Raw genomic sequence first — 72,089 nt, 5'->3', positions numbered from 1 at the left:
ATGGTTAAACGGCAGGAAGAACATTTCCTAGTCCTTTATGAAATGGGGTATGTGGGGGAGTGAAATGGATTTGAAAGAAAATAGGGGGGAAATTGCCATCTTTACACAGATGTGGAATAAGTGGCTGTCTATATAATGTGATTGACTGCAAGAGGTTCAGAAAGGTCCTCATGTGGAAATTAGTATCTCTCCTCCTACTGCCAGACTACTTTTGACCCAAATCTACAACTAGAGATTGATTCCTTTAGGTAAAAGAATGCCCCCTGTCAAATGTAAAAACACTTAAAGCTTCTCAAGAACCACTTAGTGAAAAAGAAATTCCTACTCACCCAGCAAAAATGTCTCTGCTCCGCTTCAATATTGTTTCAGATTTGCCAAGGAAGCTTTTCCTGCTCATCATTGCTTAAATAGGAGGTTTAAAATAACCTTAGGTATGATGAAAATGTTAAGACACATTCTCCCAGTACAAAAGTCATGATTGCTTCATCCCAACCCCTATGGTTCATCCAAGTAGCTTTTCAATCTATGCTTACAATTTTCAGGGCAGGGGAATGGGGGATTTATCAAGATGTTGCAATCATTTTATAATATGTAAGCCTATGGTATAATGAACTTTAATCTGCACCAAATGTCTGAGAAATTCTTACTGTAATTTTGTACAAATGCTGGACTTGAACATGTCAGTGCAAATCCTTGAATGGGCCTTCATCCAAAGGGCAATAAAAATTAACCAAAAAATCCACATAATGTGTCCTTGTTAATTATTCAAAGCTGTTAGCATGGTTACCTCCCCAATTGTCAAAGACCATGATCCAACTCCTATTAACATAACTAAAAGTTACAATGCTGAGCAAAAGAAACAGGAAGTGATATAAATACCAGTATAAAAAGCTAGTTTTGTTGTTCAAGACCTATGCTATTTGTAGCTGAATCTCCAGCCCAATGCTATGGGAAACAGCAGCTCTCTAAGTGAATTCCTGAGAAATGGAGGAAGCTTCACTTTTAGGGTGAACTTTGCCTCTGAAAAATGAAATAAATTTAAAGGAAAAAAATGACCACATTGCTGCCTAAATGTTCCCTCTTCTTCCCTGGTCAGGAAATAAGGATATAGTTCATAGATTTTCCCTTGCCCACCTGTTTCCCAGCTTTGTCACTAGTATTAAAATTTGTTCTCCAATTACTTCCAGCTGCTCTACTTCCAAAGGACCATCTAGAAAACCGGCATCACAAGAACTCTCTTCTAGGTACTCTTTTTTCATCAGTGTATGAAACTGTTAATATAGAAACATCCTATATTAGCATAGCTCAAGACCTACCCTGCAATTTATAATCTTAGGGATCTGCTTGGAACACTAAGATGTTAAGGGACTGTGCAGGGTAACAGAGTTGGTACTTGAGCATAGACTGTCAAAGGCCTATAGAGCTAAAACTGGAAGGGATATAAGAGGCCATCTGTTCCAAATAACTTACTTTACAGATGAGGAAATAGGCCAAAGGAGAATACAGGACTTTCTAAACCTGTAGCCACTCAACTATCACTAATGCCATGCTTCCTCTCAACTATGAAATTATTTAAAAATAATTGTGAAATAAGAATTACCTAGAAAGAAGACCCTGTAGCAAATTCTCCATTCTCTTAAAATACATTTTTCCTCTGTATTATTATTGTCCAATTGTCGAGGTAAAATTCTTATTTATTGCCAGTATCTTTTGCTTTTGGAATGTTGAACTCCAAGATCTCCTTTGCTTTATTGTCAAAGCTACCTGGTTTTGTGTGATCCTGAATGTAATCTATGCCTTTAGGACTGTTCGAATATTTTTGTCTTTGGCCTAGAAACTGGATTTTGGCTGATTTTCCTGAGACTTTTCATTTTAGAATTTATTTTCATGGGTGATTGGTGAGTTATTTTTATTTTCACTTTCCTTCTGGTTTGGCATGAAAGTCTGCATTGTATAATGGATAAAAAAAACTATCTTGAAATAAGGAAGACCTAGGATTTTTCTTATGTAAAATAATTTTTTTTTCTTTCCAGCCTCTTTTGTAGAGACTATAAATTCTTTATGGATGGTGGTTCTTCTGTGTGCATATATATGCACATGAACATGTACTTATGAAAATATATATGTGTGATATATATATATAAAATCATGTAATACACTATATTACTTAATATATATGTATCATATGTAAGTATAATATCTATCAATCATCTATTTATCTATGTCTTTATTTCCTGAATTGGAGCTTTGCCCCAGGGCCAGGCTATGCCACCTGATGCACTTTCAGGTAAGAGGTCCTACCTCTGCACATATTTTTCAAATCAGTGGTTTTTGACAGAAAATATTGTGATTTTCATCAATTTTTCAATCTTTATTTTTTTAAACCTGGATTGTCTCATAAAGTTATTGATTTCTTCATTTAATCTTTTTAATTTCATTTTTAATCTTACTTAATATTTTTATTTTTTTAATTTTCCCCAGGTACATGTAAAAACAATTTAACATTTTTTTTAAACTTTGAGTTCCAAATTGCCTCCTTTCCTCCCTTCCCACCTTTCCCCATTGAGAATTTGATATAGATTATACAAGTGTAGTCATGCAAAACACTTCCATAACAGTCATGTTGTGAAAGAAAATATAGACCCCCCCCAGAAAAAGAAATAAAGCAAAAAAAAGTATGCTTTAATATATATTCAGATACAATCAGTTCTTTCTGTAGGGATGGATAGCATTTTTCATCATACGTCCTTCAGAGTTGTCTTGGATCATTGTATTGCTGAGAATACCTAAGTCATTTGCAGCTGATCTAATTACAATATTGCTGTTACTCTGTAGACACTACATTCCACTTTGGATCAGCTTATGCAAGTCTTTCAAGATTTTTCTGAGAGCATTCTACTCATCATTTCCCATAGCACAATAGTATTCTGTCATAATCACATACTACAACTTGTTCAGTCATTCCCCAATTGATGATCATCCCCTCAATTTCTAATTCCTTGCCCCTAGTAAAGATCTGTTATAAATATTTTACAGACATAGGTTCTTATTCTTTTTTTAAATCTCTTTTGGGATACAGATTTAATAGTGCTAGGTCAAAGGGTATGCATGGTTTTATAGCCCTATAGGCATAACTCCAAATTGCTCTGCATAATGATTGAATCAGTTCACAACTCCACTAATAATGCATTAATCCCCATTTTTCCCACATCCTCTCCATTTGTCATTTTCCTTTTCTATCTTATTAGCCAAACTAATAAATATGAGGTAGTACTTCAGAATTGTTTGTTTGTATTTCTCCAATCAGTAGTGTTAGAGTATTTTTTTTTCCATATGACTATAGATAACTTTGATTAGTTCATCTTAAAACTGTTCATATATTTTAATTATTTATCATCTGGGGAATAACTCTTAATTTTATATAAATTTGACTCAGTTCTCTATATGTTTGAGAAATGAGGTGTTTATCAGAGAAACTTCCTTCAATTTTTTTTAGTTACTATTGCTAACTCCATTCTATTCCCTCCATTTTTTCTATTCTCTCTCTCCTTTTACCCTCTCCTCTTCAAAAGTGCTTAGCTTCTGACTACTGCCTCCCCCAATTTGCCTTCCTTTCTATCACTCCCCTTCTCTTATCTCATTCCCCTCTTATTTTCCTCTAGGGTGAGATAGATTTCTGTACCCAATTGAGTGTGTATTTTATTCCCTTTTTGAGCCAATTCTAATGAGAAGGTTCAGTCACTTCCCCACGCCATCCCCCCTTCCCCTACATTGTAAAAGCTTTTGCTTGCCTCTTTTATGTGAGATAATTTAGCCCATTCTACCCTTTCCTTTACCTTTCTCCCAATACATTCCTCTCTCACCCCTTAATTTTATTTTTTTAGATATTCATATTCAACTCAAACTCTGTCTATACATACTCCTATCTGCTTTGATAATGAGAACGTTCTGAGTTACAAGTATTGTCTTCCAATGTAGGAATGTAAACAGTTTAACTTTATTAAGTTCCTTAGGATTTCCCTTTTCTGTTTATATTTGCATGCTTTTTTTTTTGCATCTTGTATTTGAAAGTTGAATTCTCTATTCAGAGCTGAACTTTTCATCAAGAACTCTTGAAAGTCCTCTATTTCATTGAATATCCTTTTTTCCCTTGAATGATTATACTCAGTTTTGCTGGGTAGGTTATTCTTGGTTGTAATCCTAGCTCCTTTGCCCTCTGGAATACCATATTGAAAGTCCTCTGATCCTTTAATGTGGAAGCTATTAAATCTTGTGTTATCTTGACTGTGGCTCCATGATATTTACATTGTTTCTTTCTGACTGCTTGCAATATTTTCTCCTTCACCTAGGAGTTCTGGAATTTGGCTATAATATTCATGGGCATTTTAATTTTGGGATCTCTTTCAGGAGGTGATTGGTGGATTCCTTCAATTTCTCTTTCACTCTCTGGTTATAGAATATCAGGGCAGTTTTTCTTGATAATTTCATGAAAGATGGTGTCTAGGCCCTTTTTCAATCATGGTTTTCAGGTAGCCCAATAATTTTTAAATGATCTCTCCTGAATCTATTTTTAAGGTCAGTTGATTTTCCAATGAGATATTCATCATTGTCTTCTTTTTCTATTCTTTTGTTTTTGTTTCATTGTTTCTCATTTTCTAAAGAAGTCATTGGCTTTCATCTGCTCAATTCTAATTTTTAAGGAATTATTTTGTTCAGTGAGCTTTTTTATTTTTTTAAAAAATTAATTTATTTTTAGTTTTCAACATTCAGTTCCTTAAGATTTTGAGTTAAAAAATTTTCTCTCCCTCTCACTTCTTTTCCCCTCCCAAGATGGTGTACAATCTGATACAGGCTCTACTCATAAATTCATATTAAGCATATTTCCTCATTGTTCATGATATAAAGGACAATTAGAACTAATGGGAAGAACCATGAGAATGAAGCAATAAAATAAACACAAAGGAAAAGGAGAGCAAAGTGTATGCTTCCATCTGAATTCAGACTCCATATTTCTTTCTCTGGGTGTGTATACCAATTTCCCTCAGGAATCTTTTAGTGTTGTCTTAGATTATCATGTTGCTGTGAAGAGCCAAGTCTATCAAAGTCAGTCATCCCAGCTGTTACTGTGTACAATGTTCTCCTGGTTCTGCTCATTTCACTCTGTATCAGTTCATGTAAGTCTTTCAAAATTGTTTTTTTTTTAAAGTCTGCCTGATCATCATTTCTTTTAGCACAATAGTGCTAAGTTGTAAATGAATGGTATATGAATATAAAAATGTAATGAACTCCCTAAGAAAAAAAAAATCTTCCAAGACAGTTGGATTTACAAGTGAATTATATCAAACATTTAAAGAACAGCTAATTCCAATACTATATAAACTATTTGGGAAAATAGGTGAAGAAGGAGTCCTACCAAATTCCTTTATGATGTAGATATGGTGCTGATACCTAAACTAAGAAGAGCCAAAACAGAGAAAGAATATTATTACATTTTTAGTTTTCAACATTCAGTTCCATAAGATTCTGAGTTAAAAATTTTCTCCCCCTCTCATTCCTTTTCCCCTTTGATATACCACATTACATTCATATCCCACAACTTGTTCAGCCATACCCCAATTGATGGACATCCCCTCAGTTTCCAATTCTTTACCACCACAAAAATAGCCGCTATAAATATTTTTGTACATGCAGGTCCTTTTCCTCTTGTTATGATCCCTTTGGGATATAGCACTAGAAATGGTATTTCTGGGTCAAAGGATATGCCCAATTTTATAGCCCTTTGGGCATAGTTCCAAAGTGATCTCCAAAATGGTTGGATCAGTTCACAACTCCACCAACAATGTATTAGTGTTCCAATTTTTCCATATCTTCTCCAACATTTATCATTGTACTGTTTTGTCATGTAAGCCAATCTGATAGGTGCGATGTGATACCTCAGTTACTTTGATTTACATTTCTCTAATCCATAGTGATTTAGAGCATGTTTTCGTATGACTATAGATGGATTTAATTTCTTCATCTGAGAACTGCCTGTTCATATCCTTTGACCATTTATCAATTGAGAAATAACTTGTATTCTTATAAATTTGACTTAGTTCTCTGTATATTTTAGAAATGAGGCCCTTATCAGAGACACTTCTTGTAAAAGATTTCTGTTAGTTTTGTTGTTATGATCAATTATGCTGATAATTTTCTTAATATTGAGAAATGTTGTGCCTTCCTTGCACAAATCCTACCCAGTCATGGTGTATTGTCCTTGAGATAAGTTATTGTAATCTCTTTGCCAATATTTTATTTAAAATGTTTGCATCTATATTCATTAGAGAAATTTGTCTACAATTTTCTTTCTCTGTTTTGGCTCTTCTTGGTTTAGATATTAGCACCATATCTACATCATAAAGGAATTTGGTAGGACTCCTTCTTCACCTATTTTTCCAAATAGTTTATATAGCATTGGAATTAGTTGTTCTTTAAATGTTTGATATAATTCACTTATAAATCCAACTGGCCTGGGAGATTTTTTTCTTAGGGAGTTCATTGATGGTTTGTTCAATTTCTTTTTCTGAAATGGTGCTGTTTAAGTATTTTATTTCCTCTTCCATGAATCTAGGCAATTTATATTTTTATAAATATTCATCCATTTCACTAACATTTTCAAACTTATTGGCATGCAGTTCAGAAAAATAGCCCCTAATTATTGTTTTAATTTCCTCTTCCATGGTGGTGAATTCACCCTTTTAATTTTTGATGCTGGTAATTTATTTTTCTTCCATCTTTTTTTTAAATCAAATTAACCAATGATTTAATCATTTTGTTGCTTTTTTCATAAAACCAGTTCTTAGTTTTATGTATTAGTTCAATAGTTTTCTTAATTTCAATTTTATTAATCTCTTCTTTGGTTTTGAGAATTTCTAATTTGGTATTTAAGTGGGGATTTTTAATTTGTTCTTTTTCTAGCTTTTTTAGTTGTATGCCCAATTCATTCATTGATCTCTTCCTTCTCTATTTTATTTGTATAAGCATTTAGAGATATAAAACTTCCCCTAAGAACTGCTTTTGCTGCATCCCATAAGTTTTGGTATGTTGTCTCATTATTGTCATTCTCTTGGATGAAGTTATTGATTGTTTCTATGATTTGTTGCTTGATTCCACTCATTCTTTAGGATTGGATTATTTAGTTTCCAATTAATTTTTAGTCAACCTTTCCATGGCCCTTTATTACATGTAAATTTTATAGCATCATGATCTGAAAAAGATGCATTTAATATTTCTGCCTTTCTGCATTGGATTGTGAGAATTTAATACCCCAACACATGGTCAATTTTTGTGTAGGTGCCATGTACCACTGAGAATAAGGTATATTCCTTTCTTTAGCCATTCAGTTTTCTCCAGAGGTCAACCATATTTGACTTTTCTAAAATTCTACTGATCTCTTTAACTTCTTTCTTGTTTATTTTATGGTTAGATTTATCTAGTTATGAGAGGGGGGAGGTTGAAGTGTTCCACTAGTATAGTTTTGCTGTCTATTTTTTCCTATAACTCCCTTATCCTCTCCTTTAAGAATCTGGATGCTATATCACTTGGTGCATATATATTTAGTAATATTACTTCATTGTCTATGGTACCTTTTAGCAGGATGTAGTTTCCTTCCTTACCTCTTTTAATTAGATCTATTTTTGCTTTTTCTTTGTCTGAGATCAGGATTGCTACTCCTGCTTTTTTCACTTCAGCTGAAGCATAATATATTCTGTTCCAGCCTTTTGCTTTTACTCTGTGTGTATCTCTCTGGTTCAAATGTGTTTCTTGTAAACAACATATTGTTGTATTATGGTTCTTAATTCACTCTGCTATCTGCTTCTGTTTTATGGGAAAGTTCATCCCATTTACATTCACAGTTGTGATTACTAGTTGTGTCTTCCTCTCCATCCTATCCCCTCCTTATTTATACTTTTCCTTCTCCTTTCTCCCTTTCCTTCCTCAGTAGAGTTCTCCTTTTGACCACTACCCTCCCCAAGATGGTGTATACCTCTCATTTCTTTTCCCAATTTTTCTTCTACCTCTCTTATTTGACTTTTAAAATCCTTCTTGAGCTCTTCTAAGAAGGCTTTTTGGGCTTGAGACCAGTTCATTTTCCCCTTTGAGGTTCTGGATGTGAGTATATTGACAATGTTGTCCTCTTCCAAATTTGTGCCTTGATCTTTCCTTTACCCATAATAAAAATCTATGGTCATTGTCCCTTTCTGCTTTTTCCTCTTGCTATTTGCTTATTTCCTGATTTAAAAAAAAAAAGTTGAGCTCTCCTGCTGTAACAAAGGTGCACTTACCCAAACTTCTTTTTCTGTTCACCCAAGCCTTGCATTTGAATGTTTGGCTCCTGCTCACCCAGGCCTCACACAGGGATGTTTCACTGTTGGTGGATGTCCATCAGCCTGGAGCTTTGCCTCCTGGAGTTTTGCTTCCCAGAGTTATGCTGAGGCACCAGGTGATTTGGCTGCTGGAAAACACGATCTGCTGTGGTGATTTTTCTGAGCTGGTGTATCCCGGTTCTGCTGCCTGTATTGAGGCTCACAGGGAAGGGGAGGTGCTGCTGTTGTCACTTGCCTGCTCCACTAACCTGTGTCTCAGGGTCTCCCCCTGGTATGCTGAGGTGGGGTTTGTTGATGGCTTGTTGGGATGCCTCCCTTCCTATACTGCTTTCCCTCCCCCAGAGTGAGAGGGGCCTTTTCTGTTAATCCCCAAAGCTTCCTAGAATACAAGATGCTGTGCCCCATCTTTATGCTGACTCAAGGCTTTTTCTGGGCTTTCAGAGGTCATTAAGGGAGGGTGAGAGCAACTTAATTCTTACTCCTCCATCTTGGCTCCCAGGAGTGGAACCCTAGTTGGTTTTTTAAGGTATTATTTTCTTCAGTATTTTTTGTGTCTCCTTTACCTACCTGTTGACTCATTTTTCATGATTTTCTTACATAACTCTCATTTCTCTTCCCAATTTTTCTTCTACCTCCCTTACTTGATCAAAATCTTTTTGAGCTCTTCCATGACCTGCCTGAGACAAATTCATATTTTTTCTTGGAAGCTTTGGATGTAGGAGCTTTTATTTTGTTATCTTCTTCTGAGTGTATGTTTTTATTTTCCTTGTTACCCTAATACCTTTCTATGGTCAGATTTTTTTTCTGTTTTTTTTTTTGCTCATATTCCCAGTCTATTACTTCACTTTTAACACTTTGTGAAAGTAGGACTGTGCTTCAAGGGTGGAAGGTACACTGTCCCATGCTTCAGGGGTTTTGTGCAGCTATTTTCAGAGAGTTTTCAGTTCTTCCAAGGTGGTATAGTTTAAGGAGAGGTGTTTACTGGTCTCCTAGCCTGTGTTCTGCTCTGTGAGTGACCACAAGCAATCTTTTCTACCCTGAAACCATGATGAGGGTCCCTCACTGCACTGCAGCCATGAACTCTAGTGTTCTAGTGCTCCTCCTTGCCCCAGGACTACCACCCAGGACTGAGACCTAGATCCAAGTGTGGGCAAAGCAACATAGTCCTGCCCCTAGTTACGGCAAAGAGACTCCTATAATCTCCTTCTGACCAGTTGTTCAACCCTCTTACCATGTGTGGGCTGAAAGGTCTGGAAGCAACCACTGCTGCTCTTGGTTTGCTGGGAATGGGGCTATGCTGGCATTACCTACTCTGGGCTGTGCTCTATTCTCACCCAAGTGTGATAGACCTTCTAAATTATCTTTGCATCTATGGGCTAAGAGATCTGGAAAACACTACTGCTGCCACTGATTCAGTCACACTGAGGCCTGCATGTGGTTTGCTGGAGCCTGGACCACACTCCTCTCTCACTCTGGTATGACAGACCTTTCCTGCTGACCTTGTAAGTTGTCTTGGGCTGGAAATTTTTTTTACCTTTTTTTGTGAGTTCTGCTGTTCTATAATTTTAGAATCATTATTTAAAGGTGTTTGGAGATGATCAGTAGATACTTTTCGTTTCTATTTTACCCTCTAATTCTAGACTATTGGGGCTGTTTTTCTTTAGAATTTCTTGAAAGACAACAATAAGGCTCTTTTTTTGATCATGGCTTTCAGGTATTTCAATAATTCTTAAATTATTTCTCCTTGGTCTATTTTCCAGGTCAGTTGTTTTTTACAATGAGTATTTTTTTCATTCTTTTGATTTTGTTTTATTGTTTCTTGATGTCTCATAAAGGTATTTGGTATTATTTGCCAAATTCTTTTAAGGAATCCTCTTCTTCAGTCAACTTTGTTACTTACTCTTCCATTTGGCCAATTCTGCTTTTCTTTTTTTTTCCTTTTTTTTTCCTTTTTATTTTTCACATGTGTTTTTAAAACTTTGGGTTACAAATTTTCTCCCTTCCTCCCTTCCCACCCACCCTCATTGAAAAGGCAAGCATCTCGATACAGGTTATAGATGTGTAGTCATGCAAAACACTTCCATAGTAGTCCTGTTGTGAAAAACTAAGTACATTTCCCTTCATCCTATCCTACCCCCCATTTATTCTATTCTCTCTTTTGACCCTGTCCCTTCTCAGAAGTATTTGCTTTTGATTATCCCCTCCCTCAATCTGCCCTCTCCTCCACCAACCCCCTGCTGTCTTGTTCTCTTCCCCCCTTATTTTCCTGTAGGGTAAGATAGATTTCCATACCTCATTATGTATGTTATTCCTTCCTTAAGCCAAATCCTATGAGAATAAGATTCACTCATTCCCTCTCACCCTCCCCCATTTCCCCTCCACTGTAAAAGGCTTTTCTTGTCTGTTTCATGTGAGATATTTTACCTCATTCTACTTTTCCCTCTCCTTCTCCCAGTATAATCTTCTCCCACCCCTTAATTTTATTTTCCAGATATCACCCCTTCAACTCACCCTGTGCCCTCTATCTATCTATACAAACATATAATTTTTCCCTCCCACTACCCTAATACTGACAAAATGATCATGAGTTACAAACATCATCTTTCCATGTAGGAATGTGAACAGTTCAACCTTAATAAGTCTCTTATGATTTCTCTTTCCTATCTACTTCTTCCATGTTTCACTTGAATCTTGTATTTGAAGGTCAAATTTTCTATTCAGCTCTGACCTTTCCTCAGGAATGCTTGAAAGTTCCCTATTTCATTGAATGACCACTTTTTTCCCCTGAAGGATTATACTCAGTTTTGCTGGGTAGGTAATTCTAGGTTGTAGTCCTAACTCCTTTGCCCTCTGGAATATCATATTCCATGCCCTCTGGACCCTTACTGTAGAAACTGCTAAATCTAGTGTTATCCTGATTGTGTTTCTACAATACTTGAATTGTTTCCTTCTGGCTATTTGCAATATCTTCTCCTTGACCTGGGAATTCTGGAATTTGGCTACAACATTCCTAGGAGTTTTCCTTTGGGGATTGCTTTCAGGAGGTGATTGGTGGATTCTTTCAAATTCTATTTTGCCCTCTGGTTCTAAAATATCAGGGCAGTTTTCCTGGATAATTTCTTGAAAGATGATATCTAGGCTCTTCTTTTTGATCATGGCTTTCAGATAGTCCAATAATTTTTAAGTTCTCTCTCCTGGATCTATTTTCCAGGTCAGTTATTTTTCCAATGAGATATTTCACATTCTCTTCTATTTTTTCATTCCTTTGGATTAGTGTTACAGTGCCTTGATTTCTCAAGTTGTACCTATCTTCCAATTTCTCATTCTAATTTTTAAGGAAGTATTTTCTTCAGTAAGCTTTTGGACTTTCTTTTCCATTTGGCCAATTTTGCTTTTAAGGGCATTCTTCTCCTCATTGGCTTTTTTGGACCTCTTTTGCCATTTGGGTTAGGCTATTTTGAAGGTGTTATTTTCTTCAGTTTTTTTGGGGGGGTCTCCTTTAGCATCACTCTCAGTTTTTCCTCTACTTCACCTATTGGCTTCTCAAAATCCTTTTTGAGCTCTTCCATGGCCTGGGACCAATTCATATTTTTCTTGGAGGCTTTGGATGTTGGAGCTTTGGCCTCATTGTCTTTTTCTGGTTGTATGTTTTGATCTTCTTTGTCATCAAAGTAAGATAATATAGTCTGACTCTTTTTGTGCTGCTTGCTCATGATCCCAGTCAATTACTTGACTTATAAACTCTTTGTTAAGGTAAGAGTCTGTTTGCAGTGTGGAGAATGTACTGTCCCAAGCTTCAGGGGTTTTGTGCAGCTGTTTTCAGAGCTACTTCTAGGAACCTATAAATTTTCAGTTCTTCCAAGGTGGTATGATAAGGGGTGAAGTATTTACTCCTTTCCTGGCCGGTGCTCTGGTCTATGAGCACTCTTTTCTGTCTTCGAACTGTGAGGAGGGTTTCCTCTCCACAGCCACTACAAGCTCCACCACCCCAGTGCTCCTCCTCGCCCTAGGACCGCCACCCAGATCCAAGCAAGGGCAAAGCAAAAGAATCCTGCACCAGCAGAGAGATTCCTGCAATCCTCCTCTGATCAGCTACTTGATTCCCCCTCACTCTGTGGGCTAGAAGCTCCGGAGGCAGCTGCTGCCCTGGCTGAGCTTGGGGACTGGAGCTGAGACCACCGACTTCTCTCTCTCACCTCAGACACAAACTTTTCCCACTGACCTTCTAAGTTGTCTTTGGCATTCATGGGTTGAGAAGTCTGGAAACCACCACAGCTGCCTGCAATTCAGTACTCTGAGGCCTGCTCCAGGCTCGCTGCAGCCTGTGTGCCCACGCTGAACTACGCTCCTCTCCCAGCCTGGTGCAATATACCTTTCTGATCAACCATCCAGGCTGTCTTGGGCTGGAAATTTGTTTCACTCTGTCTTTTTGTGGGTTCTGCTGCTTTAGAATTTGTTTAGAGTCATTTTTTATAGGTATTTGGAGGGGTTTGAGGGAGAGTTTAAGAAAGTCACTGCTTTTGCTCCACCACCTTGACTCCCAGGCAATTCTGCTTTTCAAGGCATTCTTCTACTCATTGGACTTTTGTGCCTCTTTTACCATTTAGCCTATTCTGTATTTTTTTTGTTTGTTTTTTTGATTAGGCAATTGTGTTAAATGACTTGCCTAGGGTCACACAGCTAGTAAGTGTTATGTGTCTGAGGCCAGATTTGAACTCAAGTCCTCCTGACTCCAGGGCCAGTGCTCTATCTGCTACACCACCTACCTGCCCCAGCCTATTCTGTTTTTTAAGGTGTTATTTTCTTCAGTGTTTTCTGTGCCTCTTTTACCAAACTGTTGACTCTTTTTTCATGATTTTCTTGCATCACTCTCATTTCTGTTCCCAATTTTCCCTCTACCTCTCTTACTTGATTTTTAAAATCCTTTTTGAGCATCTCCATGTTTTGGTGCCAATTCATAATTTTCTTTCAGTCCTTGGATGTAGGAGCTTTGACTTTATTGTCTTCTTCTGGGTTTGTGTTTTGATCTTTCTGTCACCATAGTAACCTTCTATGTTATCAGGATCTTTTTATCCTGCTTATTCATTTTCCAGTCTATTTCTTGACTTTTAACTCTATGCTGAAGTGGGACTCTGCTTCACGAGAGAGAGAGCATAGTCCCAAGCTTCAGATTTTTGCCCATCTGTTTTCAGAGGTAATTCTGGGGACATGTAAATTTTTGTTCTTCCAAGATGGTATGATCTAGGGAGAAGTGTGTTTACTACTCTCCTGTAATATGCACTGGTCTGTGAGTGATCACAAGGACTCTTTTCAGCCCTGGAAGTGTGACCAGGGCCCCTGTGCCCTGTGGACACAAGCTCTAGTATACCTCCTCACCCTGGGACTGAGACCCAGGACTGCAACTTAGTTCGAAGATGCAAAAGAGCCCTGCCTCTATCCCCACCCCATGCCAGTAAAGGGACCTTTGATCCTTCTGACTGGTGTCTGACCCTCTTACCATCAGAAACTGTCACTGATGACATTGCCGCCAAGGCCTGGTCCTGATTTGCTGGGGCACATTCTATGTTGGCATAGCCTTCACTGGAATGGACTCCACTCTCACCTTGGTGCAACAGACATTTCTGGTCAACCTTCTAAGTTGTTTTAGATAGTAAAATTGTTTCATTCTGTCCTTTTGTGGTTGTGCAACTCTAGAATTTGCTTTGAAGCATTATTTTTAGGTATTTGGGGTGGTTTGGGGAAGAGGCAAGTCCCTGCCTTTTCTCTGCCACCTTGGCTCTGCCTCCATAGTATGTTCTTTTCTAGCATAGCAGTTGCCAAGAATATATTAGCATTAATATAACAAATCAGAAGAAGAAAGGAAGGTCCCTTGCATGACTTGAATCAGGTTATAGTGATAGTATTATAATAGCCAAATAAATGACTTACTATTAGGCTATAATTCCACCAGCATTTAGTTATACTTTAACATTTGGGCATGCAATTAAGGGGAGCAACATTTGATAAGAAGACCTACTTCTGTTTCCTTATGTTTGTTTTTAAGTGTTTTCTTCAGAAGTTGTCTCAAATAGACACAAATCCTAAATAAATATTAATGGATTGGTTACCTTTTAAAAATCCTGTACTTTTAGATGAGGACAGATAATACTAGGGTGGCCTGTATCGTGGAATGTTTGGGATTCAACAATATTACAATTACGAAAAAATTGACTTAATATAAACTGTTAAAAAGGCATTCATTGTCAAGAAGTCATATTGAGATTTCTGGATTGTTGTTTTAAGAAGAATTTCCAACTTTTGAACAGGATATGAAGATAAATGAAGAGAAACCCAACCTCTCGAAATTCCACTTCCCAATATTCATTATAATGGACTCATTTGAACAAGAAGTTGTGGGAATCAGGTCTTAGAGTTTACAGAGACTTCAGGAGGTCACCTGGTTATGTTCCTGGCTTCAGAAAGGTAAAGTATTATTATTCTTGTTTTACAAATGATGCAACCTAAGCCTAAGAGTTTAAATGCTTCTAGCAAGAAGAGGGTGTGTGTGTGTGTGTGTTGTCAAAGAAACTGAATAGAACCAAAGTTTCCTGCTTTGTAGTATAGTTCTTCTTATACTATATTGTTATAATACACACTGACTCTAGTTCACTAGGTGATTTGGATTGCTGTCCACACCTTCTTCTGTGAGGTGATTTTCATTACTTCTTCATAGAAGCTACCTGTAAAAGAAGTCCAGTGTCTATCATGGGCTTTTCCTATAAAACAAAACAAAAAAAAATGAGGGGAGGAAGATTGAGAGGGATTAAGCCAGGGGTGTTCTGGAACCAGATAGGGAGAAACAATTGTTAAATTTTCAGTGTAAACTGAAATATTACACCTCAGAAATGTTACAAATCAGGGCTTGATTTATTGTTTAGTTGATTATCTATACAGAGGTGTCAAATGCTCCAGGTGTAGCCCAAACCAGATTAAAATGTAACTGGAAAATATTTAACAAAATATATAAAAGTACAACAAAAAAGATAACATTCGTTTTTATAACTAAGTTAATATGCCACACAAGGATCCTTCTATATGGGTTAGTAGTCCCTTACTGGTCCTATTTCTGTTTGAGTTCGGCTTAAACTGATTCAAACTTAAGAAAGTAATAGAGAAAATGTTAGTGCTTATTCATTTTATAAGTGTGTCTTGAATACATTTTTTAAGTTGGTTATTGAACATTTACTAGCAGCCCTTGGGTAAAACATGCTTTGCTATCAGAAACCATTTTAAAGGGCTCAAATTGGGGTGAGGAGGGGGAGGAGATATTGGTGAAGACAAAGAAGGCAGGAGTTGTAGAATTTTAACATTTTAGAACTGTAAGAACTTCCCTGGCCATGTAGTCCCAACCAAACTGAAACAAGACTCCTTTTCACAAAATACCTCTGCTTAGAGCCTCCCCCTACTAAGGAAATGTATTATCTTCTGAGCTTCCTGATTTGATTTTTGAATTGCTGTAATTGTAAGGAAGACTCTTAGGCTATCCAGATTCCATTTTATTGGATCTAACCTGTTGAGTATGTCCCCAGTTTCCTTTAATTCATTGATTTGAAAAGCATACCATTTATGCTTTCAATTAAGGCAATAATATAATTGATGCTTAGAATAGACCAAGTACAGAACTCTGGCAGTCCATAAGAACAAATTCATTGAAATTTAGAGCTGTGCCTTATTTAATTTTTGTGTCCTCTAGATCAGGGCTTCTTATACTTTTTTTCCCACTCAGGACCCCTTTTTTTTGCATTTTGGCAGCATTAGTTGGTGTTGTGTGGCCTGAGGGAATGCACAGTGCAACGTGCACACACTCTGTGTTCAGAACCAAGGGTGCAGTGAAGTTGCACAATGCAACATGGGTAAGTGTTGCCAGAAACATTTCAGAATCATTGCATGTTTGATTTTTAATTAATTTTTGGTCATTGTGCATTCAGAAAGCTTTTATTGTTGCCAAATTTTTCATGACCCCATATGGGATTGTGGCCCACAGTTTAAGAAGTGCTCCAGAGAACTCCAATAAGTGTTTTTAAATTGTAGCTGCTTAATAAGTTTGTGAGTTTAGCTGAATTGGTGGAGATAGCTCCATGGAAGCAAGTAAAAGAGATAGGAAGGAAAAAGTGGTTTATAACAGACATGTGTGAAAGCAATATTACTATGACCATTATTTTGAGATAGACAAATCATATGTAGGTCTGTTGTTTTTGGCAAGCCAATTCATAGAGATCACATACACTTATAACTTATTTGTCTAATTAAAAGATTTAAAATATCTAGATATATAACTAAATTTTTTACTTTTCAGATATTTGGTCTTTTAATAACATAGTTCTTCTATAAACAGTGAGATATACATAGACTAACAGACATATTCACTTATGAATATGTTCCCGATAAAACCTTTACTTTTTCTCTCACAAGGCATAGCAAGCACTTGGTGGTGTTCATTTTGATATGCCCACATATTGATTTTGGAGGTGCAACCAAAGGCTTTTATGAATGTTGCCACTCATTTCTAGGTTGGAAAACATTAAGTGGTAAATAGATTTGTGACAATCTGTTAAAAGACCCCAAATGTCTGCCAGATTTTCTACTGCCAAACATTCACAAATGTTTGAATTGTTTTCCAATGAAAATTGTGCCAAATATAAAATATAGCATTATATTTTGAGAAGAGAGTATTACACACCTATAACTGGATTAGCAAAAATTCTTTCTAGATCAATCATTCAACAAGCTAATTAATTAAGCAGCTGTGTGTCAGGCACTATATTAAATTGGCACTAGGGATATGAAGAGAAAAGATCAACAGTCCTTGCTTTCATGGAACTTCATTCTAGGGAAAACAAGTACACACATTAGTATAGAATTAATATTCACTTGGGGGCAGCTTGGTGGAGCAGTGGATAGAGCTGCAGGCCTGGAGTCAATCTCAGATACTGTGTGACTCTGAGCAAGTCACTTAATTCTATTTGCCTCACTTTCCTCATCTGTAGAATGGGCTGAAGAAGGAAATGGCAAATCGCTCCAAAATCTTTGCCAAAAAAAAAAAAAATATGCCAAGTATGGTCACAAAAAGTCAGACACAACTGAATAACAACAACAAAAATTCACTTGAAATTCGATGAGAATGGATGGCCAAGGGAAAGCAGTGACTTGCCTGAGCTCTCCCTCAAACCCCTCCAAATACCTATAAAAAATGACTCTAAACAAATTCTAAAGCAGCAGAACCCACAAAAAAAACAGAGTAAAACAAATTTCCAGCCAAAGACAACCTGGATAGCTGATTGGGAAGGTATATCACACCTGGCAGGGAGAGGAGCAGAGTTCAGCGTGGGCACGCAGGCCGCAGCAAACCTGGAACAGGCCTCAGAGGACTGAATCACAGGCAGCTGTGGTGGTTTCCAGACTTCTCCACCCACAAATGCCAAAGACAACTTGGAAGGTCAATGGGAAAAGTCTGTGACTGTGGTGAGAGAAGAAGCTAGGTCTCAGCCACCCTCAGGGCAGCGGCTGCCTCCTGAGCTTCTGGCCCACAGACTGAGGGGGAATCAAGTGGCTGATAAGAGGGGGATTGCAAGAATCTCTTTGCCAGTGCTGAGGTAGGAATCTCTTGATTTGCCTGTACTTGGATCTGGGTCAGAGTTCTGAGGGGCAGTCCTGGGGTGAGGAGGAGTGCTGGCGTGGTGGAGCTTGTTATGGCGGTAGAGAGAAAACACCTCACCCCTTATCATAGCACCTTGGAAGAACTGAAAATTTTCAGGTCCCTAGAAGTATCTCTGAAAACAACTGTACAAACCCCCGAAACTTGGGACAGTGCATTCTCCACACTGCAAACAAACTCTTAACAAAAGAGTTTAAAACTCAAGTAACTGGTTGGGATCATGAGCAAGCAGTGCAAAAAGAGTCAGACTATATTATCTTACTTTGGTGACAAATGGTGACAAAGAAGATCAAAACATACAACCAGAAGACAACAAAGTCAAAGCTCCTACATCCAAAGCCTCCAAGAAAAATATGAATCAGTCCCAGGCCTTGGAAGAGCTCAAAAGGGATTTTGAGAAGCAAGTAAGAGAAGTAGAGGAAAAACTGAGAGGGATGCTAAAGGAGACCCAAAAAAATACTGAAGAAAATAACAACTTAAAAAAATAACCTAAGCCAAATGGCAAAAGAGGTCCAAAAAGCCAATGAGGAGAAGAATGCCCTAAAAAGCAAAACTGGCCAAATGGAAAAGAATATCCAAAAGATTACTGAAGAAAATACTTCCTTAAAAATTAGAATAGAGCAATTGGAAGCTAGTGACTTTATGAGAAATCAAGACACTGTAAAACAAATCCAAAAGAATGAAAAATTAGAAAACAATGTGAAATATCTCACTGGAAAAACAACTGACCTGGAAAATAGATCCAGGAGAGAGAATTTAAAAATTATTGGACTATCTGAAAGTCATGATCAAAAAAAAACAGCCTAGACATCATCTTTCAAGAAATTATCCAGGAAAACTGCCCTGATATTTTAGAACCAGAGGACAAAATAGAAATTGAAAGAATCCATCGATCTCCTCCTGAAAGAGATCCCCAAAGGACAACTCCTAGGAATATTGTAGCCAAATTCCAGAGCTCCCAGGTCAAGGAGAAAATATTACAAGCAGCCAGAAAGAAACAATTCAAGTATTGTGGAAACACAATCAGGATAACCCAAGATTTAGCAGCTTCTATATTAAGGGACTGCAGGGCATGGAATATAATATTCCAAAGGGCAAGGGAGATAGGACTACAACCAAGAATCACCTACCCAGCAAAACTGAGTATAATTCTTCAGGGGAAAAAAATGGTCATTCAGTGAAATAGAGGACTTTCAAGCATTCCTGATGAAAAGACCAGAGCTGAATAGAAAATTTAACTTTCCAATACAAAACTCAAGTGGAACATGAAGAGGTGAACAGGTAAGAGAAATCATAAGAGACTTATTAAGGTTGAGCTGTTTACATTCCTACATGGAAAGATGATATTTATAACTCATGAGACCTTTGTCAGTATTAGGGTAGTTGGAGGGAAAAAATTATATCTATGTATATAGATAGATAGATAGATAGAGGGCACAGGGTGAGTTGAAGATGAAGGGGTCATATCTGGAGAATAAAATTAAGGGGTGAGAGAGGATTATACTAGGAGAAAGAGAAAGGGAGAGGTAGAATGGGGTAAACTATCTCACAAAAAACAGAAAAGAAAAGGCTCTTATAGTGTAGGGGAAAAGGGGGAAGGTGAGAGGGAATGAGTGAATCTTATTCTCATAGGATTTGACTTAAGGAGGGAATAACATACACACTCAATTGGGTATGGAAATCTGTCTTGCCCTACAGGAAAACAGGAGGGGAAGGGGACAAGAAAGTAGGGGGGTGATAGAGAGGAGAGCAGATTGGGAAAGGGGGTAATCAGAAGCAAATACTTCTGAGGAGGGACAGAGTCAAAAGAAAGAATAGAATAAATGGGGGGAGGGATAGGATTAAGGGAAGTTAGTTTTTCACCGCATGTCTACTATGGAAGTGTTTTGCATAACTGCATATGTGTAGCCTATATTGAGTTGCTTGCCTTTTCAATGAGGGTGGGTGGGGAGGGAGGAAGGGAGAAAATTTGGAACCCAAAGTTTTAAAAACACATGTTTAAAAAGAAATGTTTTCACATGCAACTGGGAAATAAGAAATACAGGAAATGGGGTACAGAAATCTATCCTGCCCTACAGGAAAATAGAAGGGAAAGGGGATAAGAGAAGGGGGGAAGAAATAGAAGGGAAGGAAGGCTAAGAGAAGGGGTATTCAGAATGCATGCTATCTTGGGGTGGGGGAGGGGTGAGATGGGGTGAAAATTTGGAACTCAAAATCTTGTGGAAGTAAATGTTGAAAACTAAAAATAAATAAATTTATTTAAAAAAAAGTAATTCCATGAGAATGTTCTTACCTTTACAAACTTACACAAGATTTTCTTATAACAATCATTAGATGTCAATACTTTGAGAACGGTGACAGATGTCTAAAGCCCCCCTTCTTAGAGATTATAGTTTTAAATAGGATGACATTCTGGGATTCTGAAAGATTCCATTTTTGATATATAGGAGATACTCCTAGGCAAAGGAATACTGATAGAAATATTTACTAGTTTAAGCGGCTTGGACATCAATCATATAATCATTTTATAATTTGTTTCAATATATTTGTAAGTAGTTATGATTGAAAAATGTATCACTCAGACAACCTGCTGATGTTCCTCTCCAAATTTAACTGGAGTGTTTTTTTTTTAAATAATTTCATTTATTTATTTATTTATTTTTACTTTCCAACATTCACTTTGATAAGATTTTGAGTTAAAAATTTTCTCCCCATCTCTCCCCTCCCAAACCCCAAGACAGAATGTAATTTGATATAGGCTCAACATATACATTCATACAAACCTATTTTCACATTAGTCATGTTATAAAGAAGAATTAGAACCAAAGGGAGAAACCATGAGAAAGAAAAAACAAAAAAAAGAGAGAGAGCGTAACTAATATGCTTCAATCTGCATTCAGACTCCATAGTTGTTTTTCTGGATGTAGATAGCATTTTCCATCATGAGTCTTTTGGAGTTACAGTATGCACAGTTTTATAACCCTTTAGGCACAGTTCCAAATTACTCTCCAGAATGGTTAGATCAGTTCAAAACTCCACCAACAATGCATTAGTATTCCAATTTATCTTCTTGAGCATTTAACATTTTCTTGTTTTGTCACATTAGCCAATCTGATAGGTGTGATATGGTACCTCAAAATTGTTTTGATTTGCATTCTCTAATCAATAGTGATTTAGAGCATTTTTTTCATATGACTATAGATAGCTTTAACTTCTTCATCCAAAAACTGCCTGTTCATATCCTTTGACTATTTATCAATTGATGAATCACTTATATTCTTATAAATTGACTCAATTCTCTATATATTTTAGAAATGAGACTTTATCAGAGACACTGGTTGCAAAAATTCTTTCCCAGTTTTCTGCTTCCCTCCTAATCTTGGTTGCATTGGTTTTCTGCAAAACTTTTCAATTTAATGTAATCAAAATTATGCGTTTTGCATTTCATAATGTTCTCTATCTCTTGTTTGGTCATAAGTTATTCTGATCTCCAAAAATCTGACAAGTAAACCTTGCTCTCCCAGTTAGCTTATAGTATCAGCCTTTATATTTAAATTGTACCCCATTTTTACTTTCTTTTGGTATACAGTGTAAAATGTTAGTCTATGCCTACTTTCTACCATACTATTTTCCAGTTTTCCCAGCACTTTTTGTCAAATAGTGAATTCTTATCCCAGAAGCTGGAGTCGTGGGTTTATCAAATAGTAGATTACTATAGTCATTGACTACTGTGACTTGTGTACCTAACCTATTCCACTGATCAACCATTATATTTCTTAGCCAGTACCAAGTAGGTTTTATGATTGCTGCTTTATAATACAATTTAATATCTGGTATGGGTAGGCCACCTTCACTTGCATTTCTTTTCATTAATTCCCTTGATAATCTGGACCTTTTGTTCTTCCAGATGAATTTGATATTAATTTTTCTGGCAGTATTAAATACTTTTTGGTAGTTTGATTGGTATGGTGCCGAATAGGTTAATTAACTTAGGTAGAATTGTCATTTTTTTATATTAGTTCAGTCTAAGGTTTATCTATTTTATAGTTTTTTTTTTCATAAACCAGCTTCTAGTTTTATTAGTTCAATAGTTTCAATTTTATTAATCTCTCCTTTGGTTTTCAGTATTTCTAATTTGTTATTTAATTGGGGATTTTTAAATTGTCCTTTTTTCTAGTTTTTTAGTTGCATTCCCAATTCACTTTTTTCTCTATTTTATTCATGTAAGCATTTAGGGATATAAAACTTCCCCGAAGAACCACTTTCACTGTATCCCATAAGTTTTTGGTATGTTGTCTCTTGGGTGAAGTTATTGATTGTTTCTATGATGTGTTGTTTCACCCACTCATTCTTTAGGATTAGATTATTTAGTTTCCAATTAATTTGTAGTCTATCTTTCCATGGACTTTTATTACATGTAATTTTTGTTGCAGCATGATCTGAAAAAGATGCACTTAATATTTCTGCCATTCTGCATTGGATTATAAGGTTTTTGTGTCCTGGTACATGGTCAATTTTTGTGCAGGTGCCATATACCACTGAGAAAAAGGTATATTCCTTTCTATACCCATTCAATTTTCTCCAGAGATACACCATATACACCTCTTCTACAATTCTATTCACCTCCTTAACTTCTTTCATGTTTTTGTGGTTAGATTTACTTAGTTCAAAGACGGGGAGGTTGAGCTCTCCCACTAGTGTAATTTTGCTGTCTATTTCTTCCTATAACTCCCTGAACTTCTCCTCTAAGAATTTGGATGCTATACCACTTGTTGCATATATGTTTAGTAATGATATTATTTAATTGTCTATAGTGTCTTTAAGCAGGATGTAGTTCCCTTCCTTATATCTTTTAATTAGATCTATTTTTGATTTTACTTTTTCTGAGGTCAGGGTTACTAAATCTTTTTTTTTTTTTAACTTCACCTGAAGTATAATGTACTTTACGCCAGCCTTTTACCTTTACTCTGTGTATATCCCTCTGGTTCAAATGTGTTTCTTGTAAACAATATATTGTAAGATTATTGTTTTTAATCCATTCTGCTATCAACTTTTTATGGGAGAGTTCATTGCGTTCACACTCACAGTTATGATTACTATCTGTGTCTTTTTCACCATCCTATTCCCCCCACCCTGGTTTATGCTTTTATTTTTCCTTTCTTCCTTTCCCTCCTAACTAGAATTTTCCTTTTGACTACCACTTACCTCAATCTTTCCTCCCTTCTATCAGCCCCCTCTCTTTTCTTTCCCTTCCTACTACTTGTAGGGTAAGTTAGATTTCTATACCTGAGTCTGTCTTTGAACCATATCCAGTGAGAATAAGTTTCAAATAATGCTCATCTCTCTCCCTTCTTTCCCTCTTCTGTAATATGTTTTTGTATCTCTTCATGAAATGTAATTTACCCTTTCCTACCTCCTTCTTTCCTCTTCTCCCATTACAATCCCATTTCACCACTTAATTAGTTTTTTTTAATCATCACATCAAAGTCAACTTTACCCACATCCTCTGTTATATATAGCTCTTCTAAATGTTATAATAAAGGTACAGTTCTCAAGAGTTACAAGTATCTTCCCATGTAGGATGTAAATAGTTTGCCTTTATTGAATAGCATGTTTTTTTCTTTCTTGTTCACCTTTTCATGCCTCTCTTGAGTCTTGTATTTGAAGATCAAGTTTTCCATTGAGCTCTGGGCTTTTCATCAGGAAGATCTGTAAGAACCCTACTTCATTGAATATCCATCTCCTGCCCTGAAAGTTTACACTCAGTTTTGCTGGGTCGTTGATTCTTGGTTGCAATCCAAGCTCCTTTGCCTTAAGGAGTATTATATTCTAAGACCTCTGACCATTTAATGCAGAAGCTGCAAGGTCCTGAATAATCCTGGCTGTAGTTCCATGATATTTCAATTGTTTCTTTCTGCATGCTTGCAGTATTTTCTCCTTGACCTGATAATTCTGGAATTTGACTGCACACATATTACTTGGCATTTTAAATTTGGGATCTCTTTCAGGAGGTGATCGGTGGATTCTTGTGATGACTTTTACCTTCTGCTTCTAAGACTTCAGGACAGTTTTCCTTGATGATTTCTTGAATCTGTTAAGGCTCTTTTTCTGATCATGGCTTTCAGGTAGACAATAATTCTTAAGTTATCTCTCCTGGATCTATTTTCCAGGTCAGTTGTTTTTCCCATGAGATATTTTAGGTTTTCTTCTATTTTTTTCATTCTTTTGATTTTGACTGATTTTTGATGTTTCATAGAGTCATTAGCTTCCACTTGCTGAATTCTAATTTTAATGAACTGTTTTCTTCAGTTAACTTTTGTACCTCCTTTTCCCTTTTGCCAATTCCATTTTTAAGGAGTTGTTTTCTTCAGTGTGCTTTTTTTCCATTTTGTCAATTGTATTTTTAAAGTAATTGTTCATTTTTTCTTCTACCTCTCTTATTTGATTTTTAAAATCCTTCTTGAGCTTTTCTAAGAAGGCTTTTTGGGATTAAGATCAGATCATATTCCCCTTTGAGGTTTTGGATGTGGGTATATTGACAACGTTGTCCTCTTCTGAATTTCCTTTTGATCTTCCCTGTCCCCATAGCAAGAATCTATAGTCACTGTTTTTCTTTGTTGCTTTTTGCTCATGGTGTTTGCCTTTTTCCAGGCTTTTAAAGTTGATCTCTTCTTCTGGGGGACATGGGGCACTGTCCCATGCTTCTTGTGCTGGGTAGGGGCCTGGTTACTGGCTTTGTGTGCTGGGTCTCTGGTGCTGGGAGCTGGAGACTACAGGGGTCTGGTAGCTTACCTGGTACCGCGCTAGTGGTGGTGGCTGGTGTGTGCCGAGGCCAGATTTTTTTTTTCTGTATTTCCTCAGGATTACACTGAAGCTCACAGAGTGGGGATTGGGGGTGGTCTGGCTGCTGAAGGTCACCTCCTCTTCTGGGGCTGCACTAGAGTAGGTTAGGTTCAGCTGCTGGTGGATTCCTGTCCATCAGTGCACTTGGTGGTTCTCTGCTCTGGCATCTGCCAGTTGCCCTGGCTGTGCCAATGCATGTGGGCGAGGGGGTGGGGTGGGGGGTCTGGTGTTGCACTTGCCAGCGCCACCACCTTAGGTTTCAAGATCTCCCACAGGTTTGCCAGGTTGTCTCCTGTCCTGGTCCCCTTCACTCACAGCAATAGGGTCCTTTCCCATTAATCCCTCTAGCCTCAAGAGGTACAAGAGTGTTGCACACTGTCTTTCTGCTGGCTCCACTCTTCCAGGAATTTTCTTGGGGCAGTATTTTCTGGGTTTTTCAAGGTCAATAAGGGAGAGTGCATAAGTTACTGCTTACTCTGCCATCTAGGTTCCCGGAAGTCCTAACCCCTGGACTGGTTCTTGAAAAGCACATGTACATGCCTTCCTTGGAATGTGGTACCAAAGTATTCACTTCTTTGTCATAGCCTTTGAGGAGTGAGGATCATCTTCACTGGTGAACCTCTGAGGAAGGTTTTATTTTTTGTTTGTTTGTTTTTATATGGTGGGGATATTGTGGGGAGGGGATAGATATGTGATTTCTTCAGTGTAAGAAGCTTCCATAAGGAAACTCTCTACCAGTGCCAGATAAGCAACTGTTCCACAACCTAGAAAATTACCCAGGTAATTGCATCGATAAGCAACTTTCCCTTAGCCAGATAACTATTATGTGTCAATAGCTGAATTTGAACCCAGGTTTTAATGCCTTTTAGGTTAGCCTAACATACATTATTCCATGCTATCTCTCAGAATGACTTTCATGGAAAGAATAAGAAAAAATAATAATCCAAAAACCAAAAAAGGGAGGAAATGAATAAAAATCTATCTTCTTCAATTTCTAAACAAAATATTCCATTTCTTTTTTTTTTAAATCTTTCTACGCTGTTTTAATTGCTATTTTCTTCAATTTTTTTTTTACTGCCCCAGCTATGGACAGCACAGAATTGTTTTGAAAGAATCCTTCATTATTCATTTCATTTCAAAATTTTCTTTATCAAATTGATGAAGTGATCTGAAAAATATGCTTAAAGGTTCATTAATTGGCTTCCTTATCTATGACTTACCGTATTTGCACAGTAAAATGTTTCATATTAATGACTCATAAATCATTTTCTTAAATATTAAATATAGTCAAATTTCATAATTCATTTCAGGTTCCCTCATGACTCTGGTTCAGTAAAATTGATATTGATTCATGATTTTTAATGTACTGTAACACTTATCTTTAGAGTCCTGACATTAATTGTAACTGCCATTCTGCATAAATTCATACAAAACACGATCTTTTTATGTCCATTATTTTGATTGAAATGATATAAGATAAATTAACCTTTTCATAGGTTAAGAGCATACTAATGGAACTTTAAGGAATGTCCTCCTATTGCCCTCTCCCAACCCCTCCCCCACTCCATACTAACTTTGCGTTATAAGACAAATTTTAGGAACTGAACCACCTCTCTCTTGAAGATCAGGACTGAGAGTTGAAACATTTCCAAATATTTAATATATTTTGAGTATCATTCCTTTATTACTTCACATAAACAGAATGAACACTGGTGGGGTATATAAAGAATAAGGTGAATAAAGTGAGGTATATGATACTAGTAATAGGACTAATCAGACCAATTGATTGGCAAGAGTAAAAATAATTAAATATATGATTTCAGAATAATAACATAATCATACAAGTCTGCAAGCAGTTGTGTGCTTAGCCATCATTACTAGGAAATTATATTCACAGATAAAGGTCTTTGACCTTTTGACCCAGCCAGAGTAGATCAAGAAAACTATTATTCAGGCTTTGTGGATCTGTAGAATATTTTTCAATATGAGGGCATATAGATTGATGAAGAAACTAATTCGGGGGAAAAAGAAGCTCATGTAAACATTTAATTTTGCCTGTTCTGTCCACAAATTAGTTGTCAATGTTCATGTTCTTTGATAGCAACATGGCTGTATTAGAAAGTACAGGAGAAATCCTGTACATGAATCTTTCCTTTCCAATGAACTTCTTTCCTATCATTCTACTCCTAGGTCAATAATTAGAAGGAAGTGAATTCCATGAAAACTGATAAAAACACACAATTAGTAGAGAAGATGAAGCACAGCAGTAAACCTGGATATCTCAATATAAGCCATTTTGACTTAAGTTGGGTACACTCTCACCAAAATGTATACATTTTTGTCTATGATGTTATACCAAACCAGTGGGAATGGGATTCCCTGCAACCATACAGATCGCAACTATTGCAAGGTGTGTATCTTTAGCATTTTATCCATGACTTCCCAAAAGTTTGCCACATAGAGATCCAGCCAACATGTTAGCAGTTCTTCTTACTTTCTCCCAGTGTTGCAAGGGTAGCAATGGAGCACCTTGGCAGTCCAGATGTCCTGCCTCATTATGTGTACCATAGACTAGACTGTCATCTCTTTCGGTCATAGAAGTCCTTGATGATATTTTACTTCTGTTTTTCCTCAGAATTCCTCATTGTTCACAGCCACTGTGTACTTCTCCATTACTCACTATTGTGATCATAAGTTTTATTTCATAAGAGACAATGGTATATCTTGATGTTCCTAAGATACATAATTCCAAGGTAAAAATAAAATTTTCACCAGAAAACATAACTAAATACTAATAACTGACATTTATATAATGCACTATTTGAAAAGCACTTTACATTTATTATCTTTTTTTTTTTTGGTCCTCACAATATATTGTGAGCACTTATAAATGTCTGTTGAATGACTGACAACAAATGTGAGGGAAGCCCTATGATAATTTTTGTTTGTTTGTTTTGTTTGTTTTTGGCTAGGCAATGGGGTTAAGTGACTTGCCCAGGGTCACACAGCTAGTAAGTGTTATGTGTCTGAGGCCAGATTTGAACTCAGGCCCTCCTGACTCCAAGGCTGGTGCCCTATCCACTGCACCACCTAGCTGCCACTGGTTATTTTAAGGATAAGAAGGTTGAAAGTGATAAAGTTTAAGTGCTTTACCCAAAGGTACACAGTTCTTAAGCTTATGAGGCAGGATTCAAACCAGGGCATACTGACTCTAAGAATAGCATTCCATCACTCTACCATTCTGCCCCTTTATATGATCCTCAGACTAACCAAAATAGCTGCATGATTGAGGATTGAGGTATTTCCTCAAGTGTGACATCCTACTTTACTGACAAGATTGGGGTTTCCTAGCTTCATCACCTATTCTTAGTATTTTAAATCTCATTATATTCTTACCATGCCCTGCTCCATTTTCAGAGGTCATTAGCTCTTTTTTTTTTTTTGCCAAAGATAACCCCTCACTTATACCTATGCCACCCTCTCTCATCTACAGAATTTTATCCTTTGATAATTGATTCCCTCATCTTCAGTCTCTCTCTGTATGTTATCACTTTCCATCCTATTTACAGACACAGATTTTGTTCACCCTAATAAACAACACAAAATTTCCTTGATTTTTTCAGCTGCTCAGACTATGTTCCTATGTCTCTTCCTGCCATTCAGTGTTGAATTCCTTTAAAGAATGTCACTGACTTAACCCCTACTTATTACTCAACTACCTGAAATCAGGTTTCCAACTTCACTCATAGTATGTTGAAATGTGGCTCTTAATTATTATCATCTGGCAAAGGTATGGCCACCTCAGTAACCTTGTGTCTGAAATAAGTCTGCCTGCTGTTTGTATCTTCTTTTCTTTGATTCAGGGCCTCTTGAAACTTTGAAATGATGGAGGAGCAGAGGCCAGCCTCTTGATGCTTTTTGTATGCACACACAGTAACAAAAAGATTTCATTTCTAATGTCATAATAATTTTAAATTAGGACTCCTTATATTTGATACCTCTATCTATTTGTAATTTGTTACCCAATACAGTGAAAGACAATGTTTAAAATCCATTTTTGTTGGACTGATTTCTAGTTTTCCCTCCATTTGTTATCCATTTTCCAGTAATGTGTGTTTTGGCCTTTACCAAGCTCTATTGTTTCCATCAAGATTATTCCATGGATTTTCTTTTCTTTTATAAAAAATACAATATTATATACCTTAGTATTGTAGTTTGAGTTCTGGTAGTGTCAAGGGTACCCTCTTTTTGACTTATTTTTGTTATCATTTTATTCTGCTTTCTTCTGCTATACCATATGTATGTGTATAAGTGTGTAGTTCTTGTAGTTGCAGAGTAATGGCAGACATTTGAATTGATGTTATTGCATAGTTGAAGGCATTTCTCCTGACTGCTGGCACACTGTTGTTTGCTATTGAAATCGTGAAATTTAAACACTGCATGCATTAGTTTCTCATGTGGACTTTTTCTCATCTAGCAATTTGTAGATTTGACCAATCAACATTTTGCCAAAAAATATTAAAAATCAATCTGGCAGTCTCATATCATTTCCTATTAAGTGGTGCTTATCATATTTTATGAGGAGGCCTCTGAGGCACAAGTTCCTTCTGCACATCCTGTGTTCAAGGTCATGCTTTGGCTTTCATATAATCCGTGCATTCTTTCAAAGTTTTTTTTGCTTCATTTCTGCCAACTTTTATTCCCTCCTTATGTATTTTGGTGATTTTGATCTATTATTCTCTTTTTCAGAACCTTTACTGCTTTGGAGAGGTTTTCAATCACGCATCGTATATTGTTTGCCATGTTGTATGTCTTTGTTATTTCTTCTTTGGGAGCTCTGATTTCCATACTAATGCCTTTATTTCAAAGTTTTATGTCTCTTTTGAAGCATTTTATATTGTCTAACTGTTGCTCCAAGTTTTCTGCATATGCCTCAGAATATTTTCACTGCAGGGCTTTGTTTCATTTTCTCTTCAGTCATATAGCCTTTCTTTTAATTTTACTCATTCTTTCCTTTGGTATTTAAGAATCTTGTTATTGGTTTTCCTGCTTGGGTGCTATACTTAAATCAGCAGTGTACTCTGACAATCCAAGAGCCTATTGATACATTTTCAATTTGAGCAAAATTTCAATTTGGGAATTAGCATATACTTCAAATGAGGAGTTGACTTATTGTTTTCTTGATAGTCTGGACTTAACAAAATGATGGATGAAGTACTAATAATGAAGTATGTCCTGGCTACATTTTTCAGAGAACTAGTTGTCAAGTATTTACAAATACATTTCTGGTTTAAATGTAGCCCCGTTGTCTTGGAGTTTTGAATTTTAGCCTTTTTCTTATATTCCCAATAGTTTATCTCTTACTTCCCTCCTTTTTTATTTGGCTCCTTCTTCTTTTACTGCAGACATCCTCTACCTAGCTGAATTCTTGGGTATGAGTGCCTAACTAGGTCTTTGCCCAGAGTAAAGGCTGAGGCTCACCCGAGGGACTTTATGCTGGGCAAAGAACTTGACTGATTTCATAAAGTTTCTGGTGCCCTTCCCTTCTAATTTGCCAAATGACTTCCTGTCCTCCAGTTACCCACACCCAGCTATACTCTCATTCTTTCACCTGACTGAGCAGGATCAATAATTTTTGCCTCTTTGGAAGGACATATATGTGGTTCAAAATGAAATATTGCTGAGGAATAGCCAGAAAGAGATCTGGAAACACAAATCTCTGAAGTTGCTTTTGTAGGTTATACTTCATATTACAGGGCAGGCTAGGAATTGAGAGGCCTTCTAAGTATTTAAGTTCTCTGATGTAATTTCATGAGGCTTTTATCTTATTTGATATTTCTGTCACATCTTGTGGATTCAACTTAAATTTTGATAGACTTGGTGAATATTTCCTTTTTGGGGGATTATAAAATTGGAAGGTTCAACAAAAAACAACCCACCATCTTGTCATTAACTGATTCAAGTATAATTAGTTTTCCTTAATTTGACCACCTAATGATATTGATGCCACTCCCAATTAAAATGTGCTCTTACATAAACTTGCAGCTTTTGTCAGAAAAAAAATTTTTCTCTGAGGGAAAATAGAAGTTTGATCAGCCCCATTCATTTGAGCATGATGTTCTATAAGCATTTCATCATGAGCAAATTTGATCAATGGCTATCAGAGAATTTAATTTAGCAAAATCATATCTTTATCATAAACTGAATATCTGGTATTCTCCGAAGTTACTCCAAAACAATTTCATGAGTAACATCAGTTGCTTAATCATGTCCACAATTATTTGCTCATTAGCATCTATTTGATTAGTCTACATGTTTCTGCTTGTTTAATAGATTGAATCTGCCCACAGATCTCAATTGTAATAAAGCTGCCTCAGATGGTATCATGACTGTGAAAATCAGGTAACAGAAGAGAATCACACATTTATCATTTGAGCAGCCTTCTCCTGACATCAGCTGTGACTCCTGACAATTCCAATGCAAGAAAACAATTATGGTGAGAAGTTATAAGAGGAAAACCATTTTGGTGGAACTCTGGAGAAAGAACAACTTGAGATCCTGCAATAAAAGGTAAGAATAGAACTGACAGTACATTTTGGGGAAACAAAATACTCTGGGAATGAAACAATCCATATCAGATCTTTGGCATGATTACAAAGGGAACTTCTTATCAGCCACATTGTAAGTAATCTCCACATGACTCAAGATTTTAGACTTAAAAGGTAGAAGCGCTAAAAATTATCATTAAACCCCCTTCACTTTGTATATTAGGAAAATAAAGGCAAGAAGGGTTAATTCAGGGGTATGCTGGAGCCAGATCCAACAGTGCACAAGACTCAATTGTTAAATTTTCAGTGTGAGCATTAAAGCCTCGGGAATCAGCCAATTCTATAAATTAGAACTTGAGTTATTGTTTTCTTCATTGTCTAGACTTAAGAAAGTAATGGAGAGAAATGATAATAATGCAGATGAAACTTAAAATGTGTCATGTATATTTTTGTCCAGGTAAACCAAATGTTAAACACTTATCTCTATACCACCAGAATTAATTTGCCCAAAGTCAGATAGCTGTTAACTTAGAAGATCTGGGAGGTTTTTACCTTTACTTCAAAGAATGTCCATCCATTCACAACAGACTTCCCTCCTTTTAGAGTTTTGATCCTATAGCCCCACCACACAACCACCCCATCATCTACCTTTCCTAAATTCTCTCTAGCTCCTGAGCAATTCTGAAAGAACTTGTGCAGATCTTTTGCCATATTACCTCATCTGGGCCCTTGGATTGGTCTTCTGTCATACTCCCTCTAGTGAATAATCCAATAATCCTCTCTTTTTCCCTCAAGCCCTCAACTTTACTTTTACCCACCCATTGTTGAGTCATATGATCTCAACTGCTTCATTATTAAGAAAATTGAAGTCTTCTGGGAGCCAAGATGGCTAGGTAAGACGTGAGTCTCTCTTATCCTCCCCTATTAACCCCTGAAAGGCCAGAAAATATCACCCCAGGAAAAGCCCTGGAACAGCTGAACCAGAAGAAAAATGGGGTGCAGCAGTCCAGTAGCCTAGGTAGCTTCAGGAATTAACTGGAAAAGCCCCTCTTACCTTGGGGGAAGGGGAGAAGTACAGAATGGGAGGCATCCCAGCAAGCTAGTGGAAAGCCCCACATCAGCATACCAGGAAGGGATCCTGAAGCCCAGGTGGTGGAGCAAGCAAACACCAACACCTGGACCCCCAAAAGCCTCATTGAGGACAAGGGAACTGGTGGAAACCAGCTCAGAAAACCACCAGGTGCCTCAGCATTCCACAGCAACTGGCTCTCCCAGTGCCTCAGCAAAACTAAGGGAAGCAGCATTCCAAGGGGCCCCTGGTGGATAAACACCCTACAACATCCATCTGAAAGGAGCTGAAGAAAGCAAAAGGAAGGAAAGGCCTGGGTGAGCAGGAAATCTCCAGGAGCCACACTACCCAATCCTACCCCTAGAGCTCCTGTGTTGCTGATTCCAGTCCAGCACCAGAATCCTGCAGCTTCCAACTGCCAGCATCAGAGGCCCCAGCACACAAAGCCAGTGACCAGGTCCTAGGCTCCCAACACAAGAAGCTTGGGTCAGTGCCTCTGCTCCCCAGCAGGAGAGCCCAATCTCTTTAAAGGCCAGGAAATAAGCAAACACCATGAGCAAAAAGAACCGTATGATAGATTCTTATTATGGGAAGAGTGAAGATCAAGACAGAAATTCTGAAGAGGATAACACTGTCAACAAACCCACATCTGGAACCTCAAAAGGAATGTGAACTGGTCTGAAGCCCAAAAAGACTTCTTAGAAGAGTTCAAGAAGGATTTTAAAAGTCAAATGAGAGAGGTAGAAGAAAAAATGGGAAAAGAAATGAGAGGTATGCAAGAGAGAGTCAATAGCTTGGAAAAGGAAGAACAAAAATTAACTGTAGAAAACAAGCCCTTAAAAAATACAATTGGCCAACTGGGAAAAAAGTACAGTGAAGAAAACAAGTCCCTAAAAAATAAAATTGGCCAAATAGGGAAGGAGGTACAAAATCTAATAGAAGAAAACAGTTTGTTAAAAATTAGAATTGAGCAAATGGGAGCTAGTGACTCTGTGAGGGAGCAAGAATCAGTCAAACAAAAACAAAAAAATGAAAAAAAATAAATGAAAATGTAAAATACCTTATTAGTAAAACAACTGACCTGGAAAATAGATCCAGGAGAAACAATTTTAAAATTATTGGTCTACCTGAAAATCACTATGAAAAAAAGAGCCTGGACAGTATCTTTCAGGAAATCATAAAGGAAAACTGCCCTGAGGTCCTAGAACCAGAGGGTAAAATAGCCGTAGAAAGAATCCACCTATCACCTCCTGAAAGAGATCCAAAATTGAAAACACCAAGGAATATAGTAGCCAAATTCCAAAATTACCAGGTCAAAGAGAAAATACTGCAAGTAGCCAGAAAGAAACAATTTAAATATGATAGAACCACAGTCAGGATTACACAGGACCTTGCAGCTTCTACATTAAAACACTGTAGGGCGTGGAATATGATATTCCATAAGGCAAAGGAGCTTGGATTACAACCAAGGATCAACTACCCAGGGAAAATCAACATGATCTTTCAGGAAATGAAATAGATATTCAATGAAATAGGGGACTTCCATACCTTCCTGATAAAAAGACCAGAGCTCAACAGAAAATTTGATCTTCAAATACAAGACTCAAGAGAGACATAAAAAGGTAAATGGGACAGAAAGATACAATATGTTGTTAATAATGGCAAACTATTTACCTCCCTACAAGGGAAGATGACACTTGTAACTCTTGAGAACTGTATTGTTATGATACCATGTTAAAGGGATATACATAAAGCAGGTAGGTATAAATTGACTTTGATGTAATGATGAAAAAAATCTAATCAAGTAGGTTAAATGGATCAAAGTAAGTGAGTTAATCTGATCTAACTAAGAAAATGTACTGAGGGAAAAGGAAAGGAGGAGGCAGACAAGGGTAAATTACATCACAGGAAAAGGCACAAAAACCTATTACAGTAGAGGGAAAGAAGAGAGGGAGATGAGCATTGTTTGAACCTTACTCTCATCAGATTTGGCTCAAGAAGGGAATAACATAATCAGTTAGGCATAGAAATCTAATGTGCCCTATAGGCAATAGGAGGGAAAAGGGGAAAGAAAATGGAGGGGAGATAGAAGGGAGGGAAGAAGCAGTAAGGGTAAAGGGGAAGAAAAGGGAAGGAGTTAATAGAAGGGAGGAGGGACTGAGGGAGGCGGTGGTCAAAAGCAAAATATTAGTGAGGACGGAAAAGGAAAAAGGAGAAAGAAAAACATAAACAGGGTGGGGGGAGGATGGAGAGAAAGACACAGATAGTAATCATAATTGTGAATGTGATATATGAATGTAATACTATTGTGCTATAAGAAATGATGAACAGGCAGACTTTAGATAAACCTGGCAAGACTTGTATGGTCTGATGCTGAGTGAAGTGAGCAAAACCAGGAGGATGTTGTACACAGTAACAGCCACATTGAGTGATGACTGACTTTGATAGACTTAACCCCTTTCAGCAATACAAGGATCTAAGACATCTCCAAAAGCCTCATTGTGGAAAATGCTATCCACATCCAAAGAAAGAACTATGAAGTTTGAAAAGCAGATCAAAGCATACTATTTGTGGGGCAGCTAGGCGGCACAGTGGATCGAGTACCAGCCCTGAAGTCAGGAGGACCTGAGTTCATATCCGGCCTCAGACCAAATACTTGACACTTACTAGCTGTGTGACCCTGGGCAAGTCACTTAACCCCAATTGCCTAAAAAAAAATACAAAAAAAGCATACTATTTGCTATTTTTTTCTTCTGTTGTGTTTTGTTTCCTCTTTCTGGTGGTTCCTCCTATTAGTTCTAATTCTTACTTACAACATCACTAACGTGAAAATATGTTTAATAGGAATGCATATCTATAGCCTATATTAGATTGCACGCCATATGAGATAGGGAGGGAGGGGGAGAAAAATTTAAAACTCAAAAGCTTATGGAAGTGATTGTTGATAAGTCAAAATAAATTAATAAAAAATTTAAAAAAAAAGAAAATTGAAGTCATCTATCATGATCTCCCACATCCACCATTCCTAATAATTCACTACCTTTTTTGTGCTCACCCATCATCTCTTCATTCAATTCTCATAGGCTACCTATTGGGAATAACACCTCCATTTTTTATCTTTGATTTCATCACTTATAATCTTCTCTAGGACTTCATTCCATCAATCACTGCTTTTCTTGTTCATCTTCAATCTCTTCATATCTACTGGCTCCTTCCCATGAGACAAACGTGTGTGCCTCACATAGCCTAAAATAGACTAAAATAAATAAAATTTTCTGCAAAAGCTATTTCTGCAAAAGCAAAAGCCTAAAATGGACTAAAATAGATAAAATATTCTGCAAAAGCTACATCTTCCTTCTCCCACATGGTCACATTTCTAGAAAGAGCAACATACATAACAGGCTCCCCTGCCTCACTACCTGCTCAACTCTTAATAACAACGGCTTTGGGTCTTGCCATTCCCCTGAAACTGCTGTCTCCAAGATTCCTAGTGATCTTTTAGTTCCCAGGTGCTATGGCTGTTTATCAGTTATCATTGTCCTTGACCTTTCTCCACCATTTCACACTTTTAATCATCTTTTCTTCCCTTCTGGTTACACTTGGAATCTTCAAGGCTCTTCCCCCGTTCTCTGATCTGACTACCCATTCCTTTTCATTCTCATTTAACGGTTGGTTCCCTGACCACTTTTCCCTGAAGTGTCAGAGTTTCCCAAGGTGCTGTACCTAACTTCTCTCTCTACACATTATCCCCTGGTGACCTAATCAATTCTCTGAGGTTTGATTTAAACACTGCAGAAAATGTGGTAAGCTATAATATTGTTTGCCAAATCGTGGGGGTCTTAAGTTCACCTTGTCTAGAGTTATTAGAGCACAGACTAGGTCATTTATTCCTGAATTTGTTGTAGAGAGAATTCTTGTTCAGGTATGGGTTGGGATATATTGCCTCTGAAGTTTCTATAAATTGAAATTCTGTGATGATTTAAAAAAAAACTTATCCTCAAATCCTGGCTCTTCCCTTTCTTAGCCTCAATTTCCTCATATGTTCCTCATATGAATAATATTACACTGCCAAACTCACAAGGTTATCAGGAAGAAAGTGCTTTGTAAACATTCAAGTGCTAAGTAAATGTGAGATATGATGATGATGTACATGCAACTTCAAATTCTCCCCTATTTCTGACCACCTAGTATATATCTCAACTTGGATGTGTTTCACCACCATTTCAAACATTCTATTTTAAAAATTGAACTCTTTCTCCCCTAAATTCACCCTTCCTCCCAACTTCCTTAATTCTATTAAGATCACTCTCATCTTCTTAGCTACCCCAAGCTCTTAATGTCTGAGTTATATTGGACCCTTTCCTTTCCTTTAAGCCTACCTTTATCATTCTGGTGCTATATTCTGCCATTTCTACCTCCACAGTTTTTCTTGCCTATATCTACTCCACTCTCACATACTGCTACTACCCTAGATCAAGCCATTATCACCTCCAGCCTTCTGACTGTTTCCCTGCCCTTTATCTGCCCCCTCTCTAATCCAAACTGAGGTGATTTCTCAGGTTGAAGTTAGAGTATAGGGTATAAGATTTTTCCTAGTTCCTTGACAAATGGATCTAGGCCTAATGAAGTTGGAAACAGATATAAAAAGGAACTGACTTAAATAAACTTTACCTCTCATATATATTATCTTTGTTTCATGTATGTGTGAAATCTTAAATCTGTGGATAAATTCCAAGTTAATTTAGCTACACGAAAATTAATTCTTGGCATATAGTAACAGAGATAAACTTGAAATCCAAATACACGAGTTCAAAATCAAGCTTTGCCATTTACTACTAGTATGATTTTGAACAACTCATTAAACATGAAAAGGAGGGGTTGAACTCAATGACCTTTAAAGACCTCTCTAGTTCCATCTATGTTTGCATGATCCTTTTATTTAGAAGAGTAGTCATCTAGTACTCTGTAAAGAAAAAAAAAGTCATTAGCTGTAGGACAAATGAGATTGGTCCTTTCATCTCAGAAACTCAAAAAGTCTAAGGCTGTGTCAACAAAAATCTCCAGTAAAGAATAATTTCAGATGCAGAAGACTATTCTGTAGTTTTCAGTAAATCTGGCAAGATCTTTTCTTTCTTGAGCTATCCCTTGTTAACTTGATTCTGATTGTTAAAACACTAGGACAGATCCATTAAGAATATTTTGAGGAGAATTCTTGTGTTTTCTTAGGTTCTGTAATATGATGTATGTTGCTGTTGTGTGATATTTAAAAATATTTTATGGTTTTAATTTCTTTATGTTAAAGACATACATATACATTTTATATATTCCCAAGAATTCATATTCCCAAGAGTACATAAATGAAATACTTCCAAAATAAAACACAGAAGAAAATGAAGTGGAAAAAATTAAGTACAAAGAAAATACTGTCTCTTACTTAAGATGTAAAACTTGATCCACTGTATTTCGTGAGATTTAGTATTAGCTGTTTCATTAAACAAAGTCTCATTGTTAAGTTTACTTTGCCATTTCTTTCTTACTTTGCTAAAAACCATAAGACTTCAAAAGGCCCTAGCAAGTGTTATCTTTCTATTTTACTGACAGTCTCTCTTGAAGGGTTGGTAACCTGTAATTTTGCTGAATCTCTTAATTGTCTAAATTAGTGTCTGCTGATTCTCTATGATTTTCAAAGTATAACATCATATCATTAGCAAACAGAGATAGTGTTTACTCTTCTTTACCTATCTTTATATTTTTAATTTCCTTCTCTTGTTGCTAGCATTTCCAGAACTATAATAATGGGGAGAATGGGAACCCTTGCTTTACTCCCATTTTTAAAGAATTTTTGGATATTTAAATTGCACATGATTTAAAAAATTTAGACATATTTCATAGCATTTTAATATAAATTAGTACTATATTTTTCAGAGACTTTCTGAGTCTATTGAGATAATTATATAGTTTTGGATATTTTGGTTTTAATATGATTAATTATACTAATGATTTTGTAATGTTAAGCAATCTTTGCATGCCTAGTATAGATCCAATTTAGGAAAAATGAATGATTTCTTGGATAAACTGCTAAACAGGATTTTGTTTGACATTTTGAATCGATATTCATTAATGATTTTGGTGTATAGTTTTCCTTTGTGTTTTGTCCTTCCCTGGTTTAGATATTATGCTTTTATTTGTCCCATAAAAGGATTCAGGTAAAGGACATCTTTATCAATTTTTGAAAATAATTTGTGCAACATAAGTACTAATTGTGCTTTAAAATTTTGATGGAACTTGCCAGAGAATCCATCAGGACCAGCAGTTTTCTACCACCCTTCACCCTACTACAGCTTTGGTTGTTCTTTATAGTTATGTCTCTATTTGGTCTTGTGATATTTTTGAAGGTATTCCTTTACTTTTTTCAGATTTTCAGTTATGTTAATATATATCTGGATTATACTAGGTGGTGAAAGAGTTGGGTCTGAGTAAGCATGATAGGTTTTAGTTCATGGAGTTTTTATCTTTTTTGGGTTCTTGGTGTCCTAAACAAAGGAGACAATAACATTGTTTTAGCATTGGTACATAATTTCTATTCTGGAGAGTTTTGAGAGGTCATGACAATAAGTAAAAAATGTCTAGGCTTTTATTTTGTTTGCCAAATGACCTGGAAATCCTCTCTTTAAGACTTTGATTCCATTCTCCTTCTTTTATGACTTTTTTGAAGAAGTTTCTCACCATAACTCTCTTTGGAGAAGGACTTTCCTTTTGAGCTAGTTCAAATCACTTTTTTTGAATTAATTTTCTAGTGCTTAACAGAATAATTGCATCTGTCCTTCTTATTGGCTGTACCAGTGTAAGTAAAATGAAATGACTATATGAATAAAAGGAAATTCTAGTATCACCCTTAGAATGGCAAGATGACCACATAGGAACTGAGGCCAGCTGAGGGAAAAACAGATTTTTCTCACATATTATTTTCATCCTAGGGCATAACCTCATTGTTCTCTCTCTTTTTACCTTATCTTTTGCTCTCCTCTTCACCTCACCCTATCATAGTTTAAGGTGTTTAAGTTAAATTTTATTTTGATGTCACTCTGTTGTAGTATTGGGAGATCATTCTGGGTCACAGTGCTTTTGATGATTCTAAGTGAATCCTTGTGACACCAATATTATCCTTAGAGAGATCCTGTATGACTACAGACCAGGAAACATCACAATCTCAAAAAAAATCACATTAGTAGATGATCCACATAGAAATGGAGAGAAACATTATTGGTGTAAACAAGATGCATAATATTATTGAACATAAGATGCACGTGAAAAGTGGTGTAAATGGGTATGGACAGTACAGGAATTTATTTTACTTGATAATGCATATTTGTTACAAAGGTTTTGTTTATCTTTTATTTTTCCTTCTCAATGTGGGTCAGGAGATGTTGAGCTAAGAAGGAGAGAAAAAAATTGTTATTTGTAAGTTGAAAAAGTAAAAACAAAATATTTAAGGACATATGTGATTAGAAATGGAGGTGAACTGGTCATGTAAGAAAAATGAGAGATACAAGATGGATCACTTGAGTGTTTCACTCATACTCTCAAATGTACACTAAGAACCATAGGAGAGCCTCAAGTTTTTTAGGCAGACCTTGAACAGAGGATAATGCAGTTCAAGAGTGAAAACTGAAGGAAATAGGAAGGCACAAAAGGCTATGTATGTACCCTAGTGGTGATGATACCTACAGTGATACAAAAGCAGATGCATCTAAGTGATCTCTGGCATTAAGGAAGGAAAATAAGCTTTACCAAAAGTTTTTTTTTAACTGACAAAAATGTGGTTTGTGGTTCTGACCCTCAATCTGCCTTAAGGTTACTATTTATTTAGACTGTAAGAAGCCATATGAGCATTTGAAAATAGTTGCAAAAGGAAACTCACTGTTTTGACAAAGCAGGGTTAATACCAAATGGCTGGAAACTGGGGTGTCTTTGAGTCAGAAAATATTGATCACCAATGGCAAGAATTTCTGAGTTTCTTGCTAAAGTCACTTTGAAAGAATCGTTATTGGCCTAATAATTGTATATGGAATTGGCAGCAACATTTTCAGAGCTAAAGAATAACATAGGAAGTTCACAATGATGAAATCAAATGAAAATTCCAGTAAATAAAGAAGGTTCTGTCTTGATGCTGGCACGTTACTAAAGGTTTGACTTAGTTTTGGCTTCATGATCTAGTGTTATCATGCAAAAGTAGTTGTATAAAGATACTTGTACAATGTACTCAACTGGAATAAGTTAGGATGAAAATTAAATAACACAAACTGGAAGGACAATTTCTTTTTAAATTTTTTTTATTAATTTATTTTGATTTATCAACAATCACTTCCATAAGCTTTTCTGCATTCAAACTCCATAGTTCTTTCTTTGGATATGGATAGCATTTTCCATCATGAGACCTTTGGAGATGTCTTAGATCTTTGCATTGCTGAGAAGGGCTAAGTCTATCAACGTTAGTCATCTCATAACGTGGCTCTTACTGTGTACAACGTTCTCCTGGTTCTGCTCACTTCACTCAATATCAGTTCATACAAGTCTTGCATAATTTCTGTGCTTGAAAGTATGTTACATATTGAAGGGGGGGAGGGAGGGAGAATATTAAGTGTGCAGTTCCAAAACACAGAAAAGGTTAATTTTTTGGAGCAAAAGAGAGAAGAAAACCAGCTTTTTTTCAAGCTGCATGAGAATTGGAACTAAGTTATCTGCATACTAAGCAGGACTCATATGAGGTTGGGGGTTTTAAATTAACATGAACTTCTTGACCGAGAGTCTGAAAGTTTTTCATGAAATTTGAACCTCTGAGCTGCCTTCCTCTCAACCAAAAATACTGAGTGTAGCAATTTAATCATTAGATATGTAAAATTCTGAGCTAGATTAGGAAAAAAATTATATTGCAAAATAGCTTCTGATTAGCTATTCAAAAGCTGCTTACAGTTTAGCTTCTAGCATCTAACAGGCCGCCTGACTTTAGAAACGTGGAAAGTGCTGCAGTCATGGAGAACAGTTTGTCTCAATGTAATTACATAATGTTTGCTTAGTGCTAAATTGTAGTCATAAGCATACCCCCAAAATTATAGCAGAATGCTCGTTGCAGAGTCTTGTTTTCTTGAAGCTATCAGGACATTTTAGATCTTTGTTACATAAATGGAATTAGGAAAAAAGGTAGAGCAACTGAGTCTGGTTTTTTTTTCCTCTAAAGCAAGAAAGCTATAAGCTATCAGAAGCAAAAAAAAAAAAAAAATCAGTTCATGCCATTTCAGGATGCCAAATTCTACTTCCTTCTTCATGTGGGTCTGTTTATACTATAATATGCACCAAATCTGATTTAGCACCTTCTTTAGCAATAATAGTTAATAGTCCTGAGTCATGGTCTTAGTCATTCTCAGCTGCCTTCCTCCCCCTGTCCTTTTCAAAGGAAGCATTACAAAGCAATGGAGGATTCACCCAAAATCTAAGAAATACGGCAAAATGTTACTGTTAAACCATCTGTTCCAGGTGGTTTCTTTCTTCAATGATTAGCACTTAATGAAGGTGTAGAAGACTTGTGTGTTTCAATAATTAAATTTTAATTTGCAGATGAATGCTCATGAGCAATGTGCCATCTGTCATGACTCCTTAAACACAGAAACGTTATGTATGGTCATTATCAAGATATGGATCTCAATTACAATATTTCTGCATTTATCTAGAACTTATTTTTCCTGACATTATAGTATTTATGCTGTATTTCCACATTCCCTTGTCAGCATCCTCTCTTCTAGTTGAATAGTTTAAAAGAGGAGAGAATGCTATTATTTTTTACATGAATGAAAATGGATGAAATGCATTTATTAAGCATTTACTATATGCCAGGCACTGAGTTAAGTGTCCTCTTCTCAAGGATCTCACTCAAATTGGGTAATACAACACATAAAAGAAATTTCAGCCTACAAGTTTTAGGCATACCTTTCAAGGGCAGATCACAAGGTCCACAGGCACTTAGATTACGTCAGAAGATCAGGTGACAGTGTCAAGGGTCTGCAGGTAAAGCCTGGAAAGATTTACAAGAGAGTTGCAGGATATATGATAAGGCCTAATAATATCACCAGGAAGAATGAAGTTGTAATTCCTCTAAGCTAGATGGCTCATTGAATAAAATGCCATTTCTGAAGTCTAGCAGACCTGAGGTCAAATCCAGCCTCAGACAGTTACTACTGTGTGATCCTGGGCAATTCACTTAACCCTGTTTGACTCAGTTTTATCTCCTGTATTAATGACCTGGAGAAGGAAATGGCAAACCAATCAGTATTTTTGCCAAGAAAGTCCCAAATGGGGTCATGAAGAGTCAGACATGATTGAAACAACCCAACAACAACAACAAATCTCCTCCAAGTCTCATATGTGAGCAGACAAGGAGCAGCACAGTTCAGGAGTTGAAAGTGGGAAAGTCCCAGGAAAATTCTGTCTTGAGGAATGGAAGATCAGAAGCCTTATATATGTGCATAGTTTTATTTTTTTCTCTTATGCTTTTGTTTTGTTTTGTTTTTAACCTGGATCTATAATTTCTTTAGTGTAGACATTCTCTCCATAAATATCAAGGAAAGGAGAGTCTAAGACAGTTGCCTGAGGCAGTAAGGTTAAGAAATATAACCAGGTTCACACAGTCAGTATGTGTTAGAGTTGGGTGGAACTTGATTAGTTGAAGGAACTAAGGATTCTTAGCCTAGAAAGAAGATTGATCGAAAGGGGATAAAGGACACCAGGACGTGATAGATCTCTTCAAGTTTTTGAAGGTCTGTCATGTGGAAAGCACTAGGTGGCTCAGTGGATAGAGCCCAGGAGGACCTGAGTTCAAATCTATGCCTCAGATACTTACTAGCTGTATGATCCTGGGCAAGTTACTTGACCTCTGTCTCCCTAAGTTTCCTCACGAAATTCCCTAGGATCAAAGAGTTTCAACATCAGGATGGTGACAAATCCTTTTGAATATTTTTGCTATCTGTTCAGGTAAATCATTTCTATCATGATGAAAAAGAATAAATATTGTCTACAGCTTCTAAATTTCAGGACCACAGACCTGCACAGGTTACAGCTCTGACTATACAACTGGGGCACCCAATATATCTAGTTTATTATTTACTGATGCTGTGACCACACAGGCAGAAGAGTGAAATGAAAAGTGATCATAAGAATGTTACTATTAATTTTGCTACTAACATAACAACAAAGAGTGAAATTTGATCAAATCAACATATGAATAAAACATGTAACACTAAATTATTTAAATATATTGTTATGCTATCATCTTTTTTCATCAAATTAATAATAATAGTTTATATTTTTATAATTTTTAAGATCACAAAGTATTTTTATATACATTATCTTATATCCACAATACCCCTAGTGATAAAAATATTATAAGTATTATTGTTTCCTTTTACAGATGGGGAAACTAAGGTTCGGGGAGGTTTGTGACTTACTCAGAGTCACAAAGCTAATAAATGGCTGAACTCAGGTCTTCCTGATTCCAGGCCCTGTACTCTATCCACCGAGCCACCTCTCTGCCCAGGTGGTTGGATCAGGGAGTAAATACTCTATTTTCTTACTCTAAATTCTTTCACTATGATACATGATTACAGTGTTATTTTTATTATTAGTATCTAAAAGTTCCAACAATTAGCCACATTATATCTAAAATAAACTTGAAATAACTAGCTTTTTTTTTATCATTTCTTGGTTTTGTTCACTAGAAAGAGTACATTTAGTGTCCAACATTCAGACTGGATAGGGATTCTTTGAAGAGCAATGTGGCAACACAAGAAACTCAAACACATACTCAGATCTTTTAAGTGAGGAAGGATAAAACAAATTAATGAGTAAGACTCTAACAATGATTTCAAGAAGTTTATAGTACCATATGGGCAGCTAGGTGGCACAGTGGGTAAAGAGCTGGGCCTGGAGCCAGGAAGACTCATCTTTTTTAGTTCAAATCTGGCCTTAGACAGTTAATATCTGTGTAACCCTGAGTAAGCCACTTAACCCTGTTTGCCACAGTTTCCTCATCTATTAAATGAACTGGAGAAGGAAATGGCAAACCATTCCAGCATCTTTGCCAAAAAAAAAACCTGAATAGGTTGAACACAACTGAAGAATGACTGAAATAGTGCCAAATGAGCTGAGACTTAAAATAAATGAGGAAAACTTAACATTTATAACATGCTTTGAAGTTGACAAAATGTGTTCCACATCAGTGAAAATTACTACAGGTAAATAAGTTTAAAATGGTCTTTAAAGCTATTTGAAGTTCAAATGATTCTTGATTATATGTCATTTGTCATTATCAGACTGAAAATTTTGGTAGCAACAGTAGAAAGTTCAGATAAAACCACTTAGTGTATGTATATGTGTGTGTACATATATATATATGTATATATATATGCATAAATAATATATGCAACAAGAGATGCTCTATTATATATCTGATTAATAAATGTGCCATGGAAAACTTATGCATAATTTGTGTGGCAATTATAATAAATTAGCTATCTCTTGTGGGACTATAAACAATAAATTCATTGAATTCCCAATGCTAAAATACTTTGAAGTAGAATATCTTTTTTATTAAAAATAATGAGTGCTACTGAATATTTTTATGGAGTTTTTGTTTTGTGACATCTCCTAGCCCCATTATGAATTTATTGCCTTTATATGTTAGGTTGAATTTCAACATAATATATATGGAATTTTAAAAGTAAAGTGAATATTTAGATTCCTATTTCTTCTCTGCATAGTTCTAAATTGAATTTATCTCAACTTTTTTTTTTTTGCACAGACCTATGATTTCATAAGTGTATAGACCTCCCTAGAGAGGAAACTCCCTGTACCAATGCAGATTGGTAATTATTCTCCAACTTGGAGTCTATGGACCTTGAAAGTTAAGTAACTTGCTAAGGGTGTCAGAGGCAGCATATGAAGCCAACTCATCGTGATTCCCATACTCACTTTCTATGCACAACTGTGCATTATCTCCTAAGAGTTTGTGTATGTACACATACACATATATGTTTAAATAATGTCTCAGTGGGATTTTAGAGTTGAGATACATGAACCAAGAATTAAAGTGAGATTAATCCTGTTCATTTGATGAATAAGTGAGTCAGACAGAATGCCCTACCTTGATATTAAAAGATACACGTTATTTGGTTTGTACATGCAAAAATAGGATATGTTTTATCATATCTATAAAATTTCTGTATCTATATTCCTTTAAATAGAACTTCACTTGCAGTCATAAGACTTGGGTTTTAGGCCTAACTCTGATATTTATCTAATCCTGTGACTATAATATCAACAAACCTCTGAGCCTCATCTTTCCCCACTCTAAAATGTTGCTAATATATTGAACTATAAAAAATAATTAATTTGAAACATTCAGAGAAACATGGAGAAACATATAAAATGACACAAGGTAAAGTAAGTAGAACAAGTAATAAAAGTACACAATGATTTCACAAATGAAAACAAAAATAATAAAACAAATCAAAATGTTGTATAGATATAATGCTCAAGCATAGTTCTAGAGAACTGATGAAAAAAAAAATCTCCCTCCTTTCACTGAAGACTTGGAGACTATGTATATGGAATGTTGCATATAGCTATATATGTTAGTTTTGAAAAGTGAGGAATTTTTTATCTTTATTACAAGGGAAGGTTCACTGGGTAAAAAAGGTAAGAGAGATATTCAGATGGAATCAAACTTTTAAATATATTTTCACTTCTTGTCTCATAGGGTATGCAACAGTTTAAAATTATGAAGAATTCTCCACATGTGGACTACGAGAGGAACCCATGCCCCACCACCACAGTAAACTCTGGAAGGATATAAGCAATGGTGGATACCTGGAACTGGTCATCTTCTGGTAAAACATTTACCTTGGCCCTTTTTGTGAGCTACCTGTTGTAGTTTAGTGGTGAAAATTTTGCCACTTTGGGACGATGAAGTAACTGTCTGAATGGCCACTGAAGCAGGAAATCACCTACTCCGTAGACTTTGAAATGATTTTCTCTGTATGTTTCTCTTGAATTTCTGGTAAGATGTGGAGAATGGCATACCTCCTCATTCTGGCAGAAATGACCACTGCTTATACATGGCACCTACAACAAGGGGTCTACTTGATCAGTTTTAGTGTAATCCTTTGACTGCCACTTCTGCTTTATGTTTTGTTTTCTTTTCCTTGTGTATAAGTAACCAAAGAACAGTCCTAAGATAGACATTTCCAACACTGGAATCAACATGAGTATGAGAACTTGGAAACTTGTGGGATCTTTATTTAGGGCCAACTTTTACTTCAGGAGGAATCTGCTATAACTGCTAGAGAACTTCTTAGAGAAGAATACCATTGACAAGGGAAGTTGAATCCCTGATCTGACTTTCCAAAAGACCCATGGACCTTGAGGGAGAAAATACAGGGCCAAGAAGAAGGTAAAATGCAGATTTCATTAGTTACATAAAATGTTCCATGTTTTTATACTTTAAGTAACATTCTAATAGTTTTAAGTTGCTGTTTCATATTCAAGTCCTTGTCAAATTGTACTTGTGAGTTTTAGGTGTTCTTAACATTTTTTGGTATGCAGAGGAAATAAATAGATGTCCTATGTCCAGGGGTATGCTGGTAAATCACTGAGAGGGTGAAAAGTAGAGACATCACAGACAGAATATATGAATACATTTTTAAAATTTAATCTGCCTTATTAACATTTTCATTGTATTATTAACATTTTCATGAGTATTCAACAAAATACTAAATCAATGCCTAATTTGTAGCAATTGCTAATTCCTGAGGTGTAAATGCTCATACTCAATGGGCTCTCAAAAACCATTTAGAGCTGTCTCTAGCATACCCCTCCTTATACTTGTTCTACATTGTGACATTGGGTACCACTACACTCTCCTTTTGGAAGAGACCATAGGTACAAACCACAATGAGCTCAGGGTGGGGGCACAATGGATTAAAAAAGTTTGAGGGGAAAAAAACCTGAGAAAGTGTAGGGCCAGGTTCCTAGGACTGACCTTGGTCCATATGTATAGGTCTAAAGAATGGACTCCTTAGTAGGTGAGTGGGTTCCCCGGACCCAAAAGCAGTTGTGGGGGTTTTATCCTATTATTCATAAAACATATTAATACCTTGAATGGATTTGAGAAGTTGGCCTTTTTGAATAGTGCAGTAATATTCACAAATTTAGAAAGGTCTATCTGGGATTGGGGAGAAAGAGGTAAGTCAGTGAATGAAAGATCTGAATTATAAACTAGAAAATAAGCTTTCAAGTTTACAGACTTAGTCGATCAATAGTTCAAATAGTTGTACAGGAAGGACTTTTAAACTAAAGAGAACAATTTTTTTCCAGACAACAAATGCATATTGAATAAATACCAGAAGATGGAAACCATGAAGATGGTGTCTACACTAAGAAAACTTTCAATTTAGCAGCAGAGAAAAGACATGGAAATATGTGAAGGTATGGGAATGTCTTTCTTATATTATTCTCCTTCATGTTTTCTGTTCCAACAAAACTAGACCATACTTGATCCTGCCTTCTCCTTTCTACATATTTTTGTTCATACTGTCTCCTACATCTTTAATACATTCTTTTCCTTGATTTCCATCTGCTGATAGCCTTCCCTTCCTTCAAGGCCTAACCCAGACACCACTTCCTCCATGAAGTCTTTTCTGACTCCACCAGGTGAAAGTGATTTCACTTTCCTCAAATTTTCAAAGCATTTTCCTGTACCTTTCTTTTGAGGAGATCAAATAAAAAAGCATTTATTAAGAACCTACTATGTGCCAGGGACTGTGCTTGGCACTGGGAATACAAAGACAAGCATGATGAATGCAATAAAATGCGAGCATTAAGTTCAAAATTACTTTTTAATTAGCAAATTATGTCAGTATTTGTTCTTTTTCCCATTAGCTTGTAAATGTGGAATATTCCACTGTTTGTACCTGTTTGCAAACCTAATGCCTATCACAGTGTCTTCTTGAACATTCATAGCTGCTTAATAAATATATAAATGAATGCATGACAGGAAAATGGAGATTGATGACATTAGGATAGCTCCTAAAACTACTTTAGGAAAGTAAAAGTGAAGTCTAACCAAAATAAAATAAGGCAAGATCTTCTCAACTGTTTTGTAATGTAAAGTTATGTCTCCTGAACCTAATTAAGCTAAGATGAAAAAGAAAAATCTCCAAAATCAAAGATGACCAGATCTACTTAATTTGGGAATAACTTATAATATATTTATTTGTACTATATCATAACAGAAGATCGAAGGGTTGTATGGGGTCTAGAAAAGGAGGACAAAAGAGTAAGAATTTGTTAGCATTTACAAAACAATATTTAAGAAAGAATTATTTTGGACATCTTTGGCCCTGAGTAACAGGTCACTATAAAAACTGATTCTACATATACCCTGAGAGATTCTAGGATTTGTAAAGTAGGAGTTTCCTCTGACTTAAAATTTGTAATTGCAGCCAAAAGCAAGTTTACATTGATGGAATACCAAAAGCCTTCATATACATATATACATACATATATATGTATACATACATATATATGTTTTAAAGAAGCATTCAAATGGGTGGGTGGTAAACTAAACAAGAATACAAAATGAGATAGAGAACTCTAAGAACAAAATCAAAGGAGGTAAGTACAAACAGAAATCAGGTCAAATGACAAATGGAAGGGTTCAGCAGGGAGAGATTTGCTGGAAGAAAATAACCAATAAATTGAAAAGCAGAAAACAAAGACTTATGGTCATTGAAGTCCAGATTAAAAACACACCCTCATGTATATACAGAGGGAACTTTTGAAGCAAGACTGATCAAAATGTGAAAGAGAAAAAACCAGGGGAATAGAGGAGAAAACAATCCTTTAGAAAGTCTCAGACTAACATTCTGATAAATAAAAATGTCATGTTGCAGAGATCTTATGATTCATATGAAGAATTTGTATACCAATTCAAATATTGTAACATATATCAAACAATTTCAAAAACAGTCCTTTCTGCAATGAAGCCCACTTGTTTTCCTTACATTTTGGGATAAAGGAAAATGAATAATTCTTTTTGTATGAATAATTCCAACTTTCAGAAAAATTTGATTCGTTTTAGTATCAATTTGACAGAAAAGTATACAACTGAGTCCCCTGAAAGAGGATTTTTTCATTTGAATTCACAAAAAAAATCATTAGACAATGACTACTAATATTAAAATGTTAGTCTTCATCTTACAAAAATATAGCAAAAGTTTCATTTATACATGAATTCACTTAATGAGTTTAAGTATTTTTCAAAGCTCATGAATTTGGGGAGGATGACCTATTAAAAATAAGTCAGAAATCAGGATAAACCATTTAATAATGATCATTTATCATTGTACCCACTTTCTGATAGAGGTGTTGAATTCAAGGTGCAGACGGAGACCTGGTTTTGTTTGTTTTTTAGTATGTTGGGGTAATGGTGCATCATGGTTAATGTAACAGTATTGCTTGACCATACATGTCTGTAATAGTAGTGATAGCTAATATTTAAATAGTGTTTACTCTTTGCCAGGCACCATGTTAAGTGTTTCATAATCATTATCTCATGTGATCCTCACAACAACCCCGAGAGGAATGGGCTATTATCACCTTATTTTACAGATGAAGAAACTGATGCAAACAGAGAATAAGTGACTTGCCAATTTCTGAGGTTAGATTTGAAGTCAGATGGGAGTAGTATAATTTCATTGATTGAAAAGTACTTTAAAATTCATATTTATTTTATTCATTAATAAGCATTTATTAAATTCATGATGATAGGTGTTAAGGATAAATAAAGAGGTAAATGAATATTTGAGATCATTGATTTGAATGTTCCCTCCAATTATGCAAATGGAACCCATTAATGCTTTTATATTCTCTGTGACTCTTGTCAATGTTCTCCCACAAATTTGTTATTGGGGGTCCATTCAACATGCTAGAGGCCTCCCACACTTTTCCTTACTTCTCCAGAAGGCCAATGGAGAACTCTGGTTGTCCATCCTATCTTCTCATCCTACTGTACATTTCCATAATGATATCTTTACTCCTATTCTTTTCAGAAGTTTCCCATTGGTTATAACAAGCAGTCATTCACATTCACTCTGTACCTTCCATTTCTCTCTGTGTGATACTCATTTTCAATACTTCAGTATCATTGTATTCTTTGTCTAGAAGCCATATAGTAACAACACCAGTAGATTCTAGGGCAACAAGGAAAGTCAGGCCATATCCTCAAGGACCTTATGTTCTTCTGGTTTACAAAGTACATTCTCCACAGTGGTCCTGTGAGGTAGTTAGTATAAATGTTTTTATCTCCCTCTAAAGATAAAGAAATCAAGCCTGGGAGACTGTTACTTACCTGGGATCTCATCAATTCTTTCAGATTTGGGACTGGAACTGTGGTCTTCTGACTATGTATCTGGGGTTTTTACAACTGTAATATTGTGTTTCTGTTCATTTTAAATTATTGTGTTATTTTGGAGAAATTATATAAAATTATATTTGTATATAATTGTATGAAAATTGGACTTGAAACCAACAGGAACCAGAGTAAATCTGATAGTATTTCAGCCTTAGCAATTGTTGAAAAACTCACATTTCTCTATTATTATTTACTTATTGCCTTTTCCCTTTACAAAATGAAACATATTTAAATATTCTAGTTCTGGTTATTTGGATATATTTATAATGCTACTGGTTTATGATTAGACTTAGAGATGAAGAGGAAGGGCATGCTAGGCATGAGGAGTGGCTTATAATATTAGACCAAATATTAGGAGTCTACTTCATCTAACATAAAAGTTATGAAGAGAAATATATGAAATGAAGCTGGAAGGGTAGGTGCTAGTCACACTATAGGAGGTCATAAATGTCAGGTTAAAGTGTTTCTATTTTATTCTCTAGGCAGTGGGGAGCCATTGGAGGTTTTCATTAAGGGGAATAAAATTATCAGATACATATCTTAGAAATATTGTCTTAATAGCTCTGGCAGGATGGATTAGAAATTAGAGAGAGTACTATAGTAATTCAGGTGAGAGACGATAAAAGGCCTAAATTAGAGTGATGATTGTATGAATGGGGAGAAGAATGTGGATGAGAGAGGTATCTCAAAGATAAAACAGACATGACAAATGACTAAATATAGAAAGGCTCAGAAAGAGAGATGAGAATGATGCTAAGATTAAGATTAAGCATGGATGCTCATGTTGTCAACAGAAGTAAGAAAGTTTTAAGGAGAGGTAGCTTTTGGGCATGTTGGGATGCAATGCTTATGGGACATACAAGAGAAGATCTATAGGAGGCAGCTGATGGTTACCAGAATTCTAGAAAGAGATTATGGCTGGACAAATGAATTTGAAAGCCATTTGCATATTTGAAAGAGGTATTTCATAACCAACTTACAACAAGACAGACATGAAGCCAATGTAGTTTAGGTATCCAGGTGAAGATTGTGCCCATTTTTCCTTCTGTTTGGCAGTGTGGTATAATGGATAGGACACTGGATTTGCAAAAATCAGCAAATCAACCTTATTTGAATACCATCTCTGACACTTATTAACTGTTTGTCAATGACAGGTCACTTATCCTCTCTGTGACTCAATTTCCTCATACAAAAATTAGGTATTGTTCTTACTGGTCTCTGTAATGTACTTCCAGAACTAAATTTTTCTCTTTTCCACATTCTCCCTCCAATTAATTCAACTTCCTAGGCCTCCCCTTTCTCCAGAACTGCTAGAACCCCATGTCAGTATACTAACACTAAAACTCTTCAATCTCCTTCTAATCCATAAATTCTTAGCCTGAGGTTGTGAACTTGTTTTTATTAAAAATATATTTATATAAGTATATTTTAATATAATTGGTTTATTTTATAATTTTAGTTATATAAAAACATTAATCCAAGAACACACCAAAAATGCTAAGATCCCTTGCTCTAAACAAACGCTCTTCAATGACTGTGACTTAGGTACTCTGTATATAATAACCTTAAAAGAAGTAGTTATAGAAGATAGAACAGAAAAGCAATTGGCTTTGGATTCCTTTCAACATTTCATTATTATAAATGAATTTCCTTTTTATAACTCAACACAAAGTGAGTGGATGTTGATCATAAGCTATCAAGGCATGATCCAGAGAGAAGGGTACCATTAATTTAAAAGTTTGGTTTTTATTTTCAAAGTCTAGCAATGTGATTCACTCTTTCCACCAGTTAATTAACATTCCTCCTACCCTCACACACACACCTCTGAGCAATCATTCTACTTTGGCAACGAGGCTCCTCACATTGATTTCTTGCCAGCCACACAATAACAGTGTAGCAGGCAGTGACCTTCTTGTTGCTCTGGTCAAGCACTTGAAGCTTGTGCACTAGATCTCCAATGACATTTCAAAACACACTGGAGCCCCTACTTCATCTCATCTGGAAAGTTATTTCTAAAGACAGGCTTCCATAAAGGATATGGGCAAAGGTCTACTGACTGGAAAAGGATGCTTAAGAGAGAAGTTACAAATGATGGTGATGATTGATGACTCACCTTTGTATAACATTGTACAACTACAAAGTAACACATTATTTTCTTTGATCCTCTCAACAGCCCCATGAGGTTAGGAGGTTCCATTTTTTTTTCAGATGACGGACCACTCAGAATAAAGGGCTTATAAAAGACACAAAGCTGTGTTTTCATCAGACAAGTGACCTAATCTCACTTGGACTGAGACTCCTCATCTGTGAAATAGGAAAAAAATAATAATTGCATTATATATTGTATATAATTGATCAGAGAATCAAAAGTTATAATATATGTGTAGTGTATTCTCTACTCGCTCTCCTTCAGAACCTACTACTACATCTCTCCTTCTGGGTGCCAGGATATGAGGGGAAAGAGGTCATCTCTTTTCTATTGGCTGGCTTAAGCCACCACTAGCTATGATTGTCTCATTTGTTAGGGGCCAATGACTAGTATTCCAGTTCCAATCATACATGGTAGTTTTTTAAAAGGGATATTTACTTCAAAGATATGGAAATAACAAATGTATAAACCTTTCCCCCCCAATACCTCTGGGGTATATTCTTCCCTATACTTCATTCTGTGGGAATTAGCTCAAAATTCTTAAATAGCTTTGGACCCACTATGTATAGATGTGGAATATTAATGCCTTGGCTGGGTTAGACTTTCTGCTGGGACGGGGTGTCCAAAGTAACTCTTAAAGATCAAAGAACTCTACTCTCACCAGATACCATTAGAGAGAGCTCCTGAGCTCCCTCCAGATTCAAATGAAGTTAACAGAGATGACTGAAGCTGAAATCTTTTTGAAAACATCACCAGTTTTAGCTTCACAGTTAATTAAAACATTCTTTCTCCCCGTCCCCCCTCAATCATGTAGGTTAGCCATCTAGAACCAACAACAGAATTTTCATACATGTGCCAGCGTCTCTCCAAGGCTCTTCCTTTACATATCATCATAATTCTCCTGAGATCCATCTCCCCAGCTTTCTACACATGCACCAGACCCCCTCCATTCCACATGTAAAGTGCTATGACTGCAAATTCAAGTTGTTTTGTTTTCAGTATATTAAACTTGGGCCAAAGGTGGAAAAATATTTTAGTAATCACATAGTGGTGATCTCATCAAGTCCCATGAGTACAATCATCATCTCTATACAGATTACTGGCAGTTCTCAATATCGAAACCTAGTCTTTCTACTGACATATACCATTTGACAACTTCCTGTTGGACATTTCAAACTAAATATCCCATAAACAAATCAAACTCAATATGTTCAAGACAGACTTAGTTATCTTTATTCACAAATCTACTCAACTTCCAACTTTACTATTACTTAGTTTCAAGGGTACCACTATCCTTCCAATCACTCTGGTTCTCAACCTCAATTTCAGCCTCACTTTGTCTCTATCACCCCACATAATTCATTCACTTGTCATTTCTGTCTTGAAAATCTCCCTCTTCAAAAATCCCCTTTTCACCACAAATGTAGCTATTCCACTAATTCAGCTCTTCCTTACTCCTTTCATGAACTGTTGCAAAAGTTTTTAAATTGTACTGCCTCGTTCAATTCTGCAATCCATCTTCCACTCAACTGCTAAATTGATTTTATTAAAGTGCAGGTCAGAGCATGTCACTGCCCTCCCTCCACACATGTATTCCAACCTCTAATTACCTACTATCTCTGGTTTCACAAATAAACTTAACAATTTGACATCTAAAGTTTTTTTTTTCTTTTCACAACCTGTCCCCCTCTCTGTCTTTTCAGTCTTCTCACACATCACTTCTCTACACACATTCTATCTTCTAGTCACATTTGTCCTCACACACAACACCCCATTTGTTCTCCATGCCTTTATACTGACCCCACCCCACCCCTGACCTAAAATGACTCCTCATTTCCAGATCTTAAAATAACTAATGCCCTTCAAGACTCAACCCAAGCCCTACTTTCTGGAGGACTTTCCCAGTTCTTCCAACTATAAATGCCTTCCCCATCTAAGGCTACCTTGAATTTGGAAGTATCTTTTATAAATAAAAATATATGCATATATCATATTTCCCATTATAATTCAAGTTCCTTGAGGATAAGGACTGTTTTTGCTTTTTCATCATATTCTCAGAGCTTAGCACAGTGCCTGGCACAGGGAATTTGTTTAATAATTGCTTGTTGGTTGATTAAAAAATATAGTTTTTGACAAACTCTCTGGTAACCACAATGTTCTGCAGCCTTGCCTTGTACCCCATTCCCCAACTATTGGTACCCCAAATACTAAAATAATTATGCTGCATTAATTTTTAAACAATCTATAATTCATACTAGTAATGGGGTATGACCCAATATTATTGTTAATTATTAAAGTGGTATTGAATTAGAAAAGTCATCATGGAAAGATAGGAGAGAGTATGAAATATTTTATTATATTTTTCTTATCATTTTAATGAAAGCAAAAGTATTTGGTAGATGGTCGTAGGTGAGAATGCAAAGTTTTGTGGTTGAATTTTCTACAATTTTAGTTGTTGTTTTTAGTAGTCTAGCAAAGCATTGCCTTCTATTGGCTCTCCTTAAAAAGTTTTTTTTTTAAAATGGAGTGAAAAGGGGATTAAATTTGAATTTCCAAACATTGTTTCCCTGCTTTTGTCTCCAGGATCACTTGAAGAAAAATGTAACAGTTTCCCTGGAATTGAAAGGGATGTGAACAGAGCATAGAAGACAATGTGAAATATCTCATTGGAAAAACAACTGACCTGGAAAATAAATCCAGGAAGAGAGATAATTTAAAAATTATTGGACTATCTGAAAGCCATGACCAAAAAAAAGAGCCTAGATATCATCTTTCAAGAAATTATCAAGGAAAACTTCCCTGATAGTCTAGAACCAGAGGGCAAAATAGAAATGGAAAGAATCTACCGATCACCTCCTAAAAGAGATCCCCAAAGGAAAACTCCTAGGAATATTGTAGCCAAATTCCAGAATTCCCAGGTCAAGAAGAAAATATTGCAAGCAGCCAGAAAGATACAATTCCATAACAATTGTGTGGAAACACAATCAGGATAACACAGGATTTAGCAGCTTCTACATCTTAATGTAGAATGGACCACAGGGCTTGGAATATGATATTGCAGAGGGCAAAGGAGATAAGATTACAGCCAAGAATCACCTACCCAGCAAAACTGAGTGTAATCCTTCAGGGGAAAACAATGGATCTTCAGTGAAATAGAGGACTTTCAAGCATTCTTGATGAAAAGACCAGAGCTAAATAGAAAATTTGACTTTCAGGTACAAGACTCAAGTGAAACATGAAGAAGTAAACAGGAAATAGAAATCATAAGGGACTTATTAGGGTTGAACTGTTTACATTCCTACATGGAAAGATGATATTTGTAACTCATGAGACCTTTGTCAGTATTAGGGTAGTTGGAAGGAAAAAAATATATGTATAGATAGATAGAGGGCACAGGGTGATTTGAAGATGAAGGGGTGATATCTAAAAATAAGGGGTGAGAGAGGATTATACTGGGAGAAGGAGAAAGGGAGAGGTAGAATGGAATAAATTATCTCACATAAAACAAACAAGAAAAAGCTTTTAGAGTGGAGGGGAAGTGGGGGAAGGTGAGAGGGCATGAGTGAATCTTATTCTCATCAGATTTGGCTTAAGGAAGGAATACCATACACACTCAGTTGGGTGTGGAAATCTATCTTACCCTACAGTAAAATAGGGGGTAAGGGGATAAGAGTGAGGAGGAGATGATAGAGGCAAGGACAGATTGGGGAAGGGGGTAATCAGAAACAAACACTTCTGAGGAGGTGCAGGGTCAAAATAGAGGATAGAATAAATGTGGGGTGGGATAGGATGAGGGCAAATATAGTTAGTTTTTTACAACATGATTACTATGGAAGTGTGTTGCATGACTACACGTATATAACCTGTACTGCTTGCCTTATCAATGAGGGTGGGTGGGGAAGGATGAAGGGAGAATATTTGGAACCCACAGTTTTAAAAACAAATGTTAAAAATTGTTTTCACATGCTACTGGGAAATAAGATATAGAGGCAATGGGGTATAGAAACCTATCCTGCCCTACAGGAAAATAGAAGGGGAAGGACATAAGAGAAGTGGTGGGGGAGGGTGATAGAAGGGAGGGCAGATTAAGGGAAGGGGTATTCAGAATGCATGCTGTTTTAGGGTGGGGGAGGGACAAGATAGGGAGAAAATTTGGAACTCAAAATCTTGTGGAAGTCAATGTTGAAAACTAAAAATAAATTAATAAACATAAAAAACATAATTTTAAGCTAATAAACTATAATATATAAAACCTAAAAAATAAAGCAAAAGAAAGAGAAAAAAAATATTTTCCCCCTGACAAGATGTTGGTCATCTAAACAAATGTCTTTGTTCACTAAGCAATTCATAATTTTCCTTAAACTTGAACTGTGTGAATTTCTAGGTCTAGTCTCTAACCTTTTTAATCCATCCAACGCCTCATTTGTTTTTCATGCCTTTGTAGAGACTGACCTCCAGACCTGGAATGGCCTTCCTCCTCTTTCTATCTCTTAGAATCATTGAATTCCTTCAATACTCAACACATATTTCCAGTATACTTGTATCATCACATGTCTCTCTCATTATCATGCCCCTCAAAAAATCTTCAGGGGCTCTCCAATACCTGGAATTTTAAGACACCCAAATCTGGCCCCAAATTATCTTGTCACCTTGCCTTTAAGCAACCTGAACTGCTTACTATTTAAAAAATATCCTTATGCTTTATTATTCTGTGCCTGTTTCCTCCACCTGGAACTTCTCATCTCCTCCTTTGACTGCTACCCTTCCTGTAAAGATCAGTCAAAGTATAACCTCCTCCATAGATTTTTTTTCCCCTAACATTCCAAGATGGAAGCAATCTCTTTTTTGAGCTCCAATAACATTTGTGTGTATATGTATAGTAATAATATTAAGGATTTATCACATTCTGCCTTGTATCAGATTTAGTCATGTGCTTGTCTCATCATTTCAATAAAATGTATTTGAAGATAGCATGTTACCCAGCAAGTGTTCTGCACATAATAAGCTTTCAACAAAATTTACAATATGAAGAAATAAAGTCATATGCTATTTTACAGAACAGTTCTACCTCCAAAATCTCAGATGTGGAAATTCCATCTCTGAACAACCCTTTCTCTTTTTACTCACTCCAATGCCTCACATACACAAATATTTTTCCTTCCCTCCATTATGGTCTTCAATCCTTTGATTCCTTCATATTCTAATATCACAAAATACTAGAAAGATCAATGGGTTTGGAAACAGGCAACTTTAGATCAAATCCCAGCTCTTCTATTTACTTCAGAAAAGGCCCCTCACTATTTGGAACCTTAGTTTCCTATTCTGTAAAATGAAATGGTTGGACTAGCTTACACTATAGCCAAATTAAACTACTCTATATTCCAAGTATTCTCTACATTTTTTGTTTCTGTTCAAAGACATAGGTCTTATGATTCCAAATGTGTTTCTCTTTCTACCATTCATGTTTGCTAATGTTCCCTTTTACACTTGAAATGCTTTCCTCCCTCCCTCTGCCTGTTGAATTCCTAATCCTTGTTTAAAGCCCAGCCCTATCCTACCTTTTTCCTGAAACTTTTTCTGATTCCCCCACCTCTGTCAAGTCAATCATGATTTTTTTAAATTTCTCACCATTAGTACTGCAAGGACGGATGAGCTAGTATTACATGAAATTATGTTTCCTGTTGTCTCTAGGCACATAATGAAGGCAACTCCACCAATTTCTTGATTTGCCTCTGAGAACTTGTAGATTACCTGCAACTTCTTTACATCTTCTGGGTTCATTAATGGCAAGAATGACATTATTTACTACTATAAGGTTTTGCCTCTAGGAGATTCATGATTACTCAGAAGATAATGGCATACAGAGGGTAAAGAATAACTATTAAGCAAACTGTGACATGCAGTTGGGTAGGCAACCCTTTGTAGTGCCTCAATTCATATATCTTGTACAGACATTGCAGCTGAGCCCTGAATTGAATAGGAAGTGAATAGACTATATTATGCTTGGGAAATTGCACAATGCTTCCAATCATCTTAACACAAAATCACAGGGTCACTGGAAACTAGACAGACATGTGGTGAGTGTAAACAGGCTTCATCAAATTATCCACAATGATTTTTGCACTAGAAATAATAATAAAAATATCACAGAGTAAATATGTAGTTAGAAAAAGGAGGTGGAATAGTCCTATCATAGGATCAAGCAATAAAATTCAAGACAGTTCTTTTATTCTAGAATCCATCATAACTTAAAAGATTTAAAGGGAAACTTACATTATGTTGTGTATATAGTCCCTGTTAGATTTATGTGAAGCTATTCTGGACTGGTCTGGCTCAGATTAGTCTCGTGGTAGTTTCAACTTGATACTGACATACTGGGGTCATTCAACAATTAAAAGAGATTTACTTAACCCTAGAAGGAGAAGGATTTTCAACAGGATAGGCATTGATGACACTGAGTTGATTGGTCCAAGAGGTCCCCAGTTCCTCATAACTGGTTTTGCACTCATGCAATGAAGAAGTAAGATCAAAAGTTTGAATCTGTAGTTCCTAAGCCAACCAAGGCTCAAAGAATGTCTCAATACCTTTTAAGGAAAAACTACTCTGTATTGGGATAGGGATTAAAATATTGCTTCTACCACAATTGTGGACAATAATACTACAGGAAGAGAGAGTATAATGGGTTTATGATTCACACTGGTGGGAAGTATCCTCACAGATCCATAAAAGTGATGAAGGAGTTATCTGTGTATATATCATATTGTATGCCCCTTGTACAGTGTAAGTTTCATGAAATCAGGGATGATTTCTAGGTAAGACTTTGTATCTCACCCATTACCCAGTATAGAGTCTAATTCTTGCAGAGGTGCAATAGATATTTAATTTAATTGAGTGGAATAAGATGTGTTAAAAACTTCAAAGGAAGTCCTGCACCATACACATTTATTTATTTGATCCATGAATTGTTAATTGAAGTCAGTGGGAGTTCATTAAAAACTTTATGGGAACATGAAACAAGATGTCAGTATATAATATGGAACTGGATATGATAGAGTATATCTCAGTTTAAAAGAATCTTTGTATGAGATATCAAAGATTTACAGTATTATGAGAGAATTAACCTACCCTATTTTACTTTATCATTGCTTATGTAGATTGAGCTTAATGCTAAAGTAATTTTCAAATGTATGTCTCATAAGCATCTTAAAGTCAGCATGTCCAGGACCAAATGGACTGTATCTCACTCTAAATCCTCCCCTTTTTCCAAAGACCCTATTTCTGTCAAGGGCACTACCATCCTTCTAGTCACTTAGGTCCAAAACCTCAAAGTTATCTTTGGCTCCTCAACTTTCACTTGCCTATCATTGTCCATTATCTGTCAAGTCATTTGCGCTGCATCTAGAACATTTCTCATATCCATCCCCTTCTTTTCATGGACATGGTAACCAGAGTAATTTAGGCTTTTAACATCCTTCAAATAGTAAAGCATAAGGGTGGCTTTCATATCTTGTCCACCATGCCTGAATCCATTCCACTTTACTTCTGACTTTAAGAATCCTTAGCTTCCTTCAAAACTCAGCTCACATGGCATCTCCTACATAAAATTTATCCTAAACTCCACAGTTTCTAGTTCCCCAAAATTACAATCTCTCTTAATACAAACACACATATACAGGGTGTCCAACAGTTTAATTGAAGTTTTAAGTATATATGTGTGTGTTTATACAAGTGTGTATAAACATATATAAAATACCTATATATAATGTAACAGTGAAATTTTGAAATTATATATGGCTCTCATTCTTAATAGGTTTACATCACTGTTTCTCATAGTAATACAGTAGTCATTGTCTAAAATGTATGTATTTCTATGTATGAAAGAATATATGAACCAAAAAGCATTCTCCCATAAGTGCTCATAAAACATTAGTAGTTTTCAAAAGAATAATTTAAAACTATAAATGGCTGTATGAAAACATGTTTTCAATCATTAACAGAAAAATGAACATTAAAGCAACACTGAGGTTTTACCTTACACCACAAGTGTAAAGATGATTTGTAAAATACAGAGAATAAATGTTGGAGGGGTTAGAGGAAGATAGGCACACTAATACATTGTTGGGACCCTGTAAAGGGATCAATCCATTCTGCACATTGATTTGAAATTATGCAAAGAAATACCCTTAGACCCAGTGATTCCACTTCTAGGCATACTCCTCAAAGAAGAAATGGATAAAATTAAATACTTATAGTAGGACTTTGTAAAAGTAAAGAAATAGGAATAAAACTAATGACTATAAATTGGGGAAGTCATAAAAACATGGAAAGATTTACACAAACTTACATCTCAAAATGAGCAGAATTAAGGGATTAATATGAACAATGAACATAGCTGTGTAAATGAAAAGATCACTAATAAGAAACTGAACTCAGAGTAACTAAAAAAATGAAGATCCTAGAAAACAAATAATAAAATGTACCTCTTTCACAGCAGATCAGGTACTACTAGGAAAGATTATTATATGCACTGTCAGGAAGGGTCATGGTTTTAGATGTTAATCTATTTTTCTTTACAGGGGAGGCAGTTAATCTTGAAAAGTGACTGGAATTATTTTTACAGAGATAAAAACCACAAAATGCATTTTAAAGCAATGTACAAACATTCCAACTATCCTACAGGAGATTTAATGTCACAAATGTTATGTACATATATGTGTATATACATATATATGTATACACACATGTATATACATATATATGTATACACACATGTATATATACTCTAGTCTCCTTATAGTTTAGATTTAAAGAGGATTTTGAATTCAGGAAGGGAGACTGTCTTAGTAGGTGGAAAATAAATGTATCTGAAGTAAATGAGAAGAAAAAAGGACAAGAGAATGCTTTCATAACCAGAGGAGAGGAGTAGGAATAAGAGGTTATTTATGTAAAATTAGAAATCTGAGTTTAAATGACACATGGTTACCCAGAGTTGACCGCTATAGTAAAAAATCATAAGCATCGGTTCAGAACATCACAAAGTTGTCTGGTACAACTATGTCTAAAGTAATTCTATATAGCCTAAGAAAAAAATGCTGGTACATAGTTTCTTCCAACCTTGTCTAACCTTAACCATTCATCCAGCTCACTATTCTGACTCATTCAGCCACCCCCAGATATGCTATAAAGCCAGGATGTTTCAAACGGATGTAATAATTCTTTATTGGAATTTGGTTCTAAATACATAGCCACTTAAAAACTGCTTCCTACTTTTTAGACCTATGGGTTGCTCATCTTCTAATGAATTCAGCAGTGCTATCTAATAAATTGTATATGACAGGTAAGGTTATTAGAGAGATTAGCTTGGCAGAGCAAACATTGTTATTCCTTTGCCAACTATCAAATTTATAGACAATTTTAAAGTATGAGAGTTAAGTACATTGATAAAAATTAAAGAAAAAATTTTATATTCTCCATACTCACAGATAATTCTACTGATGTTGATTGATTGTATTTAATTCAACAAACTTAAGCACTTCCTATATGTGAAGCAATATTCTAGAAACTAAGGATAAAAGGATAGACTCCAACAAAATCCAATCTTTGTGAATTTCACAATCTAAGGGTTGGGGTAGGGGAGAGAAATATAATGTATACGTAAAGCAATGATGATGTGAGCCATAAATCAAGTTGCTACTTTCATTTGGGGAGATTAGGGAAGAATTCATAGAAAAAGCACCTCTGAAATAAGGGAGCGTCTTCAGCTGGAATGGATGGGGAAGAAGTATGCCCAATTAACATGCATATGGGAAAAACAAGGGAAATGGGAAGGTCCATTATAAGAAAAGGAAATGAAGAGTAATCTGATTTGGCTGGGTACTAGAGAACAGGAGGAGAAGGGAGTGAATAAAGAAATGATATAATTTGAACAATGCATCTGAAGAATTGCTTAGACATTAATTTAAGGAATGATGTAAGGAGAAAGTGACCCCTTGGTTTACGGGCTTTTAACTATGATTCTTGCTATAGCTTCTCAGCAAGTACATTTGTTAAAAAAAAATAATTGATGCTAACTAGCCAATTGCTTTTGTGGAGTACACTAGACAGGTGCATGTGAGTAACTCTATAATAAACCCCACCACCCATAACAGAAGAAGACAGATGTCCTGTGGTGACTCAAATTGATAGTACAAGTGTGACGTGCGAGAGTGGTAAATATAAAGAAATGGAGTGGGGAGGAGGTACAGGGCAGAAATGTGGGACATCCAAATGGAGGTGATAAGCAGATAGCTGGAAACCTTCCCTGCTGTACCCTCAAGATATTATTCCAAATCTCTTATACATTCATGACTAAACTTCAGAAAAGAGATTATATTTACTGCCAACATTTCTCCAGTTTCTTGCAATATGGATTTTGATCCCTCCCCCCACTACACACACACACACACACACACACACACACACACACACACACACCCCTCCAGCATTACACTTGGAAAATATTTGGTTTCCAACATCAAGATGTTAGCATGGATGAAAATAAGGGACTTTTTGACTTAGGAAAAAGAGCTGAATCTCTGAACTGAAAAAAAAGGAGAAATTTAACAGACTCAGCAAATTCTTTAAGGAAAATCATCATACCTAAGTAAATAACAAATCAACTAATGAGAACTCACACTATAGCAGATTCAAAATTGAAAGGGACCTGAGAGACCTTCTGATTTAAGCCCCTATTTCATAGATATGGGGACTGAAGTCCAGGTTAAGCAATTCACCCAAAGTCATAGAGGTTTAAAGTAGCAAAATTTGGCTTTGAACCCAAAGCATCTAACAAACTCCAGAACTCTTTCCACTTCACTTTACATTTTGAAATCCAAAATTAAGACTGTGATAAGTTGCCTGTAAGTAGTTTAAATATCAAGCGAAGAGTCATTTTAAGTTTAGGGTGACCATAAGCTTGTAAAAGAATAGATAAGCTATTTAGTGGCAGAAACAAGGTAACAAAATAAAATCAGGGACACATCTGAACTCTCTTAAACTCTCATCTAAACATTAAAATTGGCCTTAAAATGAATTGTGGAGGGGCAGAACCAAAAAAAAAGATGGAAGGCAACTTTGAAGGCTGGCAGGAATGGTCTGTCTCACTGGTGTGAGAGTGGAGTACAGGCCCCATCCAGCAAGCCAGCAGCAGGTCTTGGGGTGACAAAATGGGTGGCTGCCTCTGGAGTTTTCATCCCACAGATGGTAGGGGAGCCAGACAACTGGTCAGGAGATTACATGGGACCCTTTGTTGGCACTGGGTACAAGACTGTATTGCATTGTCCGTACTTATATCTAGGCCTCAGTCCCAGGGTTAGGAGGAGCACTAGCAGTAGCAGGAATACTGATCATAGTTCCAGAGCAGAAAAGAGAGCTTGTGGGTGCTCACAGGTCAGAAGAACAATAACTTCTCTTTGGATCATACCACTTTGAAAAAACTGAAAACTAGCTCTGAAAATAGCAGCATGAGAAACCTGAAGTTTGGGACAGTGTCCCTTCCATACTAGGAACAGAGCCCAACTTTAACCTAAAGTTAAAAGGAAAAAAAATAGGCTGAGAAAATGAGCAAACAACAACAAAAAAAGAACTTGAGCATAAAAAGCTACTATGATTACAGGGAAGATCAAAATACAAACATAGAAGAAGACAATAAAATCAAAGCAATTACAAACCAAAGCTCAAAGAAAAATATTAATTGTTCTCAAGCCACGGAAAATCTCAAAAAGGATTTTTTAAAATCAAATAAGAGGAAAAATGGACAAGACAAATGAGAGTTATGCAAGAAAATCATGAGGGAAAAGTGTCAACAGCTTAGTAAAGGAGGCACAAAAAATAATGAAAAAATATCTTAAAAATAGAATATGCCAAATAGTAAAAGAGGCATAAAAATCTACTGATGAGAACCCCTTAAAAACAGAGTTGGACAAATGGAAAAAGAGGTACAAAAAGTCATTGAAGAAAATAATTTAGAAAAATTAGAATTAAGCAAGTGGAAGCTAATGACTCCATGAGACATAAAGAATAAATAAAACAAAATAAAAAAAAATAGATAAGATGTTATTGGGGGGGAAATGACTATTTGGGGGCATTTAAATGTTTTTAAAATTTATCAAAAAAAATTTTGGAAAAGAAATTGGAAATGCATACTTCTAAATCTGGATAGGTTTTGGCCTCAAACTCATCTGTAAAATAAGATGTTTGAACTGCATCAACAATTTTAAGTTTCAGCTCTTAACATTTTTAAGATCCCATGAGCCTCAAAGAAAACAACTTCACAACTCAAACCACATGAACAAAGCATGATACCCCTTACTTGGAGGATGACCGGCAAGAGATAAAAAATAAACTCCTAACATGCAAGAACTACCAAAAACAAAAGTCTTTACAAATGATTCTTTGTTTCACTGTCTAAAATAATTTTACATCTAACAGTCTCAGAAGGTTAAGAGTCAAGAAATCTGCAAAAAGTTTTGGTGAGAAGATACAGTATTTGTGGCAACATGTAGAGTCTGACAGTGTGGCTACTGGAGACTTAGGGTCTATTTTTTGAGCAAATGTGGAGTTCAGCATCTCCCAAAATCTCACCTCTCTTCTTAACTTTTCTTGAGGGCAACACCATCCTTCAACCTAAAATCCAGGTTAGTTGCCCAAGAATCATCCTGGACACTTTACTCTCTCAAACACACTAAGTCTTAATGATTGTCCACAATGTTTACCATATCCATCCCCTTTTTTCATTAAACATGTTTTTAACCCCCGAAGGATAAATTTCAGGGACCCTGTGAACTTGGAATTTTTAATTACCATATTCCAATATTATAATTGGTTTCCTTTATAATCCTTTGTATTTTATTTTGTGCATTTAAAAACCCTACTCAAATAGTCACTAATTTAGTTCAGTCCTTATCCCTTCTCACTTGAGCAATTAAGTTAACTGGTTCTCCAACACATTTCTCCCCTCTCCAATCCATCCTCCAATGTGCCAATTGATCTTCCTAAAGCACAAGTCTAACCCTGCCATGACACTGTTGAAAGAGCTTCATGGACTCCCTATTATAGGTGTTTGCCCTAAATACTACACAATAGCCTCTCTGGAAAGAAATGTATAATGATACACTTTTAAGTTCAATCTGCTTTATCATCATTTTCTGTCATCTTCCTAAATCTAGATAATAAACAAACAATAAATCAAGCCCTTATCTGTAGCCTTTGTTGTTTTCAAGCAGGTTCAAGCTGACTCCAGCACACCCCTGGAAAGTCTCCAGTATAATATCAAACTCCTTTGTTGAGTGCATAGGTGACAATTAAACATTTTAAAAATTTTAATTTTATGGTGGAAATGATTATCTAGTGTAACTAAACAAAAGATGAGAGAATACTAAATGTTTTGATTTAGTTCATTTGTTAGCGGGATTGGAGTATTGTGAGGGCCCTCTTGGGGCAAACCTTCCCTTAGAGCGTATGGGGATGTTTGAGATCTAGGGCTTCCCTAGCTTGCATTCACTTTTGAGATGGAACACATGCTGAGACCTTGAGGTGATCTTCACTAAAATATTATAGCCTTTAGGTGCTATCATTATAAAGCCTTAGCAGAAGCCACACCTGATCACCATAGACCTGAGCTCCTAGTAGTCTCCATATAAGTAAAGAAAACATCTATGATAGGAAAGATCAGGGGCAGGGAGGAGTAAATATAAGAGACTGGAGTAAATATAAGAGTATAATGTATACACACATTGTGTGTTTGTCTGTGTCATGCAGAACTCAGTTCATCTTTTGGCCCTTTTGCTGCTTGCTCAATTCCATGTCACAATGTATGCAAGATGAGAAAAAAAATTAAGAAAAGAAATCAGTCATTTTTACAACTACCTAGCATCTATGATTGGTTATAAATAGGTGTGGGAGAGATTAGAATGAAGTATAATCAACTATTTTGAATTAACAAAGCCATCTCTGACCATCATTACACTGATTCAGTTTTGCTGTATAAACAGTTGTTTCACAAATTCTTGTCCTTTTTTTTCCCAAAAACAAGAACTTTCTCAGATCTAGATTTATCATTAATGTGTTAAATTGCAGGTAGGCAGTTTAGACTGTGTAGTGAGTCTAAGGTAATACCGCAGAATGTCTTCAATCATTTGAGTGATTATGACAAAAGCATAGTTCTTTATAATTTCTTGAACTTTTATTTTTAGTCATTTGCTAGAGAAGAGTGAATGAGATCATCTATATAATTTGTTTGTGTAGGCCTGATTCAAATTCCCATATTTTTGCTAAATAGTTGGAATAGTAAGAAAAACCAGTTCTCTGTTCCATTTTGACAAGATGTAACGCTTGCTTTTGAGTTATGTAGAGGAGTAAATGTCCTTAGTTTCTCCAATGGTAGGTAGGAGGGTAGGTGATGTGTTATGTCTCACCTTTATTAAAATCTAAGGCCTAAATGTAGGTTAGGGACTTAGACACTTAATTAGCTAAAATATGCCCAACATTCATTTTTTTACATTTTTGACTGCAGTGCAAATATGAAATATGAGTTCTGAAATATCCAGGCAGCTAATGAAACATGTAGTCAATGTAATGATGAGGGACCTTATTACTTTCACTATTAGCCAGTCCTAGGGGGCTGGGTCAAGAATGAGTCATACTAATAAATGTGAAAATTATTCTTCTCCAAAACATAAATTATTCATCTTTGTAATAATAAATAGATGTTTTCTTCTGAATTACCATCTGAATTAATGAAAAGGGAAATAACTTCTCCATGATTAATAATCATCTATAGTGGTGTGTCACTGACTGTAGGGTCACACCTGGAAGGGGGTTATCAATAGATTGCTGTAAATAAATAGAGGGGGCAGAAAGGCTATAATGAGCAGCTGTTATCATGAGTGATAGAATTGGGAAGCATTTATTAGGCTGGTAGAAGGCTCCTGAGGAATGGATACAATCCTAGAGGATAAGAGGGGAAAAAAAACAACTTTAAATGACCTTAGTATTATGGAGGAACTATCCAAAAAAAACCAGATTTAATCCAGAAAAGACAAGTGCAGTTTAAGTGCAGATAGAAGATTGAATTTGGAGTCAGAATACTTGAGTCTGAATGATGATGATCCTGACACTTATTAGCTGGGTGGCCAAGAGCAAATCACTTAAGTTCTCTGAGCCTTAATTTCTTCATCTGTAAAGGGGGGATAGCTTATGATTCAAGTGAGATAATGCATATATATCAAACTTTAAAAGTTATTTATGTCAGATTTTTTGTTAACAAAACACACATATGAGTACACATGCACACAAAACTATAGCTGCTGATTGACTGGCTAAGTGACTGAAAAATATCTAGTAGTTATAAAGATTGTGTCAAGATGTACAGCTCCCATGCATCATATCAACTCAGTAGTTGTCCAGATTTAAAGTTTCATTTTTACAGATGAAGAAATTGACACTCAGAGAACTTAAGTGATCTCTCTATAGATAGATAGATGGATAGATAGACAGACAGACATAGATCTAGCTATATAGAAAGATATTGATGTATCTATGTCTAGAGAGAGATCTTTTATGTTGATTGTCCATCTTGCATAATTTTTCATATAGGAAGACAGTATTACTCATCTATCATTAAGGTATGTTATACAAATTGTTTGAAGGTGATGACTGCCTGCTGATCTATCTACTCACTTTCTCACTCAGCTCCATCCTTCTACCTGATACCCAAATGGCCAAGGGATAGTGGGACTTGGATTTTAGTTTCTGGTCACTGAACTGAGTGAAGTCAACTGCCTCTCTGTAGAATATAAGCTCCTTGTGGGCAGGGACTTTCTCATTTTTACATTTGTATTCCCAAAACTTTCACAGTACATGGTTATTACTTAATGCATATTGATTTATTGGCTCACACAGGCAATGAATCTGTAACTCTGGCCTCCTTACTACAGTGTATTATTATTCCACTGCCAGAAAGCTAGAGAAAGAATGAACCTGATTTATTGACAGCCAATCAAAAAGTTTTGATTTAGAAAATTCTGGAGCTCTTATGTCATGAAGCAGAGGAAGAAAGGAGACTTTGGATATCAGTCTACTTTCATTACCTTGGCCAAATTTGGCTTAGTCATTAAGATATTTCACAGCCAACTAAATTGACTGTAACTGTAGACCTTCAATGACCTTTTTTATGTTTAGATCAGCGTATGACTCAACAATACAGTTCCATATTGCAAAGAGCTGATGTTCTATTGGCACCACCCACAGACACATGGCAAAGAGGAACTATGCGATAATTCATCATTCTATTCAGCTCCTTACTGATTTTTAGAATTTGTTATACAACTTTAAATAGATACAAAAGACTTGTAGGCAGCTGAGAGTCATAGATACTTCAGATTAAAAAAAAGAAATGGAATTATTTTAGCCTAGAGAAGAGAAAGTGAGATGTAATTAAAAACTGTTAACATGGCAATTGTGGAACTGGCAGATTCTGCTCCTTTCTGGATCAAGAAAGAGTTAAATCCCACAGTGCTACCTCTACAGAGGAAGGGTGTCTCTAAGCTGTAGTCAGCAGTAAGAGAAAGGAAAAAAAGAAGACATTCCTTTATGCAAACTGCTTTTTTCCCTCCATGAAGGTGTAAGGGAAATATCCTAGTGGTAGTGAGTTCCAGAAGACCTATATGAAGGCTCCCCTCTTAGGAGTGAGAAGGCAAACAAAAGATGGGAAGGAAGGACCTTCACCACGTAAGATATACCAATCTGAGATGATATCTCAACAATCTGAGATATAACCAAGAATAAGGGAGTAAGCAAAAAAAAAAAAAAGTCTTCCCAGAAACTAAAATAAGCATCACAAAGTATATGCCCTGAGTTGGATGTACTATACTCCAAAAACAAACAAACAAAAAAAAACCCCACAACTTCCTAGCTTCTCACTCAAGTTTTACTTACTCTAATTTTGCATAATTCTAGAAAATAAAAGTTGATTGATAGCAAGTCTATTAGAAGCATCAAATTAGAAGTGGGAAGAGAGGCTATTATAGGGGCTACAATGTGAACCATATGCTATCATTGGGAGTATGAAGACCATACTTTCTCTCAAGGACTAAGTCTGAAACACAGCCTGAAACTTGTCATTTATAGAAGCAGTACTTGGAGTACCTTGGGTCTGTTGTATAGCCATCTGAGAAAGTAATATCTTCACCCTCTATAACCCCAGAATTCTCAGATCATGAATCCTCTATTCCAATATCTACTGTTGCCATTATTCAACCTGGGAGACTACCAACCTGTTTTTAGAGCCTTCATCACCCTAGCACCAACTACTGCATGTGGAAGCAGCACCAGTTATACCCATCACCAGACTGAGAAAACAATTTCTCAACTTTCCATAACCACCAAACACCCAAGCACTGTCTCTCACTGCCAAGGCTATATCCTAGAGAGGGACACTATAGGAAAGGAGAGGGAATTTGTATAGGAAATAGGATGATACCAATGGCCTGTCACAGATACCTCCTTCCATCAGCATGTGATCCTTTGAGGAAAAGTGGCTTGTTCAGCTGATATTTCCTCAATCCTATGTCTACCAAACTCCTTTATCCTTCACTTATCCTCATGATTCTAACCTCCTGAACCCGTGGCTGTCATTACACATATCCCCATTCTCTAACCCCCCTACTCTCCAATCCCTTATTCCTACCTTCCTCAGGCTTCCTCCAATGTCACAAAGAAGTTTGTACACTAAGCCTTTCCTGATCCTTAATTCTGGTGCCTTCTCTCTATTAATTATCCCCAATTTATCCTGTATATTGTTTGTACATAGTTGTTTTCATGTTTTCTACCCCATTAGACTGTGAGGTCCTCGAGAGCTGCTCAGGGATAGAGACAATATCTTTTACCTTTCTTTTTATCCCCAATATTTACCATAGTGCCTGATAGTTAATAAATGTTTATTGACTGACTGACCATGTCAAGCAAAATTCCCCTTTCTCTGCTAGTCTTGGCTGCCTACTCTCACTAACTTCACATATCTAATCAGTTGGCCAAATTTTGTTTCTTCCTTCATAATATCACTCCTGTGAGTTCTCTTCTGTCCACAATCCTAGTTCAAGATTTCAGCTCCTCTCACCTGGACTATTGTAATTACATTCTAACTCATCTCCCTGTCTCATGTCTCTCCACACTCTAAACCATCCTCTACACAGTTGTCAAGGTCATTTTTTTTCTAAACCATAGGTCACCTCCTTACTCAATAAACTCCAAAAGCTCTCTATTACCTCTGTAATCATATATAATCAAAATCTTGTGGAAGTGAATGTTGAAAACTAAAAATTGATAAATTAATAAGAAAAAAATAATTATGCCTGGCTCCCAGTGAAATTATGAGAGACACTGATGAGAGAGGGAGACCCTCTCCTGACCAACTGAAGCAACACAGCTCCACAAGATATTGAAGAATGGTACCTTATGGGGCCATGTGTTATGTCCAGAGACTGTGATTACACTTGTGGAGAAGGAACTAGTTAATTGCTGTTATGAGTTTCAGGGACTGCTGGTTAAGCTTTAAGTTAAGGAAACAGAGCTCAGAGGAAGACACCCTAGCATTGCTTTCCTAAGGAACCCGATAGGAGTCATTATTGTCTTAAATTCCCCTAAGTATTTGCAGGGGAGCTGAAAGAACTTTCAAAGACATGATCAAGATTTTAATGTTTCTAGGGAAGATCATAGTTGGGATACCAATCATAAAAATTAAACCTTGTTCATCTTGTTGCAGTCTGATGTATGAGTTATACTTTAATTGTCACCACTTGTGTATGTGAAACCTCCATCTACCTGTACAATGAAATTCCTCTCTGTCTTAATCTCCTAATGTTC

General features: G+C 36.1%; 1 long non-coding RNA gene across 1 annotated transcript; it reads left to right on the top strand.

Moving 5' to 3' along the window:
* Nucleotides 1-31,347: 31,347 nt before the first annotated feature.
* LOC114049618 lies at nucleotides 31,348-55,885 on the top strand. Its single transcript, XR_003569884.1, has 4 exons — nucleotides 31,348-31,473; nucleotides 46,328-46,457; nucleotides 47,944-48,054; nucleotides 55,773-55,885. It is a non-coding gene; the product is annotated as an uncharacterized LOC114049618 (long non-coding RNA).
* The last annotated feature ends 16,204 nt before the right edge of the window (nucleotides 55,886-72,089 follow it).

Source organism: Vombatus ursinus, unplaced genomic scaffold, assembly GCF_900497805.2.
Source record: "Vombatus ursinus unplaced genomic scaffold, bare-nosed wombat genome assembly UNPS02014798.1, whole genome shotgun sequence".
Lineage (NCBI taxonomy): Eukaryota > Metazoa > Chordata > Mammalia > Diprotodontia > Vombatidae > Vombatus > Vombatus ursinus.
Note: the sequence above shows the minus strand (reverse complement) of the source record. Positions and strands in the feature narration are given on the sequence as shown.